We start from the raw sequence: 71,096 nt of genomic DNA, 5'->3' as shown, positions 1-71,096 counted from the left end.
CAGCCGTGCTGTGCAGGAAGCGTTTTGCTGCCGGGACGTTCAGTGACCACATGGCCCTGCTCAGGGCTTTCCAGGTAGTATTTCATTTCAGAGAGTTCTGATCACAGCACACCAGCCAAGCAATGCAAATGTACCAAGCCACTTGGATGTAGAGTGGTGGACTGTGCTTAAGTCCTCGGAGAAGACTTTCTTTTTGCCTAGTGGCTTTCCTGGGTATTGGACTCATAAATTTGTGAGGGAACCCTTTTTGTAGTATGTTTTGTTGATATTTTCAAACCTTATAAAATTCTAAATGTTCTAACCATGTGCCTCTTTATATCCTACTACACTGAACTTCAAATCATGATCTTAATGTAATGATCTTTATTTCTTGCTTTAACTTGACATAATCATCATTCTAGTAAACACGTAAAGAGAATCTAATTCTTGAACAGAAAAAAGTATCTGGTTTGATACATTAACTTTTGGAGTGGGTTTTGCATTTTATTGACATAAATGTAATCTTTTTTAAAAAATGCAGTTTTAGTTTAAGCCCTTCAAATTAATAGGCAAATGTAAAAACGTTGTCAGGCATGGCAGAAGGCCCGCAGTGACGGCTGGGAGAGAGCCTTCTGTGAAAAGAACTTCGTATCCCAAGCCACAATGGAAATCATTGCAGGAATGAGAACACAGTTGCTTGGCCAGCTTAGAGCCTCAGGTAAAGAAGTTGGAAACAATTTTAACCTTGTTTTAAAGTCAGGCATTTAGAAATTGTAACAAAAGTCACGTTCACTGGTGTAATTTTCCTTACTTAATTTGAAATACACCTTCATGTACACATTCATGCAGGGTATGGTGTAGATGAGGAAGTGTGGCTGATCTAACTGAAAGCACCCTCATCTCCACATGCCACTGCATTTCATGTTTTAATAAATTATTCCCATCGGAAATGTCTTTAAATTGTAGAAAATAGTGATATTCTGTGTTAGTATGAAACCCCTTATCAGGAAGGATTTCAGTGTAATGGTTTCTTCTTGCTGCTGTTAAGGTTGGCAGTGGTGAAAAATGAAACAAATAAGTCGTTTATTTCACCTTTAGTTTCTAACTCCTTTTGAGAACCAAAGAGAAGCTAACGTGGCGCTGTTTTGTCTTTTTCATTTGTCAGGTTTTGTGAGAGCCAGAGGAGGAGCTGATATTAGAGATGTTAATGCTAACTCTGAGAACTGGGCTGTGATTAAAGCCGCCTTAGTGGCCGGGATGTATCCCAATCTGGTGCATGTAGACAGAGAAAGCCTGCTGTTGACTGAACCAAAGGAGAAGAAAGTGCGATTTCATCCTACCTCTGTTCTTGGCCAGTCTCAGTATAAAAAGGTAAAATCACTTGGAATTCATAGTTCAAAAAACACAGCACTAAAATCTCTCCCATGTTTTAGAAATGTCTTTTCCTAGTTGTCAGTACGTTAAAAGCACTATGGGCATTTAACACTACAGCTTTAGAAAATACTGTTCTACTCAGCTGAGAGAATTGGAGTTGTTTCATTTTTCCATTGTTTCAATTAGTCCTTTCTCTAGATGGAACAAGGCAAAATGGTAAAAAAACCGCCCCAGTTATAAAATTGTTTTAAAGATATAATGATCCCTACTCTTAAAAGCAAGGTTTTCTCTGAAACTTTTTTTTTAACATTTCTTTTTAAAGCAAAATATTTTGTTTTTTCATGGTAGGATAATGTGTGAATCTGGTTGAATTCTCTCACGCTTTTTTATTTGCATGTATATTTTTATATATATTTAATTATACATGTATTTATTTCTCAAAATACAGAATCATAGAATGGTTTGGGTTGGAAGGGGCCGTAAAGCTCATCTCATTCCAACCCCTGCCACGGGCAGGGACACCTTCCACTAGTCCAGGTTGCTCAGAGCCCCCCCAGCCTGGCCGTGAACACTGCCAGGTTGAGGCATGCACAATGTCTGTGGATAAAATGAGAGATACGTTCAAATTTACATTCATTACAGGTAGAGGGTATAATAGCCTGGTCTTACCTGCTCTTGCACAGATTGCCCCAGCAAATGGACAAGCTGCAGCCATCCAGGCCCTCCCTACAGACTGGCTTATATACGATGAAATGACGGCAGCTCACAGGACAGCAAACATCAGGTGCTGCTCTGTTGTGACACCTGTCACCGTGTCCCTCTTCTGTGGACCAGCCAGACTGCCAAGTAATGCCTTGCAGGCATCTTCATCCTTTCGAGGTACACCGGAGTCTGGATTTGGAATGTTTCCGTTGGTGTCCATCAGTGTGTGACATGGAAAGCTTACTTTTCAGTAATATTTAATACATATATTGGCTGATTCTGGAAACAGCGCTGTTATAATTCCTGTAGTTATTCAGGAAGAGTTTGTCGGTCCTGTAAGAAATCTCTCCGTTTTGGGATTCCTTACATATTCAAGTGCATAAATGACACAGTTCCAGGGTATCAGAAACTGCTGTATAGTTCATAAGGAAAGAATGCAGCCACAATGTCTAATGATCATACTGGTACTGAGAAGTGTAGTATGTGTGTTCTTTTTCTACAGACCACTTTATTTGATACATTGAACCAGATTATTGAAACTGCAAGAATAATTTAGAAACAATGAATATGGCAAACAAGTCATGTTGCTTCTAGCTGACACATACATTTTCAAGATAGGTTCTATTGATAATTTTTAATGTCAGGTAACTGCACTATTAACTGTAAGTAATGGAGAAGATATAGAAATTTCCCTTTTTTTTCCTCATTTCAATTGAGTCCTGCTGGAATGGAAGCAAAAATAACTGCTGCTAGTTGTCATAGTTTGAATCAAACTAAAAGTCCAACTTATTTCTGAAGCTTTCCTGTCTTGCTTTTAAACTGTGAACCTTAGAGTGGTGTTTATGCTGATTGAATTGCATTTTAGAAAAATCAGGAATCCTAATTAATAGCCATATCTGTATATATATATTTCCTTACTAGGTCTTTAAATCTGCTGCTTTACTAGGAAATAGAGCCACGTTTGGTTTTGCAAACAGCTTTAGGCAAAAGTTGGATAGTGGCCTGTGAATACTGGGGAAGGTACATGAGTTGAGTCACATCATATCAGTACAGGTTTTTACATAGCAGGACTTTCAGCAGGTCTGGCTACTTGATTGTTGCTATCTGGAGCAAAGACTTTCCAGTGTATTTGCAGAAAAGAAGAGGTAGTTTTACAAATGGTTACATTTAAAAGTCAGTTTTAGAAGGAAAAATATTATTGCTGGTAACACAGTAGTATGCAGGTTTTTGTGTGTAAGCAGAAATAATATAGAGATGCTAATGCACCTTTTGTCTTTAATTCAGGGGGATGGGTATCTAATGATAGCAGTGACCTATAGGTGTACCTATAGGTACTTTGTTTGCCAGGCACTCTCTAAGTAAAAGGGACTGAAGGAATTCACTAAACAATATTATTGGAGTGAAACCTCCAGCTTCTAGCAACATGAGTAGGAAACCAGAACCAGGTTTTTATCTGAACAAGAACTGTGTAGGAAAAGGAGAGATGGACAGATATCCTGCCATTTAAATAATTGGAAATTTGTGAACAAGAACACTTCGTACCTTGGCAAGCCTGGAGAGGAGGCACCGGTGCTCGGGACGGCTTTGTGCCCAGCCAGCTCATGGCAGGGCTGTGGAATCAAAACGCCTAAATCCTGCAGTGCATGGGAAGATTGCCTTCCCGGTCAGCCTGCGCTTAAGCTGTGCTGTGCCCGGGCGCTGTCCATTGCCCTGGCGCTGTCCTTGCGGACGGTCAGTCCCGTTTGCGGCTCCGCGCTGCTTCGCAGCTGCCCGAGGCTCTCCCCCCTCACAGAGGGGCCCCGCCCCGCCCCAGGCGCCCCCTGGCGGCTGCCCCGCCCCGCCCGGCCCGCGCAGGGGCGCTCCCTTCCCATGGCGCCCCCCAGCGGCAGCCGCCCCTCACTGCAGGCACGGGGGCGGGATCGGGCCCTGCTGCTCGTCCTGGCGCTCGGCTCCCTTTTCCAAGAGCGAGCGCGGCTTGGAAGGAAGCCTTTTCCAACTGTGTCCCTCTGCTTTCCTTTGAGGGGGCCGAAAGTCTCCCCTGAAGGTGGGCCTAGTGCGTCCATAAGTGCTGACGCAGGAAAAGGCCCATTTGTTCTCCCACCAGCTGCCACTACTGGCTCAAAAGCAGCGCCCAGCTCTGGAAGGAGAAGCAGCCCGCGGCACAGTGGTGCCATCCCTGCCCAGCCGGAGCTCTCTGGCAGAGCAGCAGCAGCAGCAGCAGCAGCAGCAGCAGCAGCAGCAGCAGCAGCAGCAGCAGGGCTTGCCTTGGCTTCACCTGGGAAGCCAGAAGCCTCCATAAATCAGCAGGTTCCCAGGCTGCATTGGCTCCTGATGCTGGGTGAATCCTGCTAGCTCTGACTGCTTCCAAAAGGTTATAAAGGCAGCAGTATAGACATACATGTGTAAAACTATGGGGGTTTGTGTGCTATTATGAGGGCTGTCATGCTGATAGTGAGTGCCTCCTCCACAGCTTGTGTGCAGTACCATTGCTGGGCCACTTTCCTCCCCAAGCAGTCACCGCCAGCTTCGTTCTCTGGCTCAGTTGCATCTCAAAGCTCAGTTGCCCAAGCTCCTGTGTTCCAGCTCTCAGGCTGGAGCACCAACCCGTGCTGTTGCACATGAACAAATGGTCTGTCTCCAGTTCACTGTGCTGGCAGAAAGCACTTTTGCTAAGACATAGGACGTAGAAAGTAGAGGAAAAAATTGGCTGGAAACTCTTGGGGTGGGGGCAGGCTGCCAGAGCTTTCTGTTGCTTTCATTTGAGGAAACAGCAGTGTTTTGTGAATGGTGGGCAGAAAACGGTATGCATAGCTCGGTGGACTGTTCTGTAAGAAGTGCATGCTTGAAACTACTCCCTGATCTCTAGCCCTGAGGAAATGAGGGTCACCCACCAACATTTTAAAGCTTTGGGATTCAGACACTAGGAAGGTGCAAATGTGGTGTCTGTAGATGCAAAGGCATTCGTCATCGAATCAGTCATTTCTTGAGAATTGTCCTGACTTCCAGTCTGACACACAGAGGGAATTTGCATCAGGACAATATGCAGCCTGGAAGGAAGCTTCTGAACTTTGGAAGGCTTGTGGTTGCTCTGTTTTTCTGAGCCTGCCTTCCTAAGGTGTGCCCACCAGCTGAGCTATTTGGTCTCTGCCTCAGGGTCTCCTCCTTTTTCGGTGGGACTTGCCCATTTTGCCACATTGGTTTCCTCCCCCCACCAGCTTCTCCGGTGTCCCGCACTGGGATTTGATTTCCTGTTCCTTCTTTCTGTGTGTCCATTAGAGTCAGATCTCTGTGACTCCCAGATGTGTGCCCAAGAAAGCTGCCAGAAGTGAGTCACAGGCCCCAAAGGCTTCTTTGAGGTGCTGTGATTGTGCAGCAGCAGTGTGCTGTGTGTGCAGCAGGTTGTTTGGTGAATTCCTTCAGTCCCTTTTACTTAGAGAGTGCCTGCAAACAAAGTACCTATACGTACACCGTGGATAGCATGAAACATTGACGGGTCAGCCAGGAGAACACTGTTCTGTCCCCCTGCAGAGGGACTTGGAAGTGCTGATGAGCTGAGGGCTGTGAGCAGAGGCTGGGCTTTTGCTCGTTGGCAGAGACTTTGTGGGCACAGCCACCCGTGTGTGATAAGTCAGGCAACAGCAATCTGAGCTTTGTCCGCTGAGCTCAAACTCAGCTGGGCTTTCTGTGCTGGGCTAGATCATGAGGAAAGGCTGCCCAGTTACCTGGAGGGGCTTGCTTTGCTATTTGAAGTGGTAAAATTGTCCTGCTATACCTGAGTTTCCATGCAAGCTGTTTTCCATACTAAGGTGTAGGGTTCTTAAGGCACATCATACTGGAGAAACTGCCCCTGTGTGCCAGGAACAATTGCTCTTTGTCTTCACAACTTGTAGGTCAGAGAAGGAGAGCCTGCAAAGCAGCCTGCTGGAGGCTCAGCAGCACGTATCAGAGCTGGAGATAGCCAGGAGCCGTGTGGAAGCCCAAGTGCGCACAGCCACGCAGGCCAAGGAGGCGATACTGGGTGAGAGGCTCGTGCGCTTTGTTTCTGGGGATCGCCCTGCCTAGTGCAGCTGCTGCGAAGCCAGCTCTGTCTGCAGGGCTTCTGAGGAGTGAAGGAGCTGAGGGCAGGTTCCTCCTGGCCTGAAACTGAAAGGGCTTAAGGTCAGCAGATTCCTCTGCTTGTGTAGTCTCTGACTGTTGCCGTGTGTCATGTTTGCAGAGGATGTGAGGGGCCTTCGTCGTGAGCTGCTGGCTGTAAGATCTCTCAGCAAGCAGCAATGTGAAGATATGGCTCAACAGCTCCGCTGGGCAGAAGAGCAGTGCAGCAAGGCTGTGAGACTCTGGCAATCTGCTGAGGAAGCGAAGGAAGAACTGGTAAGAAACAATACATCCCTGAAGTTTTCAGGCAAGTTTGGAGGGCTGGCTTAGCAGAAGAGCAGCCTGAGTCTGTGACATGGTCGCAAGCATCTGCTGTAGGCTACACGTTGCTGGGCCGGGCAGCAGAGGGCTTCAAGGGCTCCTACTTGAAGGCCTGTGAAGACCCAGAGGACAATGCTGGGACAGTATATGCAGCCACAGGTTGAGCATGGGCATAAGCCAAGTTCCCCAGGAGGCTGGGTGGTCGCCACCCAAAGCATGGCAGCGAAGGGGCAGCGTCTTCCCCACAGCCTCATGCCATGCAGCAGACTGCTGCTGACCTTGCTGCCAAGTGCAGTGCCAGCAACTGGCTTCCTTGCTTTCTGTCCTTCCACAGTGGACAGAAGTCTTCCCTTTGAGCCTGAAGCAGTTGCAACAGGCCCCGTGTTGCTGGTATTTCAGCTGGTGGCCTGTCTTGTGACTGGGTCATCAAGGTGCTGGCCTCGTCCTCGTCCTGCAGTCCATCTGCAGCTTTTCCTTGATCAAAGGGCAGGGGGAATTTGAGCACAGAGTCTCTGAGAACAGACAGAAATCCTGAAGAGAGGGGGGCCAGGAAACAGGCAGCCATCAGAGCAGGGAAGGAAGGTGACCTCTCCTTTCCTTAAACGTGTTGGGCCTCCTCCTACGTTGATTGTTAGGGCAGGAGTGCTGGAGGGCACAAAGTCACTAGTGTGCACTCTTCAGGTACGGGGGTTGTTGCAGGGATGAAGCTTCCATTTTTTTCTTTGGGGAGCATTGCTGGGACTTCATCTGGAAGTGTGTCTTCCCCTCATCAGGCACTGGAAGCACAGAGCCTGGCAGGCTCCAGTGCTGAGCAGCAGGCAGAAGAGCTAGGATGGAAGGGTTAGAGCTGGGTAGAGAAGCAGAAGGAAGTGGCTGAACACAAGTGCTTTTGAGAGTGCAAAAGAGGAAACCTGAGCGAGATTGCAGATGCCAGTAAGATTCCTCTTGACAGAATATCAAGCTGCAGGCAGAGCTGCAGGACGCTCAGAGGAAGATGAAGGCCATGGAGAAGAGGCACAAAGAAGAAATGGAAAGGATGCATAAGGTCCTGCTGCAGTACAGCCCAGCTGAAGAAAAGCAGGTGAGTGAAAGAGCAGGAGGCACTGCAGTGGTGCAACAAGTGGTCTCTGCCCTTGCTGCCTTTCCCCTGCAGAGCAGCAGGTGGATGGGGGCAATGTCTCTGACCGCCATGCTCTGTGGTCTCCATGGCAGCTGGTCAGAAGGACACTTACTGGGCCACTGAATCTCAGCTGCTGCCCTGGGCAGCAGGGCTAGTGCTTTGGCCGGTGGGCCAGCAATCCTCTGAATGTGTTTCTGCTGGTCTCGTAGTGCTGGCTTTGTTTTTGAGGGGTTTGCTCAGGCGAGCATGGTGACCCACACAGATTCTGAGCAAGTTGTCCCTGTCCATGGTGAATGCAGTCCTCAGAACGGGGTGAAGTGTGAAGTTGTTCTTTCCCTTTTGCACTCTCTACTACGGCTGACTGTGACAAGCTGTGGTCTCTGACTGCTCGTTTGGGTTTGACTGGAGGTGGAAGAGTTGGCAGCTCAGCTTGCAGCCTAACACCACCAGTGCTGTTCCTAAGGGCTTGCCTTTGAAATGCTCTGTCTGGGGCATCTCTGCCAGGCACCTTTCTGACACACACAAATTTCTTGTCCCAGATGGACGCAGGATCTGCCATCAAAGCTGCCGCTGCAGCAGCATCCTCCGAAGAAGCCTCCTCTCCGCAGCCCGAAAAACCGAGCGTGAGCAGTTCGGCCCTCTCAAGCCGGGAGAAAGAGAAGCAGTTCCTGAAGCTGCTGAGTACGTCCTGGGGATTTCTTGTGCCATCGAGCAGCGCATTATAGTGTGTGCCTCAGCATGAGCTGTAGCACATGTTCTTCCTCGCTTTGGTGTCAGACAGACCTTTTGGACTCCCTACAGAAGCCATTGTTGTGCTCGGAGGCAGCCAGGGAGCATTTGCGGCGTTCCTTTTGCCTTTGAGGGCAGCTGGGCGTGGGTGGGCTTTGCCTGAGCTTCCCTGTGCAATAAAGACAAAAGCAGGGATTGTGTCCTGAGCCGCAGTAGCCTGCAACCTATGCAGTGACCGAGTGAACATGTGTGTGCTAGTCTGGCCAAACGGATCAGAACAGTTGGCTTCCTAGATTCCCTTTAGACTCCTGACTTGTCACCAGTCATTGGAGACAGAATACATCAGTGAATTTGATTGGCTGTGGGGCTTGTTTGATGCTGGTGTTGTTTTTATGACTCTTAGTACTTCTCCTATTCCTTCTACAGTTGGTTTTGATAAGAATCCTCCATTTTCGTTAGCCTGGCCTCCTTGAAATGAACATCAGGTGACAGCACAATTAAGAGAGGAAGAGGTCTTTTCAGTACGCCCTAAAAGTTAAAAAATGATATTCTTAGAAGAATCTTGAGGAATCAGAGAGGAAGAGTTCTTTTCAAAGTGCCCCAAAAGAAACAAAACAGGATACTCTTTTTACAGTCCCTCTTTGATATCTTAGTTGTATGCTTAGGAAGATGCATCAAAGAAGGAAGCCTCTGCTGCATGTTCCTCTGGTACCAGGCACGCTGTACTGCTACTGCCCGCTGGTAAATACTCCTGGAATACTAAGCATTGGCCTCAATCCCTGCACAGATCGTACTCTAGGAAAGCACACCAAGGCCTTGCTGATTCTGCAGTACAACTGAGTTGCTTCTTGCCACTGGTAATAGCTGCCAGTGCAGTGCTGTCAGAGAATAACCAGTCAGGTACAGAACAGAGCCCGGTTTACTCAGCGTCTGCCACCAGCTGTTGGGACAAAAGGTGGATTGATCTACTGCTCCGTGGGTCTGAAGTCAAAGACAATCATGTCCTGTCTTGAGTGAGGTCAGCAGCTTGTAACGGGGCTCAGTCTGGCTCTGGCTTCTTCACAGTGGCTGTCAGTGGCCATTTGTGGGCTTTGCCGAGCTTTTTGTCATACCTGCCCTGCCACTGACAGCTGGTGTGACTGCAGAGGCTGGAGCCTTCCTTAGCTGTGAGGTTGCAGCTGCCGTCCCGTTGCTGCAGCTTTGCCTGGACTGATGAAAGGATCAGCATCTCATTTGTGCAGGTGTCTGTGTCACGGCAGCGCCTGAGGAGCGGCGCTGTCCTTGTTCCCCGTCTGGGCTGTGCCCATTTGGGAAGATGGGGCACGTGGGTGGTGTTCAAGGGGCTGAGTCCAGTGCCAGTGACTGCTGCACGCCAGGCTGAAGACAAGGACTTGTAGTTCTTCACTAAATGGGGAATGGGCAAAGTCATCTTCAGAACTTAGCCTGCTCATCAATGAAGAGGGTCCTAATTCTTAGAGCCATTGTTCTTGGTTATAGCATGAGCTGCTGCTCTCTAAAAATGTCAAGGCATTCTTTAGGCAAACTGCTGAGAGGTAGAGAAGGTGCCCTCCTCTCCCGGAATTCACTTTGCAATATTCTTTCTGCCTTGGTGCCTGTCCTTTTCTGGTCTCTGTCTGCTCTGATGCTTTTTGCATGAGCTTAGTTTCTTCTCAAGGTAACCCTTCAATGGAGTGTGGAGAATCAGGCTCTGTGCAGGCCAGGTGTGCTACAGAGCTGCCTGTCTTGCTGGGGCTGCTGTTGTTGTTCTTGTTGATGTGAGTGGAGCTGGGTTTCAGATCTCCCGGAAGTCAGGATCTCTGTTTTGAAGTGTGCTTCTTGCATTTTGTTTTTCAGGGCGTGTGGTGAGTGTGGGAGATCCAGAAAAGAAGTACACTGGATGGAAACCTATTGGCAGTGGGTGAGTGCAGCCACGCTTACTTCTACAGAACCATGGGCCAGGTATTTTGGTGCTGCAATATCACATGGGAAGTCAGGCAAGCTGCAAGCATCTTCAGGCCCTGGCTTTAGTCTGTCCCTGTCTCAGTGCTGAGGCAGTACAAGGCATCATGAAAGATCACTGGATGCTGACAACATCTTGCCTGCCTCAAGGAGCAGGACCTGGAAGCCTTCCTGTCCCTCAAACATGTGGCACCAGTTAGCCTATTTTCCCAGGAGACATGGTTTTGATTGATTCAAAGTAATTTGGCCACACTCATGAAGGAAGAAGAACCTGAGAGAGCAGCATCCCACCTGATAGCTGTCAGATAGCAGCTGTCAGTAGCATTTCTTAGTAGTATTTTGCTGAAAACAACATTCCGTGGTCAGGAAAATAAGGAAGGCTGTGTGGTGTTGCCTGAGTTTGGCAGGTAGGATGAAAAGAGAGTGGTGAGAAGGCCCAGCAGGACTGTATGTTTCATTGCCTGGAAAGGCACGCCACAGGCACAGATGCCAGAAGGAAAAGGTGAAGAAAACACCCACATGCACAGTCTAGTGTGTACATTTGAGATTTGTAGCAGCCCTTTCTCTTCCAGTTGCACCCAGCTTTTCCCTTGGACACTCTGCGTGGCAGAGGGCTGCTGGGCTGCTGTGCCTTTGGCTGAAGAGTAGACAAAGCCCGGTGGTTTTGAGACACTGCAGGAAGCAGAGAGCTCCTGCCTGGGCTGCCTTTTGCTTCTCAGCACTGACCAACTTCTCTGTTCTTGCCACTGTTCTGTTTCCAGGGGGTTTGGAACCGTTTATAAGGCCTTCAACGCTGCCACAGGACGAGCGGTAAGTGCCAACAGCCCATTCAGATTTTGCAGCCCTTGAGTGCTTTCCCTTGTGATGTGATCCGTGGCCAAAGCTTTGGGCCGCCTGACTCTTTGCTGCAAAGGCTGTCCCACAGAAGCAGCCTGTCCAGAGGCAGGCTGCAAAATGCATTTGGGACAGACTTTGTCCTCCCTCCCTACCTGAATGAATGCAAGGATGGCGGTGGTGCCTTTCAGAGAAGGACACGCTGGCTTGGACTTCCTGGATAAACATGCATAGATTAGCAGATGGCAAGAGCCGTCATTCCAGCCCAATTCCTCTTAAGCCCAGGTTCAGACACAGATAGGATTTCCCATTGTTTTCCATCACGTGGTTCAGTTTGAAAATATAATGCAAATCCTAAAGAAGGAGAGATCTTGCCTGGAGCACAGTTTTGCCTTTCAGTCCTAGGGAACCTAGTTCACACACACACACACACACACAGGCACAGATCAATGAGAAGAAATTGATGAAGAGCCTTAAATAATACAACCTTGTGTTGATCCTGTGTTGAAGACATGGTGTCTTGGAGAGTGCCGCTGCTCTTTGGGACGATAAGTTCATAGTCCTTGATTCTTGTTTTTGGCTCTCGGCAAATACAACTGCATCTTTCTGGTAGTTCATTATCCACCTGCAGTGCTGCGCTCAGGAACTGCACTTGGAGGGAGGTGGAGGAGGCGTCCGAAAGCCCGAAGCCCTGCTTATGACCTGCCGTGCATCCATAGGGTACCACATAAAGGGTTATTCATTCTTAAAGCCACTAAAGAATTACAAATGACAATAATTCCACGGTGTAAACCGTGTTCAAGATTGTTCTTCAGAGTTGCGAAGCCCAAACTGAAGAAGTTAGGATGTGCTAGGATTGTAACTTTACTTTGAGTCGCCCTGGAGTTCTTTTTTGGACAGCATGTTCCCCGTCATGTAGGTGTGTGTTTCCTTTGGCACCAGTCAAGAATGGCAGCCATCTCCAAAAGGCTGGTGAAAGCCCCTAGAAATGCTAACGTATTTCCAGTGGTTTCAATTTACCTTCACAGGAGCAAAATTACTTTTGGCTTGCAAAAGATGTGTAAATGATAATAGTAGTGATAAACAAAGTCTGTTTGAGAAGTCTGCAGGTGCAGAGAGTGCTGTTAGCGCTTTGTGGTTGATGGTTTAGTGTCCATTTCTACCGAGGTGACAAGGCATCCAGGCCCGTGAGAGCACGGAGAAAGAGGCTCTCGTAATGTCCGCTCCTGATGGCTTTTCAATGTCATTGTAGGTGGCCGTAAAGCAACTTAATCTCCAGCACCAGGGCTGCGAGGATGTGTTGAAGGAAATCCTGGTCATGAAGGAATATAAGAACCCCAATATTGTCACCTACCTAGAAAGGTAAATATTCTGGCAGAAAATGGATCTTTCAATTAACATCAATCTAGTCCTGCACAAGGCATGGGAGGAGATTGCATTTTGTCCCCATGAATGCTTCCTGGCAGAAATAGCTTGGAGATCGATCTCAGAAACCTGGCTCTCTTACTAAGCCATCAGCATGTTTCCCAGGCTCTTGCCTGATTAGAAAACCTTTCTCTTTCTCTCTGACTGAGCTGAGAATACCCACAGCCTCCTTTTCCACGGATGTGCCTTCCTCGTTCAGACGGCACAGATGGCATGCACTGGATAGCCTGGGTGGAGTGTGTCTTCATTTGATTCTGTCTTCATTTACCAGTGACCTGGAAACAAAACTCAGCTGCAGTCTTTCCTTCATCCGGCACTTCAGCTGTGCACATTCAGCTCCACGCTGTTGCTTTCATCTTGCAGCTACCTTGTCAATGAGGATGTCCTGGTGGTGTTGGAGTATATGGATGGAGGCTCCTTAGCTGATGTGGTCAGCATGAAAAGGATGGCTGTAGGACACATAGCAACAGTGTGTCGGGAGGTAAGGGGTCCTGCTTGTGCTTGGGATGGCTTGGACAGGCTCGTCCCTCAAAAGCGCTGCAAAGCGAGTGATTCCATGTTCAGAGCTTTCTTTCTGTGTTGCTCTTATGCTTTGGAGAAGAAAGAGCATTGGGAGTGAACTGCCTGCCAGTGTCCCTGCCCTTACTATAGTCTGTTCTTTACTCTTCTAGACCATTGTTGAACTCCCTGTCTCGTTTTCATTTGTATTTTCTGTTCTGCACTTTGCCTCTCCAAGCCTTTGCCCAAAACCTTTCTGCATTGCCTTCTTTGCCTGTAAGTGCAAAGGTGCTGGTGTCCAAGTTTTAAACCAGCGGCAAAGCCAAAGAGAGACTCATCTGTCAGAGTCCCAACTTCAAAGGATGGCACGGCACCCACCATGCTGCTTGCTACTGAAAACTGACAAATGAGCTCCTTCCAAGTCTGCTGTCGAGGAAGCCCTATAACCCTTGTCCTCCAGCCTCCCACCCAACAGTGATCCCCTTGGTACCCAAGGCAGGAACTTTTCCTCTTTTGGCAAACCATTGCTTGTCCTCCAGACAGGGAGAGCGCATCCAGTGCAGCAGGGATCACTCTGACTGGCTTTGCAGGGGACAGTCTTGAGCAAGGACTGATGTTTCCCTCTCAAGCGCTAATATGCCTTGCCTTGGAAAGATCCTGCTCTCCTCCTAGTGTTGCAGCAGCAAGCACTTCCTCTTGCCAGTGCTCACTGCTCCTTTGAGATCTGTGAATCTTCAGGAGCACTGTCCTTTTGGGTGTGATGAAATCAGATCAGGCTAACTTTTGGCCTCCTGCTTCTTTTTTCTCTCCCAGTGCCTGCAAGGCCTGGCTTTCCTTCATGCCAACCAGGTGATCCACAGAGACATCAAAAGTGACAACATCCTTCTGGGCCGGGATGGCTCCGTCAAGCTGGGTGGGTGTTCTGGGTCAGGCGCAGCGCTCCGGGGAGGCGGTGTGGGGCTGCTTTTGAGCGGCTGCCGGGTGCCCAGCAGTGGCGCTGGTGAGAGGGCAGGGAGCACTCTGGGAGCCCAGGGCGCAGCTGTAAGGGGCTGAGTGGTCTAGAGAGCAAGAAGGTAGCAAGAGTAACTTTGGTTTGTGTGTGTGTTCCTTCCAAAGGGAGAGAGTTACAGTGTAAACGTTCCGGTGCCTGAGGAAAAGCCAGGGTGGGAATCCTGGGGGAGGTTGCTAAGTGGACAATTGCCCATGTCCTTGGCTGCAGCCCTGAGGAATGAGAGCCCAGCTGCTTTTCCAGCTCGATTCAGCACTGCATTCTGAGACGTAGAGTGAGGAAGCCTTTTCCTTGGTTCCCTACTTGAAGCAGTGTTTGTTTTTCTCCTCAGCCGATTTTGGCCTCTGTGCTCCGCTCAGCCCTGAGCAGAGTAAACGGAGGTCAATGGTCGGGACCACTTGCTGGATGGCACCCGAGGTGGTGAGAAGAGAGCCATACGGCCCCAAAGTGGACATCTGGTCCCTTGGCATCGTGGGAATAGAAATGGCCAAAGGAGAGGCTCCTTATATTTGGGAAACCAGTGAGAGGGTAAGGTGCAAATACGCTCAGAGAGCGGTGTCCTTCTCCTGTGTGTCCATTAGACAAAATCCCATGCCCACAGCTTAAAGTGCTTCCACCAAGGCCCACTTGTAAAACCGTCCTTGGGGCTGGCATCAGCTGTCAAGGCAAGACCTGTTGCAGCTTGGAAGAGCTGGGGCTGCACTGGAGCCTTTTTTCCTTTGGGAGGGAAAGCTCATCTCTAAGCATCTGCTAGGCAAGAAATTGCCACTGCAGGCTGGAGCTTAAAAGATGGGGTCTAGGTGAGCACTGAAGGATATGGAAGAGTCACGTAGAGTCTCATGTTTCCTTTGGCTTCAGACTAACTACCTGATAGGCAAGCAAGGCGTACCAGACCTGCACAAGCTCAGGCTGCCCTCTGGCTTGTGTGAATTTCTGGGCTGCTGCCTGCAGATGGATGTGGACAGGCGAGGCTCTGCCAAGGAACTTCTGCAGGTACAAGGCAAAGCGGCTGCAGCCCAAAGAGCTGTTCCCTGTCAGGGTTTGTTCCTCGGCCAAACTCCAGGGCTTCCGATGGGCCCCCCCACATAGTAATATCCACTCTGGGTGCTTTTCCAATGAAAACCAAGCAGGATCCAAGACTGATTGAGATTAGAAGGGACCAGTGAAGGTCATCTAGTCCAAAACCCCAGTCACTGGCAAAGACATCTTCAAGTGGATCAGGTTGCTCAGGGTCCCATGCAAGCTGACCTTGAATGTTGCTGGGCTTGGGGCTCCTCCCAGCTCTCTGGGCAGCCTGTGCCAGTGTTTCAGCACTCTCCTCGTAAACACTTTCTTCCTTAGAGCCAATCGAGTGTCTTGTAACTTAAAACCATTCACCCTTGTCCTCTTACAATTGGCCCTACGAAAAGATTTGTCCCCATCTTTCTTAGAAGGCCCTACAAATATTGAAAGGTCTCCTTGGGGCTTGCTCTTCTCCAGGCTAAACAAGCACAACTCTCCTAGCTGTTCCTCAGAGGAGAGCTCCCAGCTTCTGGTCATTTCTGTGACCCTCTTTTGTTCTCAGGTGGTGTATTCATGTTTACCTGGTAGCAAAGGAACTGAAGTATTGCAATGCCAGGGACGGGGGCTTGAAGAACACAACAAAAGCAGTCTAGAACCAAGCGGTTCTAGATTGGTCCGTGGGAAGGCAGGGGCTGTGGGGGAGCTCACTGTGAGCATCTGAGGCCACTCAGCTTGTCCCTCCTGCCCCAGCCTTAGAGGTTTCTGCCAGCCAGACGGGGACAGCTGAGCAGGAGTTGTGCCAGCCCCATGTGCTGCCTGGCCCACTCAAGTAGATGAGAATTGCTGCGGCTTTGCTGCCAGGTTTTGTGGCAGACAAGGAGCTGGTGACCAGGCCATTTCCTTGGCTGTTCCTGCTGAGAAGGAAGATGCCAGCCAGCACAGGAGCGGGGGGCATGCCAAGGCAGACACTGCTCTTCCTGCAAGCCAGAGCTCAGCCCATCTGTGCCCTGCTGCTTGTGTCCTTGCTCCTGGCTTGCTGCTGAAAACCTGCGTGTCCAGCGCTCCTGAGAACAACACGTGCGGTCAATAATTTCAGAGCCCTTGGGAGTCTCTTGAGGACTGCCCAATGCCCCACATCTCTTTTGGACACTCAAATAGCCCATGTCTGTAGAAAAGAGGAGCTGGAATAAGTGTGTTGAGTTTCCTGAAAGGAACAAAACCTTTGGACAGCAAGCAGCAATCCCACAGTGCTGTCAGGACAAAAATGCCAGCAAGTGATGACACCTTGAGGAACGGACTAGTGCAGTTCTGGGCCATGTTTGCCTGTGCTGGCAGCATCCTGGACATGAGGGCTCATGTGCTGATGGTGCCCTCAGGCCACCTATGTTTGTGTATTTCTGGGGGCTAGAGGAATCCAGCTTGACCCTCTTAGGAAGTCAGTTTGGAAAAGAATGGTTCCTTTTTCCTTTCTCTCTTTTAATTTGGTTTGGTTTGTTCCTTTTCCCTTTTGGGCAGCATCCATTTCTCCAGTCAGCGGAGCCTCTCTTAAGCCTCTTCTGACAGCCTGATCGCTGTCATCCCTGCAGCCAAGTCATGCAGGAAGCAAAGGAGATGACAAGGACCACTTCAGCACTTGGAGAACTGAACCTGTGAGAACAGGTAGAAATCCTGAGGGGAGAGGGGCCAGGAAACAGGCAGCCATCAGAGCAGGAAAGGAAGGTGGCATCTCCTTTTCCTCACACCTGCTGATCCTGCTTTTGAATTTCTGCCTGGGACGGCATTGCTGGAGGGCACAAAGTCACTACTGACGTGCACTTTTCAGGTGGGGGGTGGTGCGAGGCATGAAGCGTCCACTGATTATTTGGGGAGCTTGGCTGGCACTTCATGTGGAAGTGTCTTCCTCCCCTCACCAGGAGTCAGAAGGGCAGTGTCTGGAGGCACAGCAGCTGCTGGCACAAGGGGAAAATTTCCTGGCAGAGGTACAGAAGGAGCAGGAGAACAGGCTGCTTGAGATGAAGCAGTAAATTGCCATCATGCAGCCTGGGCAAGAAAAGATAAGAACCAGAGAGAGTCAAGAGGCACAGAGTGTGAAAAGAGAGTTTGTGTGTTGTTTTGGACTCCTCTGGCCCCTTATGGGCACTGTTTCTCTGGACACTGTCTGTCTGGGTGGCATTGTCTCTTAGCTGGCCCTTGGCAAACAGTGCTGGAGAGATTTTTGTGTCTTCAGGGAGCGTCTGGTGAGAGGCTACCAGAGCGCAGGTTTGAGGAAGGCAGGAATGGCGCTGCAGGCCCAAAGAGAAAGGGAAGCCCAGAGCTTCCCTCAGAAGGAGGGAGGTCCCACGGGAAGCCCCTGCAGAGCCAGGCTGGAGCTGTGGGAGAGGGCTGGCTGTCAGGCTGCTGAGGAGGTGCCTGAAGCTGCTGAGTACGTCCTGTGCATTCCTTGTCCAGTCGAGTAGTGTATTATAGTGTGTGTGCCTCAGCATGGGCTGTAACACACGTTCCTCCTCCTTTGGTGTTGGGAGAGACATTTTGGACTCCCTACAGAAGCCACTGTTGCGCTTGGATGCAGGCAGGGAGCACTTGGGGCATTCCTTTTGCCTTTGAGGGCAGCTGGCAGTGGGTGGGCTTTGCCTGAGCTTCCCTCTACAGTAAAGACAAAAGCAGGGATTGTTTTGGGAGCAGCAGATGGCTGTGACCTAGCCAATGACTCAGAGAAGGTGTGTGTGCTAGTCTGGCCACACTGATCAGAACACTTGGCTTCCTAGATTCCCTTTAGACTCCAGACTTGTCACCAGTCTTTGGAGACAAAATACTTCAGAGAAATTGATTGGCTGTAGGGCTGGTTTCATACTGCTGTTGTTTCTATGACTGTTTGTACTTCTATTATTCCTTCTCCAGATCACATGGGCCCCTGCCATCTAAATCCCAACTCTAAGGACTTTTCAATGAAAAGGAAGGAAACTTGCAATGAAGCAAACGAGGAAGCAGAAGAGATGACCAGGACCACTTCAGGATTACTTCCTCCAAAGGCAGCTTGGAGCTGGACTCACAATAAAAGTCCTATACACCCTCAGGCCTTATTTTAAATGATGTTAATATCAGCACAATGATGGCTTGGTTTGCTGTTTGGGTTTTTTTTTCACTTTAAAAATATACTAACATTCCCAAGTGACCTTAAACTGCTAAGGGTGTTAAACTACTGAAAGAATCCAATAATTGGTACAAGAAAAAAAATTAGAAGTTCCCAGCACCATACCTGTGCTCTTGCATGAACTTCTGCAAGGATATTTGAGTCCTGCTCTTCAAGATACTGCTTTTCTTTCTGCCTGCAATGTTCCTGTGCTTTTAACTGTTCAGACATTTTCTCAAAAGCCTCCTCCTGCTTCTGCTGAAGTTTGTTCATAGTGTCAGTCTTGTGCTTGCAAATGTATTCTAGGTGGGATATCTGTGTGACAAGAATTTAAGAAGAAATTCTTATTTACCTTTTCACTTTGAGTCAAGCACAGACTATTCCAGCATAAAATCTAAACTGTAATTTCTTCAAAATTTTCATTAAAACTAAGTAAAACCCTTGCACAGCAGATGAATTACTTGGTTCTCAAAACAAAACTGAAATATATTTTGAAACAAAATATTTTATTTGGTTTGGGTTCTGCCATCCTTTTAACACCTTGCAGATATTTGTCACCTTCTTTGTAGGAAACCTAAGCCAGACACTTCGAACATTTTTTTAAACAACTGTATTAAAATTTAGTATATTCGTAAATTAGTAATCCAAGTATATCCTTTAGAAATTTGTGATGATTGCAAGCAATAATTAAAAAACAGCGTTTATTTTTTTATTTTATTTGTGGGTTTTTGTTTGTTTTTTGTTTGTTTGTTTTTTGTTTGTTTTTTGTTTTGTTTGTTTTGTTGAAAAGCCAAGACATTCCAGATTATTATTAAGTTTTGAAACAATTTCAGGGAATTCTAGCATAGAGAATGTTTTCCTTACAAGTAGCTCATAAGTTTACGTTGTGTTTTCAACAAGCATGAAGGGATTCACTCTAGAGACCTCACAATCAGTCTCAGTAACAAGGCTTAATCAAAAAGCAAGAACAGTAAGACACAATCCCCACAAACACTGCCAACAATATCCATCTCCTTCCCTTCCCATGTCTTTCCTTCTCCCTTTCCTCTTTTACTTCAAAAGGGAAATAAACCAGAAAACAAAGTGGAACCCTGAAGAGTGGCTTAGCCACTCTTAGCTTAGTCTCTGGACCCAGCTGATCTATTTAGAAAGGGTTTTGTTTTTTTTTTTTCCTAAAAATACAAGGTTTTCTGGGAAGAAAGGCCACGTAAGCTCACTTGCATTAATATCACTCAGAAAAGTACAGCTCCTCCTTCACACAAATACTGACATGTTTTAGAATAGGTATTTCTATTGTGTTTCTGAATAAAAATGCCATAATCCGAAAGTTGCAATTAAACAGAAAACCCCAGACTGGCAATCTTTCAAATAGTGCATCTGAGTCATAAACACATCATTTAAAGATGGTATTCCTGGAGAAAGTGTTTTGCCTATGGATTATGGTAAAATAAAGACTTGCTTTATGACTGGAAATGACTACATTCTGTGAGTTTCTTCATCAGTAAGATGAATTTATTATCCTTGAATTAGGTGCCTGTGGCGGGTATCAGACAGTCCTTTCAGAATGTCCTGCACAGAAAGTGGAGCTGAGAGACTTGATGCACACTCCAGTCCCATCTAAATGCTCACAGCAACAGCATCAAACTGAGCAGTGGACCAGCCATAATTAATGGTGTTCATTTGTTAATGTCCAAATCCTCTTGGGGGGATGAATACCACTCCTTCTTCTCCTTTGTAACGAGACTGCAGTGTGCACAAATGTCCCTGAGCTCAGCAGAGGCAGCTGATGCCTGGGGACACTCAGCCTCTCGTTAGCCTGGTGGAAGTTCAAGATCAGGGCTTCAACATTCTCACGCAAGAGTGCACAAAGCCCTGTCCAAGGTAACTCTTCCAGGGCGACGTCTGAATGTTTGGCAGGCACATGGGCGTTTGCCATGCTCTGGTATAAGTTTAGGAGGATGGACAGCACCCTCTGGAACACAAAGAAAAATTAATTGCTGTAGCTGGGCAATGCTAAAATCAAAAGAGATGCATCATATGTGCAGTAGCGGTGCTGCATGCAGTTGAAAACAAGCCCTCAAAGTTCATTCTTGTCGCTTTTTGTTCTTTTCTTCTCTCTCCGACTTCCTTGTTTTCACCCGATCCGCTTTCCCGGAGTGCTGGCCCGGCGCTTCCGGGAGCTGCCAGAGAGAGAGAGAAGCGACAAACACCTTTGCAGGTTCGTTTGATACGGACACAGCTGTTTAGAGAGCGCGAGCAAGACGGGGATAAAGAGACTTAGGAGAGTGGACACTTGTTGTGCAGTCCAAAGTAGGTTGTATTTGCCCGATCGCCGCACGTACAAGTGACTCCAATCTCGGGTCCAGACAAAGGTTTTATAGGGAAAAATAAGAGATAAGGTGAGACCAATAGAACAATGCCCAGTGTGAATACATTATAGGTAAAATCCAATGGGAATAACTCCAGGGGGAAGGATGAATACACGTAAAATTACAGAATAGAAACTCCAGCTTTAGGTTTAGGAAATAGAAACTCCCATCTCAAATTCACAAAGCCCTTTTGCTCCGTTTGCATAGCTGCACACTGCAACACATTCTCATAGATTTACAAAATTTCTCAGTTCATTTCTAATGATTGCAGCCATAAAATTGCATAATCTTACAGCAGAGTAAGAAAAGAGATTTCACAAAATTTATCTAATTAGACACAGTATGTCTATAAAGTATGTGAATAAATCCCAGTGCTGTCAGGGCCACAGCCGTGACCTGGCACAGATAAAAATTTCCGTGCTCTTAGTGGATGCAATTCATTCTCCCTTGTTAATACTGTGAGGTGCATTCAAACTGTGCCCCCACACAACTGCACAGCACACAGAAAACGGTCCAGTTGGCTGGGCAGCACAACACACTCTGAATTTGTTTAAAAATTGGTTTTGCATGGATTATATACGATTAAATAGCTGGCCAAAACAGGCCTACAGCTCCATCAGTCAAACTCCACAAGCCATGTCTCATTGCTTTACAGTGATTTTAATCAGTGGCAGAATAAATGGATTCAGGTTATAAATAAATTTCAGCTACAACAGCATGCAGTAGAAATTCAATTCTTCATAATTTTAGAACATACAAGTGACTTAGAAACTTTGATTAAGCTAATAGAAAGCTGTTTCTCAAATGCCATGAGGACAAAGTATGTAAACCACCGTATCAGTACAGTCAGAGATCAAGATAAGATTCTCAGACTAGAGTGGAAAGAACATATTCAGGGAGCATAAAAGTGGTATACAAGATGAAAAAATACTGTATAGGTCAGGAAAGCAGGAAGTGAAAATGAAGGGAAGAGAACACACTGACATTTTCACACAATTTTGGCACGGGTATAGCAAAGACCAACAGCAATATATTAAATGTTACCTATACTTAGTTCCTGCTACAGTCTTCTGCTTTTTCATTTTGGGAGGCAAAATCAAAGCTGTCTCAATGGAGTAAACAGGATCACATACAGGCACTCCTGCTTCCCAAACAAATACAAACAGCTTTGGGAAAAATACAAACCCATCGAAGGCAATAAATACCTGATTTAGTAAGGGAACCACTAAAAATGGGGGAGGTGGATGGTGGGCACTGCTGCCCTTGGAGTCGTGAGGGGAACCCTGCCCACACTCCATCCCCACAGATAAGAAACACTCCCCTGGGGAGCACTCTGGGGTATGGAGAGGACGTAGACAATATGGGACTGGTGTAATTGCACCAGTTGGCCGAATTATGTTCTTTTCAAATTGGTGTCACATCTCTTCTAGGAATTAATTGGGCCTGCGTGGCTTCAGACCATAGCTGATTAGATTGCTTATAGTAAAACTGAACACACAATGTTGCTTTGGAAGACCCCAGTTCTTGGGCTTCTTGTGGTGCATGTGGTAAAATCTTTGTCCACTCATCCCAGGTGCCCACAGGGTTGGGCCTCTTACCTGTATAGGGATAATCTTTGGATGTCAAAGGGATTCCCAGCAGGCATGGGGATAAAGGCTCTTCCACGCTGCCCATGGCCATGCAGAAACTGTCCTGTTGTAAAGACTTCACAAGAGTGACCCATATATTTTGCTTGGGCTGTTGGATGATCCAGGCAGTGCTGGTGCTGACAATGATCCAGGGCAGCCTCACAATCATGCTGGAGAGCATCTTGATGTTTGTCCGGGTACTGGGCTGTAACCTAAAAATTGTTACAATAAATAAGGCACCTTATTTATTGTAACAATTATATTAATCCCTCTCTCTCCCCTTTTCTATGTGCATGCCTCTATTCCACTTTCCCCTGTTCCCCCTTCCTCCACTCCGCTTTCCCCATTTTATTAGTTTAAGAAAACAAGGAAGGGGTCAGGGGAAAACATATGGAAGGCTAAAACTGAGTGAAACTAGGAGAAAAGGGAAAAGGAGATCAGGTAAAGTAAGGTATTGGTATGAATGTAAGTAAAGAAATTAGTAAAAATATCATCTTTGATATTTTACAATTAGTAGACGGGCAACAATATATCCAACCCATGAGGGAAGAGGGAAAGGAGAAACCAGGGGTCAAAGAGCCAGAAGTCCATGGGGGAATCTGTCTTTTACTCCCAGGAGGACTACTCTATGCTAGCTAGTCACTGCCATCGCCAGGGCAGAAGACTTGGGAATTGACTGAGAGAGGAGAGTTGATGGGATGCTACAGCTTTGTCCAGACAGATGCTTGAGGCATTTGCAGGCTGCAGCAGTTTCTGGCGGGCTCTTTTTATAATTTTCTGATGTCACTGCTATCCTGCAAACCCCAGAGACACGTCTGTGGAGGCATGGCCAGTCATGACTTCTAGTTGTTACTGAACCTTGACACAGCTGGCACCTCTCTACTTAATCAACTGAAAACCAATGATGTTTAGCTCAAGAGTGTTAACACAAAAAATACATCCATGCCTGAAGAAAGCAGTGAAAAATGTTACTGAAGGCAACAACTTGTCCATTTAGTGCAAGACTGTACAAAATCCTGCCTGCTTTAATAGCTGCACTTTAATTTGCACCCAAAGGTACAGAGCATCCTATGCTTCTTTAGTATTCATGTGGGCACAGCCCCCAGTTCTCTATAACTCTACAGCGTAATAATTAGAAAACAGATGACATTTATCAACTGAAAGAGAAAAGAATGCAACCACCAAAGGATTCATGATCTGGATGACATAATAAGGGGGAAACTTTCTTAAATCTGAGATGACATCAAGCTAGGGAAAATTGGAGGCTTGCTGTGGGATAAGAGTCACAATTGGTGCTGACAGATGAAGCTGTTGCTTGAAAAAAATCAAGTGACATAAAGTAGGGATAAGCAGACATTGGCACATTTGGTGGTAGACATACATGATGTGAGCTGGATGAAAAACTTTATGAGATTTATCGTGGTTCTCAAGTTAAACTTGAATTAACAGAATTGTGCTGTTGCAGAGCGGGACTTCTGCTTTTGCCTTCCAGTCTTTTTTCAGTGTATGCTTTAAGCTGGTGTCTAGTTCTGTGTGCTGTCATCCATTCAGTTGGTGGATCATTTAGAGAAAGACAAGAGCAGCTTATGATGATTTGAGATACAAAACATGGGTTTCTTTACTCAAAAGAAGGTGGAACATCTCATTCTGGGCTTTAAATATGTAAAGACTGTTTTTCTTACCCACTGTAATGGCAGAAAACAGTGTGTTAACTTCCTTTTTGAAGTAGCAATTCAAATTGTATCTGGGAAAATTGAAATTAGGAAACTTGCAGAAGAGAACAGTGAAGTGCTAGGACAGAGCACACGTGGAGGTTGTGGCATTCTTAAAAAGTAGCTTAGACACTTATGCATGAGGGATGACACTTTTTTGAGTCTGGTATGTTTTCTACACTGGTAGGACTTCCTTGCCTGTCTTCCTCTGTTTAAGAGTTTGTGTGCTGAGTTACACAATTTGTCTCTTGTGCTGATAATCAGGCAAACGTGCAAGATCCCATATAGTGCCGTAGAGACTTCCATTATACAGAGCTCAGTGGTCACAGAGTAAATATCTGTGAAAAATGCGTATTTTATAATTGGCTCTTCGCAAATATTGAATTGAATGCTATATGTATTATGGAGGGTTATTTTGTAATACTGTATTAATCCTTTCTAAGTAGTGTGTTAAATATAGTCTTAGGTTACAACATAATGGTAAAATAGAAACTCTGCGATGTAAGATATTTTTTACTAGCTCAAGAAAGGGTTAAGATAATCGAGAAGCTCTTCGCACAGAGATAACAGCAACAGGATACCTAATGAGTTACTGCCTCCTTATGGGAAAAGACAAACATTCTTCCACCTTCTCTCCATCTTTATGGAGCCACCAGGATTAAGGGGGAGGAGTTGACAAAACCCAGAAAAATTCTTAATCTGCAAGGAATTTCTGCATCATGTATGAGATATATGAATATGCAACAGGCTGTTGCTTTTAAGGGCTATTCCTTTGTTCGCAAGGCATGTTTTTGGCAGTTTAGTGTCCAAAAAGATCTGGACGTCCGTAATTCTTTGCTTTTTATTTTTTTATTTTTATTTTTATTTTTATTTTTATTTAATTAAATTTAATTTTTAATATTTTATTTTATTTTATTGTCTCATAGTGTCCTAATCCTCATTGTCCAAATTTTTATTACGCTAATTTTATTACTATTTATTTATAACTATTTTATTACTAATAAACTTTTAAGATTTTAAAAAACAAGTGATTGGTGTTTTTCACAATATCCCCTTGTAGGACTGCAGTCTGGTCTAGAGAACCTTTTTCCCCCCTTTCTTTCAACGTTATTGTTATAAATAAAATTGGCTTTCGTAGGTGGGGTTATAAATTGTTAATGATGTCATCTTGTTATGAATTGTTAATGAATGTAATGAATTGTTAGGCCTAATTAATGCAGTAAGTTCTGAAGTTAAATGTACTGTAGCATGAGCATGTGCCCGCTAGAGGAGGGTGGTAAGAACTTTCCAGAAGGTTACCTCACGGCCTGATGACAGCAGCCCGGACTGTAATCGGACAACGAGCCAGCCAGTGACATCGAAGCATCCCAGAATGAGTGGCCAGGAACGCACCGCAAATTGGACCAACCAGTGACCGGAAAAAGGCCAATCTATGAAAGGATCAAGAGCGCACCAATCCGGCAGCTTTAAGAGACTTTAAAACCCCCGGGTGCTGAGCGCCTGGGTCTTTCTGCGGAGCCAGTGTCCAAGGAAGCACCCTGTGCTGCCTACAGGCTGACACTTGTATCTCTGACTTGCTGCGTAGGCCACAGGCTTACCCTGGGCTCTCGTCTTCAGTTGCTTTGATTTTTAATAAACAGGCCGGAGCTTTTTAAAAGATCCTAGCCTCATTTTGCCTGTTTTTAACATTTATGTTTACGCTTTGATTTAATCCTTTCATAAATGGGGACAAACATAGAAAAAGTCCCATAAAACAATCAAAAACTGGCCTGGCCAGGGCGGAGCCGATGAGGCGACCGGCGGGTGGCCGGGGAGGGGGAAAGGGGCCTGGCTCGCGGCAGGACCGCCCGGCCCGGCCTGGCCGAGACGGGGGCCAGGGCCCTCCACCTCCTCACCCATCGCAAGAGACAGTTCCCGGGTTTTTTTGTCTTTAACATGCGTGTTTCACAGAGCCGTGTCCAGCTTCTCAGTGGTTCAACAGACTGTCACTTACAAAAAAGCTTTGCATCATGTCCCTGAATTTCCTCCCATTCCCAACCAGGACGCCCATCCAAGTCCACTGCCTTCACAGTCCCATATTCAGAAAACATTTGTTAACTGATTGTTATGAATAATTGATGTAGTTATTGACTTTCACTATTATTGGCTTTAGTAAATTCTTTTGATATAGTGCAGTTAAAAATGGGACCACACTCCTGGTACTAAAAATGATTTCAGCATTTATTATAATAAAAAGGCCTAAAGCAAGGGGGCCCGCAGGCCGAGCAGGAGCGTTCCCGTTGAGGATGCCGCGGCGCTGGCACTGGGTCTTCTTGAACAGCCATGTCCTCAATGTTCCAGGTGGAGCGGCACGAATTCAGTGGGTCAGATGCCCCTTTTTATCCTGTTTTTTGTCCCTTTGGATTTGTTTCTTTTTGGATCCTTCATTTGCATGAAAGTTTAAGGGGCTTCATTGGCCCATTACAGTTCTGTCCAGGCTGGCTGGTTTCACTTGGGGGGTGGTGCACTTTACTTAGGTGTGTGAAAAATGCATATTATGTGATTGTCTTTTCACAAATATCAAAATGAATACTATACATGTTATGTTGGAAAGTTATGTTAATGAACTTATTAATTTTGTATTAATTTTTGTAGTGCTGTATTAATCCTTTTAAGTAGTGTGGTAAATATAGTTTTAGGCTCTAAGATAATATTAAAATAGAAACTATGCGATGTAAGATACTTTTTTTAACTAGCTCAAGGAATGGATAAGATCATCAAGAAATTCTTTGCACAGAAATAACAGCAACAAGACACCAAAATTTCAAAAGAAGAATTATTGCCTCCTTATCAGGAAGAACCAGACTTCTTCCAGACTTCAAGGAGCCAAAACACTGATTTACAAGATGAGGGGGGAAGTTGACAATAACCAGAAAATACCCTTTGTTTGGAAAGAATTTGTGAATCATGTATGAGATAGATAAATATGCAACAGGCATATTGGGTTTGAAGGGTTAATCCTTTGTTAGCGAGGTATGCTTTTGTGGCTTAGTGCCCAAGAGCATAAGGATGTCTGTTATTCTTTGCTTTTTATTGTCTTTTGTTGTCCTAACTTTGATTCTCCAAATTCTTATTGTCCTGTTTTTATTACTATTCTTTACTATTAAACTTCTAAAATTTTAACACAAGTGACTGGCGTTTTTCACAGGTGTAATACAGTATGCTGAGTACCGAGTTTCTTATAAATACCCTTTTAACCCCTTTTACCATAACCAAACTAACAGCACCTGCTTAACAATTATCAACTATTTTACAACCCTTTCTAACCTATTGTTAACAATTCCTCCCTCTAACTATTTGATCAGGCTTCTAGCCTGCATCAACCTTTTAAAGTTCCACTTCTACTTTTCTCAGTTGCTTGTGGAAAATGAGATGTTCAAGCATATCTCTGGCGTTCTGATCACTCTGTTCTTTTATTACGATTACTTTTTCACCATTTTTCCCTTCCACGTTACCTTGCAGCATGATGCTGCTTTGGACAATGCTGGTTACTATCTGGACTAGACATGGAATTACACGTGGTAGAAATATTACACTTGCTAGTGCACACACCACAAAGAAGACCAATTTCTTCCACAATTTGCCATTCCAGGTGAACGAGTTGTCCCACTAATCAGATTCTCCAAACAAGTGTTCCAACACAGGTTAGTTTTCTAATATTTTGAGTAACATTTTTAATTACATGACTGTGGTCATCGATCTCTAGGCAGCATTCTGAAGTATTAAATTTTCCACAGATCCCTCCTTCCTCTGTGAGGAGGTAGTCTACTGCCAATCGAATCTGGTAAATTACTGATCGTGTTTGCTGTTGCTGCTGTTTAAGAGATCCATGGTCAGAGTTTGATTTGACATTATTTCAAGCACTGCTTGTAAATGGATTCGACTGAGCACTCACACTGGGCTGTTCCACTCGCTGATCACCACATGTCGCTGTCGAGGTGGTCGCGACACAAAGCAGAGACCACACGCAGTCTCAGATGGCAACTCTTTATTATCGACAGTGGCTGACCTTTTATATACTTTCTAATTGTTTATACTTCTTCTGCCCCAACTATTGGCATCAATAAATCAACATAACACCAGTGGTGAAAAGTAACAGTGACTTCAGCTAACTTTCTAAAACTACGTTGTCCAGCTACGAAGTTCTCTCCTTATCTTTCTTCAATTCCTCTCTTCTCTCGGTCTCCTTGGTAACAGCCTTGGAGAGAGCTCCTTATCAGCTTCTTGCTTCTCAGCTTCTCCTCGCTCCTTTAGCTGACAGGCCCGCCGTTAGTCCCTTCCGCAGTAATTCATCCATGAGGGGCAGAAAACAAGTAGAACAGAATAGGATTAAAAAGTCTGGTGATTAATTAAACTTGGTTTAAGTCTGACACACCTTGAGATGACACCAAAATTAATCATCCTAGAGTGCAGCCTACAGCCCACTACCCGCATTTCTGCATTCAGGAAACATAGTTTCTTTCTTTTACACTGTCTTAATTGAAAAGCTGAAAGACTCAAGAGGAATTACTAAATCCTCCAACGAGTCCATGAAGTTTCCTCTCAATGATCTCTTTAGTGCTACTGCAGTCTACTATTCAAGTATACAGGGACAACTACCACAATAATCTCATTAAAAATGTGTGCTTTGTTAAAATAACCATCACCAAAACCCCAATCAGTCATAGTAAGGCAGATAAGACAGAATCAGTATTGATACTGAAAATCTATTAGAGAAGCCGAGAAAGGCAGAATCCAAAAACTTCAAAGTGTGTGCATAATATACTTATTTGGTTGGAAAAAAACTAATACACGTTTATTAGAACAAGTTTTGTTTTAAAATCTCATTTTTTCTACTTTGCATAGCTTTACCTCAGCAGTCCACAAATTATTTTTGCTGTATTAAACTAGTGAAACAAGGATATTTCGTCTAGATTTTAAGTTCCAGAAGGAAGTATTATGCAGCTGTTATAAATGGAAAGTTAAGTTAGGTTCCTAATTTATCAGTAAAATACCTAATTGCAGAATGAGATCAGCAAGAAATTCTATTACTTTGGAAGAGCAGGGTGATATGTTAGAGAACTCTACCTTTCCAGACACTGGAGAAGGAGGACTAGCACAGGGGCTGGAACAGCTACTGCTCTCTGCAGGCTTCACTGAGGACTGAGCTGGTTTGTCAGCTGAGGATCGTTTGGAGAGCAAAATGTCTTTTTCTTTGTACTTCTTTGGCTGGCGGAGTGCAGGAGAAGCAGATTTCACTGAAACCCTAAAAAGGACATACCTTGAGTTTCACAGGCAGTCACTGAACATTTTACATCGACCTGTCAGCTACTGCATGACCACACGTATTTACAGCAACTACAAAATCTATTAAACCCTAACTAAAAATCCCATACTGATCATGCATTGCTTTTTAATGCTACTGTTAAACCTCTTCTGCTACTTCTCAAGCATCACAATTCATGGACAATATTCCTGACAGCTCTCTCAAACAGCAGGCCCAGGTATGAAACACTTCTTTATGGGATTACAAAGCAGCACACAACAGTATAACACCTTTCAACTGTACTTCCACGGTTTCCACCTCCTATGACTAGCAGAAATTTAAGTGGAGCTTGTATACATCAATTGCAACCTACAGTGAGCAGAAGACCTCAACATCTTACTTTTCAGCATGAGAGGAGGCAGACAATTCAGTTTCTGTTGAGCTTTTTCTGCTGTTGGTTGACTTCCATGTAGATGCCAAAGGAAGCTCTTCACAAGTCACAGGTCTTGGTCTCTGGCCAATTCCTGAAGGCTGCTGCAGACCTGCAGACTGTTCTTCAGCACTCAGAACAGCTGTAATTGCTCTTACAGTTGTTTCATCAGCCTGAGACCACGGCTTAGAAGGAGCTCGCATACGACGCAGGAACAAGCTGTGCCACTTCTGCCTGAGTTGCAGCAGCATACCAGCAGCCTGCAGTGAATTCCAGTTCTGTTAAATACTGATGAAAATTAGATCACACAGGTAAGAGGACCCTGTCTTTTTCACAGCAGGCAGCACCTGGCATTCTAATATAAACAGGGCCCACAATGAAAGACAAGACTAAGGTCTTGGGGAAGGGGAATAATCCATATTTAAACTAAGATGCTGACTTACTTTCTTTTCTTTGGGTGGAAGGTAATTTTTGAAACATTTCATTTAGCTCTGTACTAAACTTAGCTTTGTACTGTAAACCCACAGACTTATTTTTTCCTTTTTATCTTCTGAGAAAACCCAATCCTTTCATGCTTTATGCCCTTCCTCTCAAATCAGTCTCTACTCATGCACTCTTCAGTCATACTTGAGGGAAAAGAGCTCTAAGTGACATTTTTCTTAAAGAGACACCTGCTCAAGTGTGATGACTAAGTTCAGAAGACTATAGACTAATTCCCATGTTATCAGGAATGCTTGCATTGAAATCAGTTTTTAAAAATTACTGTTTTGGACACATCTAGGAGAGACAGTGTTATTATTAGAGCTGGTAAAGTTGTATGTTTCATGACCCATAGACTACCTCCTACCATCGCCACAGCTCCTCAATGACATAAAGACTTCTATTTCAAAGAGGTTTTGAAATTTCTCCTTCCAAAATCTGACAGCAACTTTCTTTCAGCAACTCCAGCTTCAAGTGCTCCTTTTTTGATCTGATTTTGGTTATTCTCTCAGAGAAAGAAGAGCACAATATGCCAATGTGGCTGTTCTCTCAGCTCTTGTTCAGATTTTGGCTATCCCAGCTCATGCTATGGCCTGATGGAGCACCATGCAGGCAGGACAGGAGGCCAGAAGGAGCAGAAGGGCCCTTACGCAGCCACTGTCACCTGCAGCTTGCTGTCCCTTGCAGCCATTATCTTTTGTCTGGCAGAATCTCTTCAGAATCTGCTGACCTATGGAAAGGGACAAAACTGCCAAGCTCAGACATTTAAAACAGCGCACTGCCCAGAAAGTTTGTGAAGCAGATCCAACAGCATCTGGACTGCAGAGGCTTTCCTGCTCCCTTGTGTGAGAGACAGGACACCCACACCAAGAGGGAGGAAGAGGGGTGAGCACTCTCACTGTTGACTTAGGTGACTAATTATTTTCTTTCTTTTTGCTCACAGGTAAAAGAACAGAAAGGTATGGGTGATAGGTGATGAAGCATTGCAGCCCGGATGTTGAATACACGAATTCACGTGACAGACAACTCTGTGCCAAAGGGGATTGAAGCCCTTCAATTCCTGACGAGCTCGTCAAGTAAAGGTTAAATCACAGAGTACATGGTTTGAGAGACCCAAATGGACCATGACGTTCTTGGAGAAAATTCTGGGCTACTCAAATGTTACAAAAACCTTTTCACATCTTTTTACAATTCTTCTACATGAAGCAAGCCCAGGACTAATTTCTTTCTTACTTCAGGGTCCAGTTTGAGATGGAGCCATTCATCCAGCTTCAGCAGTGGCAGATCAGCAGCTCTTTTGTCCTCCATCTCACTGTCACTGCTATCATTAGATACCCATCCCCCTGAATTAAAGACAAAAGGTGCATTAGCATCTCTATATTATTTCTGCTTACACACAAAAACCTGCATACTACTGTGTTACCAGCAATAATATTTTTCCTTCTAAAATTGACTTTTAAATGTAACCATTTGTAAAACTACCTCTTCTTTTCTGCAAATACACTGGAAAGTCTTTGCTCCAGATAGCAACAATCAAGTAGCCAGACCTGCTGAAAGTCCTGCTATGTAAAAACCTGTACTGATATGATGTGACTCAACTCATGTACCTTCCCCAGTATTCACAGGCCACTATCCAACTTTTGCCTAAAGCTGTTTGCAAAACCAAACGTGGCTCTATTTCCTAGTAAAGCAGCAGATTTAAAGACCTAGTAAGGAAATATATATATACAGATATGGCTATTAATTAGGATTCCTGATTTTTCTAAAATGCAATTCAATCAGCATAAACACCACTCTAAGGTTCACAGTTTAAAAGCAAGACAGGAAAGCTTCAGAAATAAGTTGGACTTTTAGTTTGATTCAAACTATGACAACTAGCAGCAGTTATTTTTGCTTCCATTCCAGCAGGACTCAATTGAAATGAGGAAAAAAAAGGGAAATTTCTATATCTTCTCCATTACTTACAGTTAATAGTGCAGTTACCTGACATTAAAAATTATCAATAGAACCTATCTTGAAAATGTATGTGTCAGCTAGAAGCAACATGACTTGTTTGCCATATTCATTGTTTCTAAATTATTCTTGCAGTTTCAATAATCTGGTTCAATGTATCAAATAAAGTGGTCTGTAGAAAAAGAACACACATACTACACTTCTCAGTACCAGTATGATCATTAGACATTGTGGCTGCATTCTTTCCTTATGAACTATACAGCAGTTTCTGATACCCTGGAACTGTGTCATTTATGCACTTGAATATGTAAGGAATCCCAAAACGGAGAGATTTCTTACAGGACCGACAAACTCTTCCTGAATAACTACAGGAATTATAACAGCGCTGTTTCCAGAATCAGCCAATATATGTATTAAATATTACTGAAAAGTAAGCTTTCCATGTCACACACTGATGGACACCAACGGAAACATTCCAAATCCAGACTCCGGTGTACCTCGAAAGGATGAAGATGCCTGCAAGGCATTACTTGGCAGTCTGGCTGGTCCACAGAAGAGGGACACGGTGACAGGTGTCACAACAGAGCAGCACCTGATGTTTGCTGTCCTGTGAGCTGCCGTCATTTCATCGTATATAAGCCAGTCTGTAGGGAGGGCCTGGATGGCTGCAGCTTGTCCATTTGCTGGGGCAATCTGTGCAAGAGCAGGTAAGACCAGGCTATTATACCCTCTACCTGTAATGAATGTAAATTTGAACGTATCTCTCATTTTATCCACAGACATTGTGCATGCCTCAACCTGGCAGTGTTCACGGCCAGGCTGGGGGGGCTCTGAGCAACCTGGACTAGTGGAAGGTGTCCCTGCCCGTGGCAGGGGTTGGAATGAGATGAGCTTTACGGCCCCTTCCAACCCAAACCATTCTATGATTCTGTATTTTGAGAAATAAATACATGTATAATTAAATACATATAAAAATATACATGCAAATAAAAAAGCGTGAGAGAATTCAACCAGATTCACACATTATCCTACCATGAAAAAACAAAATATTTTGCTTTAAAAAGAAATGTTAAAAAAAAAGTTTCAGAGAAAACCTTGCTTTTAAGAGTAGGGATCATTATATCTTTAAAACAATTTTATAACTGGGGCGGTTTTTTTACCATTTTGCCTTGTTCCATCTAGAGAAAGGACTAATTGAAACAATGGAAAAATGAAACAACTCCAATTCTCTCAGCTGAGTAGAACAGTATTTTCTAAAGCTGTAGTGTTAAATGCCCATAGTGCTTTTAACGTACTGACAACTAGGAAAAGACATTTCTAAAACATGGGAGAGATTTTAGTGCTGTGTTTTTTGAACTATGAATTCCAAGTGATTTTACCTTTTTATACTGAGACTGGCCAAGAACAGAGGTAGGATGAAATCGCACTTTCTTCTCCTTTGGTTCAGTCAACAGCAGGCTTTCTCTGTCTACATGCACCAGATTGGGATACATCCCGGCCACTAAGGCAGCTTTAATCACAGCCCAGTTCTCAGAGTTAGCATTAACATCTCTAATATCAGCTCCTCCTCTGGCTCTCACAAAACCTGACAAATGAAAAAGACAAAACAGCGCCACGTTAGCTTCTCTTTGGTTCTCAAAAGGAGTTAGAAACTAAAGGTGAAATAAACAACTTATTTGTTTCATTTTTCACCACTGCCAACCTTAACAGCAGCAAGAAGAAACCATTACACTGAAATCCTTCCTGATAAGGGGTTTCATACTAACACAGAATATCACTATTTTCTACAATTTAAAGACATTTCCTCTGGGAATAATTTATTAAAACATGAAATGCAGTGGCATGTGGAGATGAGGGTGCTTTCAGTTAGATCAGCCACACTTCCTCATCTACACCATACCCTGCATGAATGTGTACATGAAGGTGTATTTCAAATTAAGTAAGGAAAATTACACCAGTGAACGTGACTTTTGTTACAATTTCTAAATGCCTGACTTTAAAACAAGGTTAAAATTGTTTCCAACTTCTTTACCTGAGGCTCTAAGCTGGCCAAGCAACTGTGTTCTCATTCCTGCAATGATTTCCATTGTGGCTTGGGATACGAAGTTCTTTTCACAGAAGGCTCTCTCCCAGCCGTCACTGTGGGCCTTCTGCCATGCCTGACAACGTTTTTACATTTGCCTATTAATTTGAAGGGCTTAAACTAAAACTGCATTTTTTAAAAAAGATTACATTTATGTCAATAAAATGCAAAACCCACTCCAAAAGTTAATGTATCAAACCAGATACTTTTTTCTGTTCAAGAATTAGATTCTCTTTACGTGTTTACTAGAATGATGATTATGTCAAGTTAAAGCAAGAAATAAAGATCATTACATTAAGATCATGATTTGAAGTTCAGTGTAGTAGGATATAAAGAGGCACATGGTTAGAACATTTAGAATTTTATAAGGTTTGAAAATATCAACAAAACATACTACAAAAAGGGTTCCCTCACAAATTTATGAGTCCAATACCCAGGAAAGCCACTAGGCAAAAAGAAAGTCTTCTCCGAGGACTTAAGCACAGTCCACCACTCTACATCCAAGTGGCTTGGTACATTTGCATTGCTTGGCTGGTGTGCTGTGATCAGAACTCTCTGAAATGAAATTCTACCTGGAAAGCCCTGAGCAGGGCCATGTGGTCACTGAACGTCCCGGCAGCAAAACGCTTCCTGCACAGCACAGCTGCTCGCTTTTGGGAGGCCAGCGTGGGCAGCACAAAAGGGTCTTGGCAGGCAAGAGCACAGGCAATGGTCAGAACGGGGTCCAGGCACTTCAGAACTACAGCATACAACACCATTTTACCGAGGTGTGGCTCTACAGGCAATTCAGTGAGGTGATAACCAAGCTCAGTGAGATCTTCCCAAGGGTCCATGGCATCTATGGTCTGTTTATAAACAAATGAACAAACAAAGGAGAGGGGGACGGGTACGGTGGACAAAATCACTTTACAGAGAAAGCAGAAAGGATGTGAATACTGGACATTAACTAGACTTGTTTCCAAACACTAAAAAAGCAAGTGAAACTATTAACAGAGACAAGACTTCAAAGCACTCTCTTCCCTTGACATGGAAAACCACATCCCCACACACAAAATGAAAACAGACAATAAACAAAAACTCAGAACATCCTTAGGTAATTAAAAACGGCTTCAGTACAAACTGAAGTCAGTAAGACAGACTGCTACACCACAAATTTGGGATCAAACACAATTACCATCTAAACCTATTCCTTCTCTGACCTTAAGCATATGCACAGCATTTCTCACAGTTACAGCAGGCGGAGGATCAGGAGCTTTCATAAGGAAGTCTACAACTGGACAATTAATTGGAGTCAGAAGTTTTGTGTACAAACAAATCTCCTGCAAGGTAAAAGGCAGAACAAAAAAGATTACCAAGATTTGGAAACAACCCCAAACCCATGATTTGTTGCAATTAATAGTATGGTTTGAGGACATTGTATTTTTTAAAGTTACAGTTTCTAACTGAACATGCACCTGAAGCGGCATTCTTAGATGTTCTGGAGACTGAAATTCCAACATATACTGAAATCGCAGCCTGCTGAAGAGACGAAAGCAGACTCCAGGCTGACAGCGCCCAGCCCTTGAAAATAAAATATGGGAAGTGGTGAAAATGAGGATTTCTTTCTAAAAACAAAACCTAAAGCCAACAAAGAGACACAGAAACTCAGAATGGAAAAGAAGAAGCAGTTCTATGAAGACAGTGTTGTCAGTCACACGCAAAGTGAGAGTTTTCCAATCGTGAGTTATCTTTGAGAGTGTGGCAATTTTTTATGGTAATTTTAACCCAACACTGAGAAATCTGGAGAAAGAAAAACAAGGCTTATCTAATGTAAAGTGCTGTGGGGTTTTTTGCTAACTTAAGACCAGTCCAAATCTCAATCATCCTTTGTTGTAAGGAATCAGTTGCAAACTTTATTTCTTCCTCTCACATCCCCCAAACAGAAGTGATGCTTGGAGTAAAAGGCAGAATAAAGATTAAATAACTTGTGAGTGAATGAGAGACAGCCAGTTCTCTCATTGATATACATCTATGTGCAAATGTGCAGCTTAATGCCAGTATGACTGATTAAACAGGCATTTGTTGCTACATAAACTTCTGAGCCCTCACCCACAGTGTTGGGAAGAATATAATCATGGCCTGTTAAGTCATGGATAGCTTGGAGAAAGTGAAACAGGCAGTCCTCTGCCCACAGACAAGATGTGAAAACACCCCACTGGACACTGTGACTGCTGGTGCTACATGGGAGAAAGAGGAAGGAGAACAAATTAATGGGGGGAAAACAACCCAGACCTTTGGGAAATGCCTGAGCATCACTCTTCTACAACTTGGGAAATTATTCCAAGGAAATACATACTGACCCTACACACTGGACTAGGCTAGAAACAGTTACTACATTGTGTGCTTTATTCGAAACACAGATTGTGGATATCTGCAAAATGGAAACCAGTATGAGGCATTTATTACCTGCCTTTTCTCTGGACAGCACTGGCTTTTGAAATCCACCCCATTTTTAGCACTGGAACACGACTCAGCACATCAAAAGACTTCTAGAAAAACAAAGAAAGGAATATAAACTGAAAACTCAATAGGGTACATGAAATAAAAGTTACTAGTTATTTAGATTACCAACAGAAGTTTTCTAAAAAGTATGAAACACTAATAGATATACAGTAGCTTCTGCAACAAAGGTACCTTCTCAGTTTCAAGTGAATTTATGATGGTATCTCCTTTGTAGTACCTTAATGCTCCACAGTTTGTGAAAGTCAACATTTTCTAGTCAATAGGTAATTGCAAGTCAGTAAAAGCTATGTCAAATCTGTGTTCTGAGATATCACAAAGCAGGTAAAACTACATTATTATACCAAATAAAGTTTTCCTTTTTATCTCACTTGGAAATTACCTACTTATTTTCTTAAGACTGATGTACAATTACAAAAAAAAACACTTTATGAGAACCTCAGAAATTTGGTGTGCATATCACCTATGAAATCCAATTTCATTTTCAAAGCTGTACACTAGGTCTTAAATTGCCTCATTGTGTGTTCTCACTTTTCTTGAACAAGTAATGAGGAATGGGCACTGAACACAGCAAAAAAAAATGCTTAAAAACTTCATGGATTATTTTTGGACTTGATACAATAGTAGGACAAAAGGAACTCCCAGTGCTCTCTAAGTCTCAGGAAGGTGGTGGTCTAAACTGAGGACTTGTTTTAAAAATCCAACAGAAATACTAAATTGTGAAAGAGAAAGATCCATTAATACATCAACCTAGATTAGATTTTACAAGGTTTTTTAGACAGCTAGCTATTTACAGTATTTGTCTTCAAACAAATGGATGTTGAAACTTTTCAGCGGGGACTGTTGCCTGACAGGCAGTAGCTCTCAGCTAGTAAAAGCTTTTTTTCATTTTCATGTAAAGTAAAAAGAAAAAAAAAACAAGTTCCCCAAAGTTTATGCACTGTGTGTTTTAGAATTGCACTAGGAAAATTTAAGGCAATCCTACCTCTTTCACCTTGCCTGAGTCAATGACAAACACCACATCATTGACTGTTATGCTGGTTTCTGCAATATTAGTGGAAAGAATCTGCAAAGAAAAAAAACCAAAACTACCAAAACTAGAGTCACTGTAAAAGCAAAGGCAAAACAGATCATTGTAGCATCGGACAAAGTCCTCTAATACTTGCAATTTTGCGGATGGCAAAAGGTGGAGTTTCAAGCACTTTCTTCTGATCCAAAGTCTGCACACTTGAATGAAGCATGAAAACTTGGTATCTAATGCAAGACAAAAAAAACATTTTAAGGATCCTTAAAAGAAGCAATGAAAAGCCACAGCAACTAAAGGTTTTACCTGTGAGCATTAGCAGCAAATCTCTTGTCATCCAAAAGAATGCGGTCCCTGAGGCTCACTATCTCATCATACCCAGGAAGAAATATTAGAACTGCTCCTAAAAAAGGAAGTGGGTTTGCAAAGTTAAACAGAAAATTCAAATACATGTCGACTAGCACTCAGAAGGTTTTAACGTTTGGGGATTGCTGAAAGAAGAGCACGATTCATCAGAAGCCAAAGCCACAACAGCTGGTTGGGTATTTACCTACCTGCATCACAACTATGACAGATGCTGTGAAGTAAGTGCATTATCAGATCCAGATCCACTTTTTCATCATCAAAACTGTGATGATAAGCTGCCAGTAGTTCTCTGTCCTCTGCACTAAGGTCACTACCACTATTTTGGACCAGGGAACTTTCATCCAGATTTCCAAATGCAAATGAAGCGCTGTAACAGAAAAATACACCAGAGTCAAGGCTGCCCCTTCGGGTTTGCATTGAGCCATCAGCTCAAACTTAGATCAAGACCAACACGACTATTGGTCTTGAATTCTAATGCTGAAGTGTAGCAGAAGGGAATCACCATACTATTGCTGTTCACTGATTTCAATGTTAACCCAACAAAGGATGCCCCTTCATTTATTAGTGCTAACTTTAGGTTTCTTCAACTTCATTGAAACACAACCATAAGCAAATGAAAGTGTAAAGATACTTCTCGTTTATCTGTTCAAGGAAAAGTATTTAAGAGATACGTATTCTCCAAAAATTTCCCATTAGCACAAACTGCACCAAGAGAAATGATAATAAATATAATCTTTACAAAACACTACCTCAACTATGATAACTGTAAGTTAATCAGAAAAGCATTCTTGAATGGCCTAGTGTACACATTACTTCTGTCAATTTTCTTTAACATGCCTATTGCGTATAAAAAATATACAGATAAAAACACATGACAGATTTGTTTGCAAAGTAAGCATGAGAAAAAAAAATGGCACATAGCATACAATTAGCAAGTTGTGCAAACATAAACAATACGATACTGAGTACAAACTTGTTTGGTTTTGAAATTCTTATTCTTAAAAAAATAGGTATTGCTATTCAGTCCAGATTTTACAGCATGAAAAGCTAAAACCTGTTCTGATTAAAAGAACACAAACCTCAAATTCCCCACCACTATCATATACAACTCCTTCTGCAAAATAGCTACAGCTTACCTGTAGGATTCCAACAGATCAACAACCTCTGTCTGTCCAAAGTGCCTAGCCCAGTCCACAGCCATCCTGAAAGAGTTGCACAAGTAGTTTTATTAGATTTTTCACTTCAAAAGATGAAGATGAAGAGCACATCAGGTGAGGCAATTGACACCAGACTTTTGTACCCATTTCTCTCAGTTATCTCTCAGTTATTGCTGGATCTTCAACTTCCCATTTGAAATAGGTGTTAACAGCTATCTGACTTTTAGGTAACTACAGTTCTTTACCACAAAAGAATGTCCTTGTACACAGGAGCACCGGCAAACATGCACAAGGAAATGAGGAGGAAGGAGGTGCCATTCCTTTAAAAAGCCCACAACAACGTGCAGAGATCAGACCTGCCTGTTTGCAGTACCCTTGAAGTCATCTCCAAAAGTCACACCCCAGGCTTAACATTTGGCTATTTCAGGTCTTTCAGAAGCTGTCCTCCTCACAATGCACTTCACTGTTTTACACCTTTAAACTGCATTTCTTCCCAAGTTTTTCAAATGTTAGTACCAGATATCAGACCCCTGGAATCCTAATTCTTATCATTCCATACTACAGTTACAAACTGTACTTCCCTGCTTAGATGAAGACATACTCCATGACCACAAAACCTGAGCTTCTACAGATTCACAAATATTTTTACATGCTACAACATATTTAGAAACGTAACAGAAAGATCTTCTGATATAGGTAACTCCATGAAAATACAAACTGCCAAACATTTTGGTCCAATTCAGTAGATTACAGTTCTGCTAAGCAGTGTCTTAAATAAGACCTACTGAAACAAAGTTTATAGCTCATAATCAAGACCATGTAATTAAGAATTCAATTTAGAATTTACAGAAAACAATGTGATTAACAGGAGTTAAAAACTGTTTAGGCTGTCAAAATCTACAGTTCTTACAGCAGTGTGATAAGTTAGCAAATTAATTTAGATGTTAAAGAATTTTCTTTCTTTCTCCTGTATTGACAAATAAATCTATCTTTTGGTTTCTCTGTTTTTACCAGCCATTAGATGATTTGCAGTGGATACTTGCTCCCATGCTGATCAACTGTTCTACCTGACTCAAAAAGCCTCTCCCTGAAGAAATCATCAGAGCAGTCGCACCAGTTTCACTGTGCCTATAATCAACTGAGAAGTAAAACAAAAAAATCCAGCAAACCCCATAGAAATGTTATTTCTTCATCTAAATATAGTACAAATATTGCTTTCAAATTCCAGCCCAAAGAGAATTTGTTTCCTCACTTTATCTCTGCAGTCACTTCATGTCAATTCCACACTCTTTTAGAAACACACTTCTGTCAATACTTGAAAACAACATCATCAACTAACTAAACAACTCATTAATTCTGCTAGCCCTATCCAATTTTTCAGTAGGCATCAGAATGTAAAGGTAACAACATTTGAAACTGGAGATAAAAGTAGCCACAAAAATCAAAGTAAAGTTGAGGTTGCTTTTTTCTTATGTAATAGCACGTGAAACTTACCACTGACATTTTCAGTTAAAATAAGATTTAACACCTGAGCAAACGAATCAGTATCTTTATGCAACCAGATGTCAGAAAGACAGGAATCCATTTCTTTTACTATCCACGGTTCAAGGCAATTCACATCTTTTTCAGTCTGAAGATAAAAAACAATACTGAAAGATTAATCTCTTCCAAGAGTTGTCTTCATTCTCATACATTACCCACAAAGAATTTGAATGGTAATTTTTCCCAGCAGCAACCAGAAATCCAGCACTCAGGTATCAATGCATTGATTTTGTCAGATGCAAGTACTAACACAATGGCAGTCGAGCCATTTGATCTGAGGAAAAGCTGTGTACAACCACCCTAACTGAAGAGCACACTTCAGCTACAGCAGTTCACCCCAATCAAGTAATCTTTAAAATAGGTTAATATCCCCAAAGACTCTACAGAACTACCTGTAGAAAACAGATTTTAAATGGCTAGTAATACAACACAAATATAAATGTCTCTTCCAACTAAAGAAAAAACTTACCAGTTGATTAAATACTGTGTCACCACCATCATCCAACCATTTGTACTCCTCATTTGCCCTTGGAACTGATTTTTGTCTCCGAGATGTCCTTTTGTTACTGTTGCCTTGAGCTGAACACCACTCAGCAAGAGTGTACTTCTGTTTCTCTTCTAGAATGCAAAATATTCCCCAAGAAAGTTTGAGTCATCTTTATTATCCATTGTTTTCTACTAAAAAAGACAGTTCCAGCAGGTCCAAGTTTTACCTATTCAACCTCTTTTATTTAATCTAGAATGCTACTACCAGTCCAACGTAAATGACATGTTTAAGGGTACCCAAAGTGCACACTGCAAACAAGGGCTATAAGAACGAGGTAAAACCCACCACTTTGGTGTTGAACCCCCCCAAGCCTCCATTATTCCAAACTACTGCATTCAAAGGGTCTTCCTTAAGTAATCATCTTCCACACAATCTCAGCCCAGATCTTTTTCCAGAAATGGAATGCTGAAGACAAGCGAGACAGTCCCTGCACATAACAACTTATTTTTCTACACAAGTGGAAGAAACATTAGAAAACACCAGTCTCTTAACTGAACTTTTCTGTCCCCAGTGATCAGAGATGAGACTGTGATAAATATCCAGTTAGGACTGTATGTTATAGCTTTGGGGTTTGCTTTTTTTTTTTTTTTAATTTCTTTAAATAATCACTGGGATCATTACTTTCAGGTGCCAGGAAAACTTCTGAAGCAGTATCTGCTTAATCAACTGAAAACCAATGATGTTTAGCTCAAGAGTGTTAACACAAAAAATACATCCATGCCTGAAGAAAGCAGTGAAAAATGTTACTGAAGGCAACAACTTGTCCATTTAGTGCAAGATTGTACAAAATCCTGCCTGCTTTAATAGCTACACTTTAATTTGCACCCAAAGGTACAGAGCATCCTATGCTTCTTTAGTATTCATGTGGGCACAGCCCCCAGTTCTCTATAACTCTACAGTGTAATAATTAGAAAACAGATGACATTTATCAACTGAAAGAGAAAAGAATGCAACCACCAAATCAAAGTGATTTTTTTCATTAATTGCATAAACTATTTCAGTGATGTAAATACTGAGAGCTTAAAAATACTTGCTGTCATCTAATCACATCTCATTTAATCTCCTGACTTTGGAATTTTAACAGAAAAGTATCCTGTTAATTGTTTGTTCAATCAATCAATGATTCTCATTGTCAACCCTTACAATTAACAAGTCCACCGACCTTGCTGCTTCTCTTCTTTGTACTTCACCATCTCTTTGTTTGTATACCCAGTGCTTCGTAAAATGTCCTCCAGAAACAACTCTTTAACTTCAAAAGGCCTGCCTTGGACTAAAATAGAAAAAAATCCATAAAAGATTATATATTCACTAGCTTCACTTACAGCATTCATTTTTTCAAAAACTATCTTCACTGGAGTTTATTTTTCTCAGAATTATACAAAACAAAACATTTCCAAAGTAAAATGCCACTTTGTTTCTCTTCAACCTCTTCAATTTTATCAAGTGTTACAGCAAGAGATGTTCATAAGACTGACAGTTATTAATTTGTTTTTAATGAGAAAAAGAGAACAGCCGTTTTTGTTTAGGGTTACAAACAAGAACTCGCCATGTAAGTCTGACACCTGGATTTAAAATTTCATTAATTAATAAGCAATTAATACAGCTTTTTGCAAGGTTCCACACGGAGACAGTACATCTTTGTACTGAACTACTTTCTTTCCATCAGAAGTATGTGAGAAGAGATTCTTATCTCCATGTCCTCAACTTATTCAGCAAAGCTGAGCTTTCTTACTGAATACTTCTTGACAGATGAGACATCCCAGTGGCCCTTCCCTTCTCATAATTTATCCTGATTTCTTTTTCAACAAGACTGTTTTCTAGACCTTATCTGTGGACATTAAAGGATGCTTTTTGCATGAAGAATTCAAATCTCTGCATTTTGATTTCTTGTCCCTTAAGCTGACTCAGGATCACTCCGGATTTTCCTTCAGAAAGAACAATCCACAATTCACATACTTTTAGAAGCTGCCACAGAGGAAGCCTTCCAACACTGAGCACAAGCTCTGTGTACTACAGCAATCCACAGCTACAAAATGTTGGTTTCTGTGGTCAGGATTTTGTCAGCCATAATGCTGAAGGAGAATCAAACCTTTTACATTACATGAACAGACAAAGATGCTTCTTTTAATTCTTAAATTTTCAAAAAAAGAAAAAAAAAAAAAAAAGGGGGGAAACCTTCAAGCCAGGAGCGTGGGGAAAAAAATGCAAACCCACAAAACCCCCCCATCTCCCACACATTTATATTTTGCCTCTACTAAAGATTAGTCGCATGAAATTAAAACAGCAATAATGGTAACTTTTCTTTGGATTTGAATGTAATCTAACTGCAGGTAACTGAGTCTGAACACAAACGAAGAGAAACTGGATGCCTTTTCTGAATATTCACCTAGATGAAGGGCTACTAATCTTCTTTAAATCAAAGAATCATGTCATTCTTTTTTCATGTGAAACCCAATCTGCCTGAGCCTGTATTTCTGAACTGAACAGCTACAGTTAGCTGTGTTTCATCCAGTAACCAGTAACAACCTTCACCAAGCCTGAAGAGTGAGATTCTACTGGAATGTATTAATATGTATCACACTCATGTAGCTCCTAAGTCCTGTATCAGCATGAAGACAGCACTTCAATAACCTCTTCCTAGTTCTTCAGTTAATAGTGGAGGGGGGCAGGATGTACCTGCATGTACAGAACTCCCAGTGACTAAAACACTTCACTCTGAACGAGGTGCAAATAGTCAAGAAACAAGAAACCTGAATACACAAAGAATAAGGATTCCTGGAACTCTCAGTGTATTCACCATGTGCTTTTACTCAGAATAGTTTGTAAGATCTGTGAGTCTCAGGGCCGGTATACTCAGATTTAAGAGTTAAGATCAAGACTTACTATGTATTACTGGGCAGCTTCCAAAATACCTAATAAAGACATTTGTATCTACAGCAGCACCAGAAAGAATTAGTTTCAAATTATGCTGGTTTTGCAGCACATCTCTCAGTTTTATTAGCAAGAAGTCGCTGAACCTATCCCTCTCATGTACTTCATCCTGTAAAAAAAGGAAAAAAAAAGAGATAAAAAACCATCATAGATTCAGGATCACAACTTCTGACAAAAACAAACTTTTCTAAAAACATAAAATACATGATTTGGTGGCACATTACAGAGGCTTTAAAATGTGTAAGTCTAGTTTAAGTAATAGGGTTTTATTTAAAAACTATCCATAAGCAAAAAAAAAAAAACACTTCAAAAAGATTTTATCAGCGCTGAGTGCATTGCAATGCTGAAGCTGTACGCACCTTAACTTTAGAGGCTAAAGTGAATATCTGAAACCTCTCTGATTTTGTATTTGAAGCCAAATTTCAAGAAAACGCCCCAAACCACAAATCCTACAAATCTTATTTTCATAAATTCTCACTTCACCACTGATGAGCATTTAAAGAAATGGATGACACCACATAATCAGAAAAAACAGACAGATTGCTTAGACAAGTCAAAGCCACACAAAGCCTATAAATTAAGGCACCTAACTGATTCATCATCTTTGTCATTCTTCTGTTTTGATTTCTATTATGAATGAAGGAAACAAGGACTCAAAATACAAGGTTTGTAGGCTGACATCAAGAATGTATAGATCATTCTCATGCCTTTTTAACTTTGATAAACAGGCAGGCACCTAAACTTACCTTTTAATCTTCAGGACTTCAATCTTGCCATAAGCATTCTAGTTCCCCTTCCTTATTAAATTCCACAATAGGAATATTAGCATACTCATAAATGAATACATCTGAATAATTTGTTAGCCATTAGACTCCACATTATCTAGAAAACTCTGGGCAAACAAATGGACTGAAAACCTGGTAATGCTAAAAGAAATGATAACAGAAATTCTGAGACAAGCACATTGAACCTCATCCATGTAAGCCTCCCTAAGGATTTGCTGCTGACAGGGGAAGTTCAGAAAAATTTACACTTCTGTCTTTCTCCACTCCTCCTGATTCCGCAATTAATCATTGGCATGAAAATAAACTATTTTTACAGGAAAAAACACAAACACGCAGAAAAACACCAAAATCCACAAAACATGCATGCTACTCTAAGGACTCAGAAAGTCTCTGAAGCTGATTCATCTTCTACCAAACAAAAACACCTGAAGTGCTCAGCAAATCTAAATAAAACAAATGAGGACCTCATTTTCCAAGGCAATACATATTGCCCCACCCCACATGAAAGACCACAGGATGCTCACCACAATAACATGGGTCACGGTGGAGAGGGTGCTGTCTCCTGCCATCAGCGTGCCAAGGAGCATGTCATTAGTGCAGAATGTTACCAGTGTCTTTGGAGAAACCCTATGGAACACATCACACAGACAGCTCAGGGGCTTTGCACCATTTAAAGGCAGCTAGCTTTCCAGGGATCAAAAATTAAAGCAGCTGCTGACCACAAGAGGAATTACAGTTCTCTCCCCAAAAGACTCCTGCACACCACTTGTTTTTAACCTATGCCTTTTCCCACACATTTCCTAACAATTTGTAGTGCTTGCGCCCCAAAACTTTGGACAACGGATTAATTGAAAAAATAAGATTCAGATTTTAATAAATAAGGAAGTAAAAGAGAAGCATGAAGAAATTCTGCATGCTCTCACTGCTCTTCTTGAACTGCTGCCTCTGTTGTGCAGGTTTTCCTCCCCTGTTCCCCACTGTCCCAGAGGCACTGCCACCATCACAGATGGGCTCAGCCTCGGCCACAGGCAGGTCTGTCTTGGCTGGCACCGGCTCTGTCACACACGGGAGAGGCTTCTGGCACCTCCTCACAGAAGCCTCCCCACAGCTCCCAAAGCCTTGCCTTGAGGACACAATACAGTACAGCTGACTAAATCACAAAGTCATCTGCTTCATCCTCTGCTCCTTCAGAAGGTCAAACTACTGAAATGTTACAATTCTATACTGAGAGAAGCTGTCCCAATAAAAACAGCAATTGTCACTACCCCCTCTGGTACTGCCATCCTCAAGGAGCTGAAAAGTTCCTTTCTACTGTACTCTACAGCTCTTCTCTGGAAGACAGTTCAGAAAACCTTAAAAATTATACTTCTCTGTTACTATAAACACCTCTAAACATCTCCATTCCAGATTTTTTTTTTGTCCACACCTCAAAATATTGTTATTTCTCCCTTTTAGTGTTTCTCTGCAGCAATTGTATTGATTCCTCTCAAGCTGGATTTCCTGCACTGCTTCCAGCAATTCTTCCATTTTCACCTGACTTTGCTCTTCTTCTGCCAGCACAGTACTTTCATATATTAATCACCCAGCTTATTTGTGATACATCTTCACCAGCTCTTCTAATCTCTTTATATCCTTGTGAGCTTTCGTACACACATTTGAATTCTTACTGCGGCTTTGTTGTTCAAGCACATTCATTTTCATCAGCTGTGTGTTATCTTTGTTCACTCAAGCAACACAACCTTTTGCCATCTTCTGGTCACTCATATCCCAACTGCTGGCCCTTCCCTGAAATGTCATTTGGCTACACGGTGCAAAGATGTAAAAACCCCACACAATCCATTCATGCTCTGCTTTACAGACAAATTCATCAAGTGGTACTGAAATCTCTGCTTTTACTTCACTTCATGTTTTAAACACAGAAGCTGAAGAAGAGTAAATTTAGCCCAAACTAGACTGATCAATAATGCTCATCTCCATCAGTCACTTTCCAATTTTGTTGTTTTCCCTTTTATGACTCCTATCAACTCACACTACATAACATTTCTTACAGCATGCTGGTCTTCACACCTACCTTCAAAGCTTGCGGAACTTTTGGATCCACACTTGTTACAAGTAGAGAGGGGGGAAGAAAAAAAAATTTAAAAAGTGTAGACTTGATCTGAAAATCAGACAAGGATTTCCATGCATACACTCCGCAGAAGAAGTCAACAGAAAATACCTGAGATTCAGTTCTATAAGACAACCTACTACATGAAACTGCAAAACACAGCAAGAAAGCCATCCTTTTCCCTCTTACGTATTCCTTACCTGCAGTAACATATCCCACCTGGGAGGCTGCAACCCAAACACACTGCAGTTTACCTGTGCACAAGATGCACAAGACCAACACAAGATCAACTGGCACTCAGAAATACCATTAGGACCTGCTTTCTAACCGGATCTGGTAACCAATTGTCTGGCCAATCTTCTCTCTTCTTTCTGCTGCCACTCTTTCAGCCACAGCAACAGCTGCTAAACGTCTGGGCTGAGTACAGAACACACGACAGGCAGTTCCATTCTTGTAGCAGTCATCAAGGATAAATTGAGGGATCTGTAAAGAAGTGGTTCAAATTTACTTTTTGAGACAGCCACAGCTTTGTTAGCACAGGGAAACAATTTAACTGCATCTCAGTGTTACACATTGCAAAAGACTTTTCATTAGGATTATCATGGCAAGCATACCCGAAGCAGTGGAAAATAAATTTCTAAGTATAACCTCTTTAGGTTTTTTTTAAGAAAAAACTTGCAGTGTCTCCCTCCTGCTTCAGAGAAATCTAAAAAAAAAAACTCCTGTAGATAATCTCTCATTTTAACACAAAAAACACTCTGGGTACTAAGAACAGAACTACCTTAGAAGAAAAAGGGCTATACAAACATCACAGCTACTTTCCCTTCAATATTTTGTACTATTTTAATGAAAAAATTGTATCTACCAGAAAATTGTGAGGAATCATTTATGCTTTTAGTACCTATCTACTGGCTTAGTGTTTCAAAAGCAAGAAAGTGAATTGGAACAAGATTTTCAATCATACAGGAAAAGAAAAGCCTTACAATAGCATCAAAATATCCCATATCACAAATATTACACAATTGTCATAAATACTGTTCTAGTTTTTATTTAATTGAAGAAACATACTTGCATAGTTTTTCCTGATCCAGTCTCTCCTATGATCAGAACAATTTTATTGTCCTTTATTATTTGGACAATTTCTTCCTGTTTTTCAAGAACTGGTAGTGACTGCCTGAAGGAATCAAACTCTGATTCCCCTCTTTTCCCTGGGACCTGGGGGATACCATCATTAAGTCGAAAAGTTATCTTGTTTACTTCTTTGTTTTCTGTGAAGACAAGGTAAAAGTTTATTTATGCAGATACAGAGGAAGGTCACAGAAAAACACTGCTCAAAAACTGTACTGAAAAATTAACATTGCTGACTTTTGATGCATCCCTGTGGGTAAAGTGACAAACCCATCACACATTTAGAAGTCATATTTATAGCAACATGTCCTCCTGCAGTGCTTGGAATAAATCTCTTTCAAAACAGTTATTACTTTCATAGCTATTTTGAACAAAACCAGACTCTTCCAGAGCATTGCTCCAAGTCAAAAAAGCCCACAAAGAGCAAAAGGAGAAACAGAAACTAAACCAGAGAACACAGCCCGGTGGATTTTGGTGGCCCTTGTATCTGCGCCCACATTTCACACCTGCAGTTCTCCCTAGAAATACACACTTCCAGGGGTAAGCCTTGAAGCTATTCCACGCCTTTGCCTGAAATCATACTAATGCAAGCATGCTGTATCAAGAGTCCTGGCCCCCACACAGCAGTGTGATGTGTTACAAAGCAGTGCATAAGTAGCCAACAAACGGGCACATCTTCTGAGGCAGCTACTTCACATCCATCATTGCAAGTGCTACTCTCTAATTCCTTGAGAATTATTTTCCAGAAGAATGAAAAGCTTGCTGTAAAGTCAATTATACATATGTAATGTCATTCACAGATTCATATACTAAATTTCAACCTCTGTTGTACCAAGATAAACACAGACTAAGAGATCGGGAGAACTAAAAATACATTCTTGAGATGCGGAGAAAGGCAAATATTACACTGCTCATTAACTTATCCCTTACATTCCTAAGACATTGCATTTCAGTCCTTGCATTATAGCTTCCCTCTGTTCATTAAACAATCCTATTAAACAACTGAAACTATTGGAAATAACAGCAAAGGAAACACTTCAAGAACAGACACCACCTATCAGAACCATGCCATTAAACAAGGCATATTGGTACAAGTGTTTTCTGTTCACTACACCCATCTCTGCACACAGAAACACACTGTAACTCTTCCACTTGTAGCTGCTAAAGCAATAATCTAGATTAAAACCTTGCTTTTTTTAAAAAAAAACCCCAACATTTTATCAGAAGTTTGTCTTTCAGTGAACTCTTCCATATTCAAGAAATCAAGAAGTCTGGACAGTAGTCTCTTAAGGACCAAATCTATTTTGTAGAGATGAAGAAATAAAAATTGAAATTCTTCATTTATCAAGGACATTAATTTCTACAAGCAGAACAGACAACTTCATTTTCTCATATGGGTGTTCTTACAGCAGCAGGGGAACACTGACTCTTCAATCCCACCTCACAGAACTTTTATGGAGCCACATTTCAAAATGTGCTTCCAAAAAGGTTTGGCTGGAACTGGCTCAAAGATTCTAAAGTAACACAACACAAGGTGGACATCACCACGTGCATGATATGACTTCCCAAGTTCTTCACAGCACCAGTTCTAAAAGACCTTAAAAGTAAGGAAAATTAATGCGTTTGCAAGAAGGTGTCTGTTAGGACACGAGAGGGGACAGAACACAAAGAGGTTTCTTTTGTCTTTGGGCTGCAGGTGGTTTTTCCAAGTGGTGGCGATGGACAAGTCCAAAGCAGAACACACGCCCAACGTACCAGATTCAACAGCACAGGCATTTCCTCGCTCTGTCCTTGGCAGGAGTTCCGTGCCTTCCTTATTTGTGACGGGAAAGCGCTGAATCAGACTCCGAACAGCGTGTTTCGTACGGAGAGCCAAGCCACAAGTCATGCCTGCGTGTGCCTCTGATACATCCTTCTTCCTTACAGTCAGGTAGCGATTGGCTCCTTTTCTGTCGGCGGGAGAAGAAAACATATTTTAGGAAAAAGGAACCTACTCTAGGTTGACTTTGATCTGTCAAGGTAGGAGATGCTATGCAAAATCTTTGGGAAAAAAAACAGAAATCACAGTGAGCAGCTTTTTTAATGGAGCCATTAAATCCACAAAGTATAAAAGCAAGCTGTCCCAAAAGGCATGTCACAAGCTTTTCCAAGCATGCATACAGCAATGAACACAGATGCTCATTTCTCTTTTACACTTTTTTCTCTAATACTATTCCTTGCAACACAGTTGAGTATGTTGAAAACATCAGTCAGGTTATCATTAGTCTTGAAATTCTATTGGTCTGCACCAAAAAACTGAAAATTGTACCCTGACTCACCCTTTGCTTTTAGATACCAGTCCAAGAGACTGACAGAGACGGTGAACAAATGCTCTTTCAGTACTAGTGAAACTAGAAGGAAATTCCATCTCTAGAATGATAAATAATAATGAGAAAACAGTAACAATGCAACAGGCACTAATCTTGACAACTCAGTGTTACAGAACCACAGAATTGCTAGGATTGGAAGGGAGACCAGCCAGTGCAACCCCCTGCAGGGTCACCTGGAGCAGCTGACAGAGGAACACATCTAGGGTTTGGGATGTCTCCAGAGGGGCAAACTCAGCACTTTCCCTGGGCAGCAGTTTCAGTGATCTGCCACTCTCAAAGGAAAGAAGTTCTCCCTCATGTTCAGGTGGAACTTCTTGTGTTTTAAGTTATGGCCACTGCTCCTTGTCCTGTCACCAAAAAGTCTGCACCGCCTTCCTGGGACTCATCTTGAAGATCTTCATATGCATTAGTGAGATCCCCTCTCGGTCTCCTCTAGGCTTAACAGGACCAACTCCCACACCTCTCCTGATAAGAGATGCTCCAGACCTCTCATCTCATCTCGGTGGTCTCTGCCGGACCCCTGCAGTGGCTCCCTGTCTCTGTGCTGGGGAGCCCAGAGCCGGACACAGCACCCCAGCCGTGCCTCACTAGGGCCGGGCAGAGGGGCAGGATCCCCTCCCTGACCCGCTGCCAGCGCCCTCCCAACAGCCGCAGGCTGCCCCCGGGCCGGGCTGTGCCGCGCACCCGCCTCGTCCCCGCTCCGGAACCGCTCCAGGGCGAGCTGCACCGCCATTTCCACCACCTCGTCCACGCCGACCTCCCTGAGGGCCTCGGCCCGGGCGCGCCCCGCGGCGCCGGCAGCCCAGTCCCCCGCAGCCCCGCCGGGCTGCCGCCGCAGAACCCGCCTGTGTCGCGACATGGCCCCGACACGGCCCCACACGGCCCCACACGGATCGGGGGCCGCAGCTGCTCGGCCCGAGGGGCGGTGCTGGCGGCGGGCGGGGCCTGCGTGGAGTCACCCACAGCCCCGTCGGCCCGAAGGGAAGGAAATTGGCTCTTTTCCCGACGGTAGGGCCAAGCCTGCTTAGTACCGAGGTATGTGTATGGCTGTGGCCAAAACGTGGCACTGGTGCCCTGTCCGGTCATAAATTACGTGCTTTAATTCATGGTATTAAACGTAGCTGTGGCGAGGGTCATCTCGGCCCTCGGCCTCCTCACTCTGTAAAGTGTTACTTGCCCTTGGTTTTGGATCGTCTTTTCCTGCTGTCCTTTGACTCCACGCTGAGGACACGAGGTAGAAACTAAACCCAATCCTCTTGGGCTTGACACAGGGCTCGGGATTGAAGGCTGCTGCTTTGGAAACATCATCGGTCAGAAGGAGAGTACTTGGAAGAAGAACAAACTACTCCTCCGTTTGAACAAACATCCTCAGTTGTGAACTGAAGTGAGCAATTAAATAAATAGAAGATAAACACTCACTGTCTGATGCAGCTGACTGAAAAACAGCTCTTAAGCGACCTCTACCAAAGCTTTTACAAGACTAACTTCAGCATAATTCTGCACTGAGAGATCACACTGGAGCGGAACAATTGATCTGTTCTAAGGTTATTTTTAATTTTTTTTTTCAGTTTTCAGTTCAGCTATCTGACTATGTCTCTTTGATCAAAGTACATAATGCAAGGTCCTCATAGCTGTTCCTGTGACATTCAGTACTGCCACCGCAAAGCAGATCACAGTTATTATGGAAAATTAAACACTTCAGCTGAATAAGATGAGCATTCCTCTTATCATCCTTGGTATCAAGAGTAAAAAATGAGAGTTCATAACTAATTTGAAAGAGTCGCATCAGAAATCTTTAATTATGAACCCAGATCTCTTAATAGTTTTTGCCTCTTAACAGCATCATCTTGCCTTCCTATAGACAAAAAGCCCCATGATTCTGAAAAATGATTCCTCAGATTCCTCAGTTTGCAGAACATTTTCTCTCTTATAAACACTCTTATGTTCCACAAAAGATGCCAGTTCTACCAGAAAAAGAACTGCAAAGGAAGTTAGTGAAACAGTATTATCAATTCTGTACTGTGTTCGATTGTGTCAGGTTTGACTGACAAAATAATTAGTCTTTCTGGTTTTTGTTTGTTTGGGATTTTTTAAAGATTTTAAGTGCTGTAAGACTTCTTAGCTGTTGAAATATGATGCAAGGATCACTGGTGAGCCAATTCTTCAAGTTAATGAAAGAGCACAAGATTTATTTCTCTTTTCAGCTCCTTAATTATTAAAAAAAGAAAAAAAAAAAGAATTCCCGTATGTAGGGGTTTAAGCATTATAGTAAATTTGTAAGCAGACAGCTGTTGGCTGCTGTGATCATTAATGTTGCCATGAAGTAAGTTATGTATTTATACACATTTAGGGAAGTAAGACTGATGTCAAATTCTATTGAGAGATATTTGTTTAATAAATTAACTGCAGTGAAAATGGGCATTTCTTGCTCTACGGCACACTCCTGGATACACTGATCCATTGATAGTTCCCCAGACCTTTGGCTGCTGATGCGGGTGATTGCCTCTGCCCCATTTCTGGAACCTCTCCTATCATCTACTGACACATCATTCCTTACTTCTCTGTCTTTTCCACTTCCCTTACTTCAGTTCTTATTGATTTTTGAGACATCAAGGAAAAAGCCTTTTGATCAGTTCTGTCCTTGTAAAACAACCTCTCTCAGGTGCTCACTTGCCACAGTGCAGAACTTGGTCTTTGTCTCTACAAATCCATTTCCCACATCACTGCTGAACTGAACTGAGCCGCAACCCTTCAGTGCCCTCAAGGCATCCAGAGAGTTCAGCAACGACTCCAGAAGGAAGGCTGGGAAGAGCGTGATTCCCAACAGGATCAGATATGCCCCAGGTCTTCCCACAGCTTTCTCCACTACTCCTCACTCCTAAATTGAGAAACTCTAGTTTCCAGGGTGAGCAAATGACAGAGGACAGGAGGGAGAGTTGAATGATCCTGTGCTAGCAGATCTTTCTGTGTCTACAACATGTTATCAAGGCAGCATGAAAACTGCAGGGATCCCATGTCTTGTGAGCTTAGGAGTCGACTGAAGGCAGAAGGATTTCATCCCCGTCATTCATGTGCTTGTGTCTTTGCTGAAACGGGAACTGATGTGCTCCCTAGGGAGATTAATTTATCCAGAATGTAATTTCCTACTAGAATACTGTTTCACTGAAATATTTTGATGAAAACAAAACCTATGTTGCAGAAATTTTCTGGAGCACAGAACACATTTACCTATTGCAGTCATCAGTAGCTTGCAGCAAAAGGTTTTGAGTTTACTTCCTAGTCACAGTCTACAAAAAGACCATTTATCTTTACATATGCCCCCACTTTTTTTGACCAAAGTGGTATTTTGTTAACAGAAATACAGCTTCAAATAACATACTTTGGGAAAAAAATAGTTGGACTATTTAATATCTTTGTTTACATGTATATACAAGAAATGAGGAAATGAACTTCTAACTTTCTGTATCCAAAATGTGGATCCTTATGTAAGATCCAGGAATAGGAACCTGTCTGAGTAGGAGAGCAGTTTAGGATATTTTTGGAAAAAGGGGCAAATCTGTTCTCATTTCTATTAATCATCATCATCACAAAAAAGTACACTTTTCAGAACAGTTTTACAAGGTGGTTGAGCATTTATAAAGGTGAAAAAATATTAGGAAGCTTCTCAAAAGAGGCATTAATATTCTATCTAAACATTAATATTCTCTCTAAAGTATTTTTAATCCTAGATTGAAAAAAAATTCTTTTGAATATACTGTTGTAAGAGTTTTCAAACAGCTCTACTTGCTAAGAATTCCACAGCAAAGGCTGCACAAGACTTATATTTCTAGATGGAGCTTTAAATCATAGATCTGTGATGAGAAGTGGATCTAAACAAACTAATGTGAAGAAGGTAATACACTGACTTCAGACACAAGATTTTGATGAGGATTTAACCTAGCAATTTCCTAGCTAAACCATTACTCTGTTGGCAGCAGATGCAGTTTGCTGTACACAGTGATGTTTTCTATAACATTAATTTGAACTCACATTATATGTCTGTTACTTAAAATCTTTTTACAGTGAAGGTCAGTAAACAAAGATGGTCTTTATCTGAAGGCAGCTGAAACACGGTATAATCTCTCCTTTGACACCATCAGGCATTGCTTTTGATCATAGCGTACATAAAAATCTTCAGTCTGAATACCTAAGCAGTGGCAGCAATTAGAATACCTAACTCTCCCATCTATCTTATAGCAACATCAAAAAATATGTGGTTTGTAAGTTGCATTATAGAAAATAAATTATATTTTTAATTTCATTTCCCTAAAAAAAAATAAGAAAAGAAAAAAAAAGAAAAAGTAGGTTTACATAGGAAATTACTTCTATTTAGCCCTTATATTACCTGGGCATGCTTTATATAGGCTAGGCACAGATTCAGATCTGAGCATACCTGCATCTTAGTAGCTTGAGATACGTGTGCAAAGTCACGTTATGTGAGTGCCTGGTGGCCAAGCCAGCTCCACCCTGGTCCCATGTCCCAGCCTGCCCTTTGTTGTCCCAGGGAAGTGTCTGATACCCTGGGCTGATCTGGCTGCCATGGCTGGGTGGTCCTGGCTGCCAGGCCCTGCTCTGACTTCCCAGGCAGCCCCTGCAAGTTCTGGCTCCCCAGCCCCTCGAGATTGTCATTGTAATACTGATACAACAAACCATGGATTGGGATCTGACCTCAGCTGCAGAGATTCAGGTGATGAGAAATTATAAGTTAAATTGTATTATAAATTCCCTACCGTCCTAGTTACAGATTGTACTATGTTGACTCTGCTTGTAGAAATCCTGTGCCATTCTAATAATAAATTCTCTTCTATATCAATCATAACATCCTGTGAAGAAAACAAAGTTTGAATTGTACCTATGGTTTAGTGCTATCCTCACTCTGCCAATATCCCCAAGAGAACCCATCTGTGCTGGGTGACAGTGTCACTCGGATAACACTGACATGTCTATTAACTGAGAACCTCATGGAGCAACAGGGAACTTTTTAGCAAGTGTGTTAAAAGGATGTAGTATTTAGGAAATTGAAAGAGATGGTATTCTGGACAGTTGGGCTCTGGATGCTGAGAAAGTTCTGCATTGCACACCCTGGCTACCTTGCTCAAAGGAATATTACTAAATTAAAACTTCTGCTTGCAAATTAACTTACTGTTTTATTAGTGGGTTTTGAAAGAGGTTAATTGAAAATGCTAGGGCTGAATGTTAGCTAGAAGGAAGTTCTTACCTTTTTTTTGGTCAGTTGATTTTGGTCATTTGGCATCTTTTTATGCAGTGACTTAAGCAGTTTTCTACTGCAAAACCACTTCTAGGTAAATTTGGAGAGGCTTAGAGTGCTTTTCTTTTTCTATTGTTCAACATCTGATTTCAGGTAGACTTGACTTTCAGAGATCACAAGAACTTAGGTGTCCTGTTGATTTGGTGAAAACTCTGAAAAGTCCAGCATCTCTGGAAATCAGGTGTCTCCTGCTCAACTTTCAGAGATGTCTGATTTTGGGTATATCAATGTTGGAGATTAAGTGCAGCTAGTAGTGCTACAGCATTGTTATTAACGTTGGCATTGAGTGTCTTGTATATGCTTATTTGAATTTAGAAATCAGGGCATTATGGAAAATGTATCTTGTGCATTATAAATTATATTGAAAAACTAAAGATTTATTTAACTTACATAAGAAGAGAAATATACCCAACGGCTTGACAGTTAAAACCCCCAGTCTTAAACAGAAAACATACAAACTTTTAAATATTTATTTTGAGAAATATCAAATCTATTTTGCTACTCACAGCAGTACAGAACTCTCACTCCTTGCCCTCCTTCCTTGTTCTCTTCACAACTCTCTAGGCACCACATACCCCTCCCACCAGGGATGCTTCAGGCGGAATTGTACTTTCTGCTGCACAGCATAGTTTGTCTTTTAAATGTGGGGGTTTTGCCATCTGAAATTCACATTCTTTGCTTTGTTATCAGGGAAAGTCAGAAACCATTGCACCAGGTTTTCTTGGGACTGGTACAAATGCAAAAAAAAGTTAACTACAGCTGATGCCCAGAAGGAAAAGATAGCAGGAAAAAAATCAATTCAACCAAACCAAAAATTGTTCACAATGAGCAGGGAGAAGATAAGGAATGGGTGAATTTCTGATCCAGAAAGAAAGCTAGTGTGTGAAGCATGCATCTAAGATGAGAACAAAAGATAAAGTGTTATCTAGATTAGACAAGAAGTGGGAGATTAGTTTAAAAATTGTGAGAACTGGCCAACTGTGAGGCTTAGCAGATAGCATCTGAAAGGATAGGTGCAATATTTTCTGCTTTAAATGCCTTGGAAGAGTATGGAAGTGTGTTGGCTCCATACTACAGTGCCCTGGTCATCCAGCAAGAACTAATGTGAGCGATGTAATTTGGAAATCTGCAGAGACTGAGACCATATGAGACCAGTGAGTGTATGCATGCTTAACTTGCAAGCAGTTTTAGTTAATAAAATGCCAGAGGAACTCTTTACCTTGTAATGACTTACGTAATCAAGGTACAATAAATATTAACAATTAGAACTGTTGCCATCAGTTAATGTACTTTAAAGGCACTGTGCAACAAGTGTGATAACTTTGCTGGATTTATATATTCATTAATCCCTGACAGCAACAAGGAAGATCAAGATGTTTTGTGGCATGAACTGGATATCTTCAAAGACTTCATTAATAGGAAAGGAGTAATACCTGATGCTATGAGGGAAACGTATGTCCTTAATATCAAGGTCTTTTTTTTTCAAACACAGAAATAGGTTAGGAAAAAACTTAGTTCACCCAAATTAATCATGTGACATGATGGAGTAAGAAACATAATGTGTTATGTAAACTGAAATGCTGTTGTAGACTGTTTCAGAATAGCTGTTTCCAGTTAGAGATAACACAGGTTGGTGCTGGTGCTGTATCACTTCTTTTCACAGGGGACATGAGGCCATAATGAGCCAAGCAAGATCCTGCACAGCATGGCAGCAAAGACATGTCCTCACCGTGGCCTTGGCACTCCAGGGCAGCCCAAAAAGGGCCGAGGAGTCCTGTGTGTAACCAGGAGGGATGGCTGACATCACTGTGGGTCCCAGCATTCCCCAGTCCCTTGCTGGCCATTCAGTGCACACTGGGGACGCTGGGCATGGGTGGAACATGGGGATGGGGTGCACAAAATTCAAGAGGGGGCCTCAAAGTGGAAGGAGTGGAAGCCAAAATCGCTGGGTGGAGACCCCCAAAACGGAGGTGCGATATCCCAAAATGGAGGGAGGAACCCACAAAAGTGGAGCAATGCCCCAAAAAACCACATGAAGCTGTTCTCTCCCTCCATTGTTTACCAACAAGAACTATCTACCAACTCTAATTTCAGCAAATAATTTCAAGTGTTTTAGCTGAAAGTCATTCTGAGCAAACTTTGTAGAAGTGATCACAGAATCACAGAGTGTTCTGTGTTGGAAGGGATCCACCGAGTCCAGTTCTGAAGGGAGTGGCTTGCTGGCAGGGTCAGCACCAAAGACACCCACACCAACTTAAGGAAGAAGTGTCATTTCCTGTAGGGCAAAGCAGCAAAGAAGTACAGAAGGATAAGCTAAGCAATGCACCCAATTATTGCTACAAAAGATTGCCTGTAGGGATTAAGAAAGACACATCACCAGTTACCCTAATACTTGACCATTGTCCTGACACACACGTCAGCTGGGGATGCCCTGTCACACCAAAGGATTGGAGAAGCACTCCCAGTAACGGGGAATTCCTATGTGGTTCGCCCACCCTCAGGCCAGGCTGCCAACTTTGCTGTGAGAGGGCCCAGATTTTATACTGTTGAATAAACAAGCTACCATAACTTCTAGTGCGGGAACATCTGGTTTCATCCTCCTCTTGGGCAGGGCTCAGGGAGGAACCAAGGGAGTTTGCTTTGACCCTCTACCTTCAAACACAGCCAGATGGAGATGTGATAAATGAAGATGATTTGTGCTAATAATTGTAACTATATTGATATTTTGGAAAATATTTGTTAAAAAGTAATAAAGGAAAGCAATATGTAATTAGCATCACAAAACACATGTTCGCAGATGTTCATAAGATCCAGGATGGAGTATTGAGATATTTTAGCACAAACAGCCTTGGGAAGGACAAAGTTGGGAAAACCTCCCAAGAGTGGAATCGACATTGAGACAAATAAAAGTCCAGGCAACTTCTTCTGAGGCAAGAACAGCCTTGAAGACAAGTAAGTTGATATAATTCCAGATAGAAAACCCAAAACAGGAACATAATGCTTACTTAAGTAATACCAAGCTCCATGTGCATGCGCAACCTGCCAGGTTATTCAGAGGACAGCCAGGAAGACCATCGGCCTTCATCCAAGAAGACCCCTGAAGAGTCCAGAAGACCCCCAGCAACAACAGGAACATGTGCTGTATAATATGGTGACTTAGACTTCAAGAATCAAAACTGGGAGGAGATTTACAGGAACTATTGATGAATATGTATTAGCATACAGTGTAAAAGTTGTGCTTGGATTCTTTTGCCTTTTGTACGTGCGGCAGGGTGAGAGGTCCTCCCCGTACCCCGCTTGGTTTTGCTTATGCTTTATCAGAACCACTGCCAAATTTCTATTTGTAACTACTTCATTATATTTGATTTTATTATTATTTTATATGTTTTTATACCTCCATTAAAATTGCTGCTAAAGTTTAAATCTTGCAGTTTATTGAACTTGACATATGGCACCTCATTCATGACACCAGGAAGAGGCACGCAGGGCCGGGCTGCTGCCTCCTGCAGCTACAAGGGCCTCCTGGCAGCCTGCCTCTGCCGAGGCTCAGGCTGCTCCGGGCTCTGCCGGGGCTCTGCTGCGGTTCCAGCCCGGGCAAGGCCGGGCCCGCTCTCACCTCACAGTCGCTGACAGCTCTGCACCACAGGAGACCTTTCAGAGCACCCTCTCTGATCTTACTGCTTTCTCAGCTGAGCAAGGCTCTCCTCCAGCCAGAAACATTGCACTTAGGGATACAAATCCAAGTGGCAAGCGCCCAAGTGCTCTGGAGTCACAGCTGAAGGCCTGCATCAGCACAGGATGGTTTGGCTTCCCCACTCCCCCTTTTTCCTGCTAATGCCATTGCCATTTCTACCTCAACTAGAAGTGCCCCAGATGTGCCAAAAGGGACCAGTGGGCTGTATTCCAAAGGCAGTGTGGTCTGGAGAGGATGAATGAAGAAGAGCCTTCTCCACTTACAAACCATACCAAAGAAGCCATAAGCGTGTCTTAGCACCAAGAAAAAACACCTGGCAATTCAGAAGGAAATGTTGAGTTTTCTGAAGGGGTCAGAAGGAGGGGAATCTGCCAAATGAGTTGATGCTTCAGAAACTTTATTTAATTCCAATCCTACTCTATAAACCCATACTACAAAACAACTCAATAATCCTACTTTAGAGTCCTACTCTACAATCCTACTCTAACTTGGTTATGGCAAAAATATCTTGACTGTTAGATTCTTGTCTTCTTCTTCTTCTCCTTCTTCACTGCGTTGATGAGTGGTACCAGGGTGGACGCGGGCTTGGCTGATGTTACAAATGGATGCTGTCCACAGGGAGAAAAAAAAAAAAAGAGCAGTGAACCATGACTTTCCAAGCTCAGTGCTTCACAGACTCAATCAGGATTCCTCTGGTACTTAGAAAGACCCAGAAAGAGGAGTGACGGGGACATCTGCTCCCCTGTCATCCTGTGCAGGACCTTGCCATCACAGGCAAACCTGGCCCAGAATCCCACTTATCCCTTTATTCTGGTTTCTCCATCTAGCTGGGATTTTTGCCCTGCCAGTGCTCTAGAAATGGTGCTTTCTGTCCCTGGGGTTTCTTCCTTTCAGGAAACTCCAATGACCCACATAGGTCCCTGTCTTTGAGAGACAGGCACCGTGCTAATTTCCACAGGGAGACAGAGCAGTGTCTACCTTTCCATGCCCTGCCCCTCCTGTGCTGGATGGCACCTTCCTTCCCAGCAGGGCCAGCCGAGTGGCGCTGGCTGCTGCAGTTCCCTCTCTGCCACACAGCCTGGCAGTAAGCCTGGGCCAGTTCCCCTCTGCCTGAGCGTGCCAGGCAGCAGATGGGGCTGGGACAAGTCCCTCTCAGCTGCCCCTGTCTGCGTGCCAGAAACCTCTAAGGGTGGGGTGGGGGGCAGAAACCAGGGCCCCTCAGAGGCTCACAGTGAGCCCCCCACAGCCCCTCCTGCCCACAGCCAAATCTCTCCAGACTGCTCTGCCAGGACTGGCTTCCTTGGGTTCCTCCACCACCATTTCATGGCTCTGTACCCTGCATTGCTCTACTTCAGTCTTTTGCCATTCGATAAAACGGAACACACCACCAAATTACAAAACAGGGTGACAGAAACAGCCAGAAAACAGAGCACCTGTCCTCTCAGGAAATGCAGAGAGAGGTGGAGTTATTCAGCTTTGTGAAGAACAAGGCCCCAGGAAGACTTTATTGCCACTTTCCAAGACTTCAGAGTGGCTTTGAAGAAAGTGGAGGACATCTTTTTTATCAGGGTCAGTTAACAATAGAATGTGGGCAAATATTTTTAAACAAAATGGGAATCAAGTCAGAGTAAGTCTGAGGAAGAACTTGTTTACTCGGAGCATGGTGCAACACCGGCACAGGTTGTCCCAAGAGCTTGTAGGTGCCCCATTCCTGCAGGTATTCCAGGTCAGGGGGGAAAGGGCTCTGAGCAACCTGATCTCTTTGAAGATGTCCCTGCTCATTGCAGGACACTTGGACCAGATGACCTTCACAGGGCCCTGCCAGCCCAGCCCAGTCTAGGATTCTTCACTGTTTTCATTTGAACAGCACCAAGAGTGGAGGTGAGGAGGAACGGGGGCTCATCTGATGCCTTGGACCTCAGTGGAGGAGGAGCCCATCCCTCAGACACTCTTTCACCTGCAGCCCCTTTGCATTTTACCTGCAGGAGCTCCTTGGCAGACCAGCGCCGTGCCTCGTCTGTCTGCAGGCAGCAGCTCAGGAAGTCACGCAGGCAAGACGAGCATCGGTTGGGCTGCCGCAGCTTTGGTCTCCCTCCTCTGGCTATCAGGAGTTGAACCTGCAGGAAAAGGAAACACCAGGCTCCAGCTTCTTTCCCATCTGTAACTGCTCTCTCAGATCCCATTGTTTAAGCTCCACTCTGCAGGGCAGTTTCTGCCCTGGCAGAGACCCAGAGATGACTTTCCTTTACCAACCAAAAACCCAAACCCCAATGCAGCCACAGCTTTTCAAGCATTCAGCAGATCTTGCCTTGGCAGCTGATTTCATTGACTGACCTAGTTAGTGGGAACTACATCAGCAAAGCATGTTTCCTTCTTGGAGGATTCGCACCAGCTTGACAGGCTTTTGAGAAGACAGACTCTGCTACACTAACTAACTCTACTATTTCCAAGGATTAGTACATGAAAGGCATCTCTGCAGTGCTTGTTGGTCCCTTAAGCACAGTGGTCATAAACCAAAACTCATCGAGCTTCTTGTCCTCTTCTAGAAAACAGCGGTACGTGGAAGGCAAGAAAGGAAACCTGCCAGGTATTCCTCAGGTAAGGAAACAAACATTTGGAATCTCATATTCAACACAGACAGTTTAAGATGCCTGCACAAATGTATTGGGATGAAAATGCCTGCTTGGGCACACACGAGCCACCTGCAGCTCTGTCTCTCAGCTGCAAGTTTCAGCTTCTTTATGTGGCAAAAGGAAAACTTTTCAAGGTCAAATCAGAAGAAGTGCCATCCCTATGGTCCCCCTCTGCTCATTTGGATACTCAGGTCAATGCATTAATGGTGTCCCCATCGCAGAAAGTGTTGGGTAAGAAATGGGAGGTTTTGGCTGGCTCTCCATGGCACCAGGCTGTGGCCTGGTCTCCATAAAAATGCCTATCACAATACTAACAGCTCTGTGCTGGTGGCCCTGAAATAGATGGTGACCAAAAAGACTTTGTTATTATCCTCTTCAAGCCAGAGGAAAATTTCCAAGCCTAAAACAGCAAACACACTCCCCTTGAGTATAAATATGGCAGCTTTCTTTCCTTTTCCCACAGCCCCAGAGGTCACAAAGAGGGTTTTATCCTGTCTCTCTGCAGCTGAGCTCAGCCACTGGACATGGTGGGGAGCTGGAGTCCTCACTGTCCTTAGAACTGTGCAAGCCAGGGGTGGCCCTGCTCCTGTGGTAAAGGAACACAGCACCGGCGTCAACCGCCCACGTTGGATCCCAGCCCCGGGCACCCGGCTGCAAGCTCATCAACTTGTTAAAGTACCCAGAAACAGCCAAGAGTTTAGTGTACAATTCTAACTGCAGTCGGAGAAAAACACATCCTAAACTTATCCAGGCCACCCACACGCAAGACTGAACAATGTACAGATGATTTGAAAGCCTGAAAGTTTTGAAGACCCACAGGATTGGGAAAAGATGCTACAGTTTGGAGGAAAATTGATGTGCTGTGGTTAAAAAAAGAACAAGAAAGCAAAAGTGTTGGGGAAGATGAAACAGGAAAACCTTCTAATCTGGCAAAAGATTTTTAGAATATGGAAACTATAAGCGAGATTGAAATGAAAGTAAGCTTTGAGATAGTTACTAGCCTTAGTTACTGAGCAACTGGAAAACAATGGTATGGCTGGCTGAAGGCAATCCCCTTCAGGGTGCAAAGAGTAGTTTTTAAGGTTTAAAATGTAACACAGTATGGTAATGTAATTATTCCTATAGGCTGTAGGTAAATGCTATAGGATCTGTATCTTGTACTAGATTGGTTAGTGACAATTAGAATATTCAGCACAGAAGAAGATTTAGTGGGCTGTAACCAGAACTTCGTTGCTCTTTCAGGTCTCTCTTTTGGGCTCCTCTTTTGGGCCTGCTCCGAGCTGTGGCTGGCAGCTCCAAACAGGGCCCCTGCAGCCACGCCCTTTGCAATAAACCAAAAGTTCCAAGACCTGGCTTCAAAGTTCTCTTGTCTCTGTCCACCCTGACTGTCCTACCCACCATCGCTCCTACACAAAACTACTTGGGCATAGCTTTGGTGGTTGTTTCTCTTTTTCCTTTCTTTTTCTTTTTCTTTTTCTTTTCCTTTTTCTTTTTCTTTTTCTTTTTCTTTTTCTTTTTCTTTTTCTTTTTCTATAAAATTGAAACTGGGAAGGTCTAACCTCCATTTCTCAGGCTATTTACCACATGTCTAATCTCTCCACTGAAAAATTCTTGTCCTTCAGAGACCGAGCTCCAGCAGGGTTCAAAAAGCAAATGAGAAATTTCAGGCATGGCTGGAGGCCAAAATGGCAGGTTTCTGAACTGGTTAGGTTTCTGAACTGGTTACCTTCCTCTTCCCTTCTGATGCAACCAAATCGACAGCAGATGCTGATGTGCTGCAGGGACATTTTCAGAAGGGGACCTTGGTGGAAGTGGTGCCAGCAGATGGCAATGGGATTTTGTCCAATGGCACACTGACCATGGGACAGGTGAGAAAGACAAGCAGGATCAGTGAGTATTTGCACCTTACCGAAACAGTTTTATTCCGGTAAGGGACTTCTCGTTCCACCATTTCGATGCCCACGATTCCAAAAAACCATATGTCCACTTTGGGGCCATATGGTTGACCTGTCGCCACTTCAGGCGCCATCCACCCAGAAGTGCCGGCCACTGAGCTCTGTCGACTCTGCTCAGGGGTGAGCTGAGCAAAGGGGCCAGAGTCAACTGTGGAGAAAAAAACATACCATGAAAGCCAGCTCAAGTTAGGAAATCAAGCAAAAGAATTCCCCACTCTCAGTCTAAGAATGTGCTGTTGAGTCTCCTGGAGAACTGTCCACGCTCTGTTTCCTCACAGCTTTAGACAAGGAAGTATGGAATTGACCACTTCCAAAAAAACCCAGGTGTTTTAAGGCTGCTCACAGCAGTGGCCTTCATTCCCCTGAAGCTTTACATTGTAGCTCCCTCCCTCTGGAAGAGACACACACAGAGCAATGCCACTCTTGACTTCTCGTGGTTCCTTATACCTCTGTGCACGTTGCAACTGTGTCATCAGCTCACACTGGGGGGCCCTGCACTGCCACCAGCACCATTTTTGGGGAGCTGGCAGTCACTCAAAGCAGCCCCACAGCCCACATCCCTGGAATGCTGCACCTGACCAAGAATACACTGACCCAGCTTGACAGAGCCGTCGGTTCTGAGAAGGATGTTGCTGCTCTTCACATCTCGGTGGATCACGTGGTTCGAGTGAAGAAAATCCAGGCCTTGCAGGCACTGAGAGAGAAAACAGAAACAGGAGGGCAAAAATTAGTGATGTCATTTCATTACACAAGAAAGGAAACAGCTCTAAAAGATTGCCTCTGCAGGGGAATGGCGAGTAATGGCAGAACACAGTGCCATTGCGAGGAAGAGCTTGCTGCTCCACCACTTGCAGAGCAGGACCTTTCTAAGGAAAAGGCATGTCAGCTTTTGAAAAAGCAACAGCACCTGCTGTTGTTGTAGACTGTCCCCTGCAAACCAGCCAGGATGACTGCTGCTGCTGTGGATGTGCTTTCTCCATGCAGAGGACAAGTGAGGGGTTTTGCCAAGGAAGAAAAAGTCCCTCCCTTTGGTGTGAAGTGGATCACTTTGGGTGGGAGGCTGCATGACACAGGTTTTGTTGCTGGCCTCAGCACAGACATGGAAGTATCACAACAGTCACCTTCCTGAAGTAAAGAGCATTTTGGCTGCACTACTGTCCTTTTCCAGTTGAGGACTATGAGAAATGAGTCTCTCTTTCTATTTTGCTGATCATTTCAAATGCTGCCACCAGCACCTTTGCTTTTACAGGCAAGGAATGCAGTGCAGACAGGCTGGAGATGAAAGTTTAGGGAAGCAAAATGGAGAACAGCAAATACAAATCCAAGAGACAGAGTGAGAATACAACAGTAGGAGATATGAGTACAAGAACTAACTGCTGTGAGTGCAGGGGCACTGGCAGGCATTTCACTTGAGAGGCTTTTACTTGCCCATAGCATACCAGCAACACAGAAACAAAGCTTGGCACATGAAATCACTCCAAGTCGGAGCCCTGTTTCCCAGACAATCCTGCCCAAGCCCTGGGCAGCACAGGTGGGATTGCTGACCTCCCTACTGATGGCTGCCATCTCGTCTTCAGACAGGTAGGTCTCGCTGATGACATCGCTCAGAGTGCCTCCGTCCATGTACTCCATGACCAGCCAGAGCTGCCCATCCACAAGGTAGCTGAAAGAAGGAAACAAGAGCATGGAGATAAACATGCATGGCTAGGTTGTTTTCTTGATTGACTATTGTTTCCAAGTCCCTTTGTGACAAGGACAGAATGAAAGGAATAGACATTCCCTCTAGGCTGTGCGTTGTTTGCAATCTGTCTCAAGAAGAAAGGCACAGCTGTGAAAAAAGGAGATGTCTTCAATAGCCAGCAAGTAAAAACTGCAGGTTAGGAACAGATCAAAAGCCTGTCAAACTGTGTGTTTCTGGAAATAAGCACCTAGTCTTCCTGGCATGCAAAGCAATGGAAAAGAGGGGACACAATCCAAGGGAAATCCATGTCAGTTTATCTGGACGTAAGAGGACTCTTGAAAAAAATCAAGCCCCAAAACAATGTGGTGGCTGTGAACTTACAGGCTATTGATTTAGTAAGATATGACTGATGCAGGTTTTTGAATAATCTTCAAACTCTGTGTACCAGGGAAGACTCATGCAGACAAGATGCACTCTCTTCCCATCCACTGGAGATGAGCAGAGCAATAATAATTAACCAATAATTACAGCTCTATTTTCTGCCAGTGAACAAAGTGGAATTTTACCATGCATGTTTGCAATATGTAAACAAACATTCACAACAACTCACCTGTCTAAATAGTTGACCAGGTTGGGATTCTTATTTGTCTTCATGAGCATAAGTTCATTGACTTTTAGTTCCTTCTTCCTCGGTCCTTGGAGATTTATTTTCTTTATGGCCACCTAAAATGACATTGAAAATGAGTAACTTGAGAAGTTGGCGGCACAAGACCACAAGGCACATGGAGCGAGTGATTTTGCAATGCCACAGCCGAGCTGTGCCAAACTGCCTTGTGATTGGGCATTGCAGTAATTAGGAACTGACATTGCAACAGCCCATTTCTCTGCTCCCTTGGAGGCCACTTACAGGACACGTGGCCACTGAGGTTTTGCCTTGTCCACTTGGTAACTGTGGTGTCTCAACTATCACCCACAAAGCTCTGAGCACACTCCCTGCTGCTTTGTCTGGGATTCAGAAGAAGTTATCCATGCCTTAATACTCTTTGGATACATCTCGGGCTATGGGCAGGGCTTAGGGCTTTTAGGGACGCTGTGCAGATCTCTCCCTACGTGCAGTCCTCCAGTGCAGCACTGCAGGTGGCTAAGGAACTACCAGTAACTTTCAGATGCATTTGCTGGCAAACAGAAGTGAGAATTCAGGACTCTGAAGCCGTAGCCCCAAAGAGCAGTGAGATGCTCAAAGGCACCACCTTTGTTTTAGCAATGGAGAGCGAATGAGCACATCCTTCTCTGAAAGGAACTGTTGCCCTCCTTGCCTTCCTTCTGGCAGCTGAGAAGGACAAAGACTTTCCCAAATGTATTTTGCAGGCTGGTAGCAGTCTGTGCTTCTTGTGCCTTTTCAGCACAGCTCTACTCAAAGCTCCAGCCACAGCTGCTCACACCAGAGGACCTGCGGGAGATGTTGACAATTACCTGTCCTCCTGTGGCATTGTCAAGTGCTCTGCAAACATCTCCAAAAGTCCTAGAAACAAAAAAGCAGCAAAGAAAGGAGAAGACATTTAGATCTTGCAGTGAAAGCCAGCCCACAGAGGAGATCTCTGCTGCAAATGCCTAAAACCTGCCGGATGCAGGTGGGCTCTGCCCAAAGGCAGATGATGCATTTTCCTCTCAAGTGCATGGGCACTGGGCCTGTCCCTGAAGCGTTGCTGTTTACTGCCTCAGCTCCTAAGGAGAGCTCCTTCTTTCATCTTGGGTTTCAGGTTCTAAACTGTGCAGGTTTTGTCCTGACCATGGGGTATTTCCTTCAGCAATCTTTTGGAAAGAAATGTTCCTGAGAACTGTTATCTGACAGCTATCAGGGAGTATCTTGCTCTTTCAGGCAAGCAAGTTTCTTCCCCTTTTATTAGTGTGGCTGTATGATTTGGAGATATACAAAAATGCTCAGGAAATTAACACAGAACTGTCCCACACTTGAGAGACAAGGAGATTTTCCAGGTCCTGTTCCTTGCTGCCGGCAAGAACTTGGCAGCATGGAGGTGTCTCTGCCAATGCCTTCTGGGCACACTCACGAATTCAGAGCAGCACTGAGAGATGGGACAATCTATCCCCAGTGTCTGAACATGGGGATAGATGTCTGTTTGCAGCTGGCCGGACTTCACACTGGATCGATATTCCACCAGAAAAACGCCTGGCCCATGGTTATGTAGAAGTAACTGTGGTTGGACTCACCCTCTGCCAATATATTCCAGTTCCGTGTATTTCATCATGGGATTTTCCATGTTCACTATTTTCCCTGAGGGAAAAAAAATGCAAGATGCTCACTTTAAAGCAGAGATCTCAGCTTCCAGGAGATTCAAAAGGCAGACCCAGAGCCTGGAGCTTTGAACCCTTTGTGTTCGGCTGGGTAACAACAACAACCAGGCAGACAGCTCTGCAGCACAGGTGGCCAGCACAGAGACTGCTTTTCTACAGCAGTTCCTGTGGGGAAATGTCTCTAAATGTCCCTGGGACACCAAACTCAGGAAAAACATTTGGTACAGCTATGCTGACACCTGCACACAATAGACTGTTCCTCAGACAAGAAATACAGCAGACGTACTCAGTAGCTCCAGGGAGTCATCCTTGATCTCCTGTTGCTGAGCAGCAGCTGAGTCAGCACTGGAGATGAACAAACCGCCCCGGCTCCGCTTCTCAGGTTGGGGAGCAAAAGCTCCTTTAGACCATGCTGTTGCTGCAGCAGGTTTGGTGACAAAGCCCTTGTAGATCTGGGACAAGAAATGAGTTTATGTCAGAAAGGTGCCTGGCAGAGATTGGCCTGAGATTCCATTTCAAATGCAAGCCCTTAGGAAGGTGCTGTCAGCAACATGCAGGGCTCTTAAGTGGGTTTTTTCTGATGTCCACTTCTCAAACTGGATGGGTCAAAACCAAAGGCTAGTTCTACTCGAGTGGATAGCCAGATTCATGGTCCATTTTCATGGATTTTCTGAAGGATCACTGCCACAATGACCATTCTACTTCCTCTCAAGGATTCCTTTCCCCCTCCAAGGGCTTCAGACACACTTGCAGCTCCTTGTTCAAGTGCTCATCCTCCCCCCACTGTGTCCTCTTTTCCTGCACCATCTTCAGGTCATGCCCAACCTGTAGCACCTTTGGTGGGGACACTTCCTGTGCCTCACGCCAGCCTCGGGGCTCTTCATTGCCACTCATTTGCCGGAAGTCTTTGCCGGCTGCCCGGTGAGATGTCAACACTTGCACCTCGAGTCAAACAGAACAAAGCAGTCAGAGACTACAGCTTGTCCCTGTCAGTCAAGAGTCACTGACTGTGAGGAAAAACAGATTTACAAGGGATACAGACAGCTTGTTTCAATCCTCCATCTGGGTCACCATATTCCCCAGTAAAAACACCGCAAGAAACAAGGAGAGCAGGAACAGGCCAGCAGGAATCAATTTGGATGACTGCTGGCCAAAAGGCCAAAGGACAAGTCCCACTGTCCAGGGCAGTAGTTGAGATTCAGCACACCAGGAAATGTCCTTCTGAGTGACTGTGATACACACTAGAGCAGGATGGCACTCAGAGGCATCACCCCGCTCCCTGCTGCTCTGCACTGGGAAGGCCAGAAGGGCAGAAACCACCAGTTTGGTGACTGCCGTGGCTATCCCTCTTTCACTCACTTGCTTTTGTAGAGCCTGAGGGAGGGGATTAAGTTTTTCTCTGATGATTTTAATTTCTTCCTCCTGCCTCTTCTCCCTTGCCATGATCTTAGCGTGAGCTTTCTGAAAGTCTGTGTCCAGCTGTTCCTTCAAGTTCTGTAAAATACAAGAGAGAGGATCTTTCATGAGTGGAGTGGCTGCCACTCTTTCACTCACCTGGTTTTGTTGATCGCCCCTCTGCTGATGGAGATTCATCTCCTCTTGAATTCTTCTCGTCTCTTCCTGGTTCTTCTTTACTTCCGTGATGGCACTCTGAGCTTCGGGCTGCTCTGCTTGTGGCTCTGCCTTGATATTCTGTACACACAAATGCAGAGCAAGTGACTGGGAGCTGCCATAAGGCTCAGCTTTTTCCTCTTGCAGCCTCAAAATCACATTTATTCAGCCACTTCTTTCTGCTTCCCTACCCACACCTGCTTCCAATGGAACCCTCTTGTCCCAGTGCTGATCTCTGCAGATTCCAAGGCTCTGTGCTTTCAGTGCCTCTGGGACTCCTGGCCTCCTCACTCCCAAGAGCTCTGTTTTATGCACCTCTTCCTGCCCTTTCCCTCTGACACCTGGCGAGTCAGGCTTACCTGGCCATTCTCCTGTGGCTCTTCCACCTGCTGCCTTAGCTGCTCTTCCTGCTCTCGGGCTCTCAGCTCTCCCTGAGTCTGGCATGGCATCTCTGATAAGGCAATCTGCTCCTGCTCTTTCTCTGGAAGAATCTGCACAGAAAGCAAGAGAAGATGGGTTTCAACTTTCCATAGGACATTTGTGGGCCAAGACTCAAGGACTGATGGGCTCACACGTTCCCAGAGCACTGTGCTGCTGCTCTCCTGGGTCATTCTCTGCCTGTGGGGAGGCACAGATTCCAAAGTGACCCTGGCACTACAATCAGGGGCCATCGGGGGCTGAAGCTCCAACAGCCTCTCAGGCAGCTGACAGGGAAGGTGTGGCATTTCTCAGGGGTCTGGTGAGGGCCTCCCTCTGCTCCTGCCATGTCCTGTTTGTCTTTCAGTAGTGACTGACACCCAGCCCAGTCCCACAGCTCCATCCTGCCTCTGCAGGTGGCTTCCTGGGTGAGCTCACCCTTTATGAGAGACACTTCTGGAGTTCATGTTCTCTTCACCACCTAAAACATGGAATTCTTCCACCTCTCTAGGACAGGCAGAAATTAAAGAATTAACTGGGGGCCTCAGGACGAAGAGGCTGGAGGAGGAAAACAGCTCTGAGGGGAAAAAAACACCATATCTGGAGGGGGAAACAGCTCTGCCTGCTCAGAATCGGTCAACAGAACGTGTCTCTAATCCTCTCCTGAAAGGGATGCTTTAAGTGAACTTTGCACCTCCAACTGCTTTGGACCAGAGCCAAGAAGATTCAATTATGCAAATGACAGATAGATAGAGAGAGAGAGAGAGAGAGAGAAAGATCGAACTCACTCTTATAATCTCTCTTTCCTATCGTTTCTGTTGCTACACACACTTGGTAGACATTGCCCTGATCAGCAGCAATCCTGAGATTGCTCTCCTATTGCTTCAATAAACCACACTCCCGGGGAATCTGG

General features: G+C 43.7%; 2 protein-coding genes across 2 annotated transcripts; both read right to left on the bottom strand.

Moving 5' to 3' along the window:
- Positions 1 to 28,839: 28,839 nt before the first annotated feature.
- Positions 28,840 to 51,441, bottom strand: LOC128822616 (3'-5' RNA helicase YTHDC2-like). Its single transcript, XM_054004382.1, has 26 exons — positions 51,256 to 51,441; positions 50,521 to 50,611; positions 49,958 to 50,151; positions 48,143 to 48,342; positions 47,391 to 47,557; positions 45,492 to 45,594; positions 44,135 to 44,291; positions 42,414 to 42,521; positions 41,174 to 41,322; positions 40,657 to 40,792; positions 40,174 to 40,300; positions 39,142 to 39,207; positions 38,194 to 38,372; positions 37,946 to 38,042; positions 37,782 to 37,869; positions 37,601 to 37,681; positions 36,562 to 36,644; positions 35,571 to 35,676; positions 35,316 to 35,435; positions 34,689 to 34,961; positions 34,066 to 34,192; positions 33,413 to 33,618; positions 32,531 to 32,726; positions 31,314 to 31,423; positions 29,571 to 29,860; positions 28,840 to 29,170 (listed from the first exon to the last, which is right to left on the bottom strand). The coding sequence occupies exons 1-26, from the start codon at positions 51,428 to 51,430 to the stop codon at positions 28,900 to 28,902; spliced, it is 3,900 nt and encodes a 1,299-aa protein (XP_053860357.1). The 5' UTR covers positions 51,431 to 51,441; the 3' UTR covers positions 28,840 to 28,899.
- A 12,490-nt stretch (positions 51,442 to 63,931) lies between these two features.
- LOC128822612 (serine/threonine-protein kinase PAK 3-like) lies at positions 63,932 to 68,997 on the bottom strand. Its single transcript, XM_054004377.1, has 9 exons — positions 68,981 to 68,997; positions 68,442 to 68,607; positions 68,072 to 68,135; positions 67,316 to 67,364; positions 66,453 to 66,565; positions 65,707 to 65,824; positions 64,756 to 64,855; positions 64,116 to 64,309; positions 63,932 to 64,007 (listed from the first exon to the last, which is right to left on the bottom strand). Exons 3-9 carry the CDS (start codon positions 68,119 to 68,121, stop codon positions 63,996 to 63,998), a joined length of 636 nt encoding a protein of 211 aa, XP_053860352.1. The 5' UTR covers positions 68,122 to 68,135; positions 68,442 to 68,607; positions 68,981 to 68,997; the 3' UTR covers positions 63,932 to 63,995.
- Between the last annotated feature and the right edge of the window lie 2,099 nt (positions 68,998 to 71,096).

The sequence above is a fragment of the Vidua macroura genome, chromosome Z (genome assembly GCF_024509145.1).
Source record: "Vidua macroura isolate BioBank_ID:100142 chromosome Z, ASM2450914v1, whole genome shotgun sequence".
Classification (NCBI taxonomy): domain Eukaryota; kingdom Metazoa; phylum Chordata; class Aves; order Passeriformes; family Viduidae; genus Vidua; species Vidua macroura.
The sequence above is the reverse complement of the archived record's forward strand: the minus strand, read 5'-3'. Positions and strand labels throughout refer to the sequence as shown.

Excerpts from the sequence above, each read along its gene's own strand:
- LOC128822616 (XM_054004382.1), bottom strand. The coding sequence starts at position 51,430 with ATGTCGCGACACAGGCGGGTTCTGCGGCGGCAGCCCGGCGGGGCTGCG. Across the intron at positions 42,522-44,134 it reads AAGCTGCCCAGTAATACATA|TCCAAGGCAGGCCTTTTGAA; the intron begins GTAAGTCTTGAT and ends TTTCTATTTTAG. Across the intron at positions 29,171-29,570 it reads GCCTCCTCTCATGCTGAAAA|GGTTTCAGTGAAATCTGCTT; the intron begins GTAAGATGTTGA and ends TGTCCTTTTTAG.
- LOC128822612 (XM_054004377.1), bottom strand. The coding sequence starts at position 68,121 with ATGGAAAATCCCATGATGAAATACACGGAACTGGAATATATTGGCAGA. Across the intron at positions 65,825-66,452 it reads CTGGTCAACTATTTAGACAG|CTACCTTGTGGATGGGCAGC; the intron begins GTGAGTTGTTGT and ends TCCTTCTTTCAG. Across the intron at positions 64,310-64,755 it reads CGACGGCTCTGTCAAGCTGG|TTGACTCTGGCCCCTTTGCT; the intron begins GTCAGTGTATTC and ends TTTTCTCCACAG.